Consider the following 72,089-nt stretch of genomic DNA (forward strand, 5'->3'; position numbering starts at 1 on the left):
AATATAAATATTTTTGAGAGGTTAGGACTTGATACCAATTTAAATAATTGGTCCCATAAATACTCGAAACCCATAAAGCCCGCCACTCACGAAGCGTTTTTTCGAGACTGAACGCCAAGCGTCCAAGTACCAGTCGGGTAGTCAAGTTCATTCTCTGATTTACAGTTTACAGTCGTGCGGTCGGGTCTCGTGAGTAGCCGCCTTAAGGGTCGCCCCCTCAAAATTTAAGGCTAGGACCGTCCTCGGGCAGAAAGCTATTTGAGACACATTGAGAATTATTTCTTAAATACTTGATATCTATCTAGTCGGTACCTACTCACTCCTATTTTGCTTCAATAGAATCGCATATTACAATACTTTATCTACTCCTATTGAATTATATATTTATTATTCAACTGCTTTTGAGCAATTAATAGTATCTATTAACAAACATCGTGAGTTATAATAACTCACTACTATAACTCACTATAATAAATCGGAAAATATGGATCTGTGCTTCTATACTTCTCTGCTTCTATTCGATTGGCCGAAAGGAAACATTCCATTATTGTTATTGAGGGGAGGAATGTCCGAGGGAATGTCACTTTAATAATTTTGACGTTTTCAAATTAATTTTATATCTAATTATTGTGAATGTTTTGCTGAAAATGATTAATTCAGATAGTGAAGATGAAATATTATAAAGGTATACATTTCCAAAAGACAAACAGCTAATATTACCATACAGAATTACTTGCCCGAAAAAAATATAAAGGAGTTTGTAGCAGTAAGGTCATTAAGTCGTCGTTTACAGGGAATGTTTTTTGGTATATTTTAATGCATTTTTATAGGCAACTATTAAGGGTTTTCAATATAGTTCTATGTCTATACTCTGTACTGGATTCGAGCTAGCCGAGGCTAGTTCGATTGTGATTGGTGACACTAAGTTTCCATCTCTCTTGTAGTCGGGATCGAGCATATATGTTTATTTCCCGTTCCTTCTGTCTATATTCTAAGTCTGTATTTTTTTCTCAGTATTTATTGATATAGTCGTAGATAAAGTATAGTATTCAACTTGCGGTAATGGTCATAACTCACTTGATGAATTACAGCAATCGCCTGCGGCTCGTGCTGCAAACTTCATCTGCGTGAGTTATGACCTACATTACCGCTCATTGAATGATATACTATTATTTCACAAAAAAACCGTAATAAATGTATGTTAGGTTGGGAAAACGAACTCGCATGTTTTTTTTTTCAAGACGAAACCTCTTTTATAATAAAATTACAGACTATTGGAGCGTCAAAGCATAATTATAATACTCGACAACTCCTTATATTGATCTGTCCTTCCGTTAACCTCCGAAATACGGAATTCACTTGCTTTAACTGTTCGACTTTTATAAAATCAACTACCAACTCCCAATAAAACAAATATCGAGTCTAACAGAAACAATCAATTATTGTTACAGTTGTTATTTGAGAGTTTTGAGACACATTGAGAATTATTTCTTTAATATTTGATATCTATCTAGTCGGTACCTACTCACTCCTATTTTGCTTCAATAGAATCGCATATTACAATACTTTATTTCACAAAAAAACCGTAATAAATGTATGTTAGGTTGGGAAAACGAACTCGCATGGTTTTTTTAAGACGAAACCTCTTTTGTAATAAAATTAGAGACTATTGGAGCGTCAAAGCATAATTATAATACTAGACAACTCCTTATATTGATCTGTCCTTCCGTTAACCTCCGAAATACGGAATTCAATTGCCTTAACTGTTCGACTTTTATAAAATCAACTACCAACTCCCAATAAAACAAATATCGAGTCTAACAGAAACAATCAATTATTGTTATTGTTGTTATATAATTAAAGAACAACAACTTCAAGATGTGAAGAAATTTCTTTTAATGAAAGCATATTATGATTATGATTTAGATGAATTTTAACTGCGGCTACCAGTATGTGATTATGATTTGTCTTTGATAGTTCGGCCTTTCTAATTTTTTTGGCAATTCTCGAAAATCTAGGTAAAATCCATTACATTTTAATGTGGATATTAGAACCTGTTTTTTCATATATATAATGCGTCGAACGAGAGTTCAGAAATCTATAAGAATTTGTTGATTTGAGATTTTCGCGTTTTCACATTGATTCGTCAGGTGTCGTTGAGTGTATGAAATTATTATTTAATTTCTCCACGACTGTAACAGAATGTGGCTCTTGTTATTTCGAATTCGATCACAAAATGTTAGCATTCTATCACTTGATATGTAGGTAATAAAATAATAATGCTACAACACTTGATTTCGTAATTATTTTGCATTTAATTTCATCACATCACTTGTTTTGAAATATTCCGTAACTATGTATTTCCATAACATAAAGATTAATATCTCTCTATGATCGGAATTGATTTTCAGTAATAATATCCCTAGGATATTAATAAATAATAGATCATATTCTTGTTCGCAGCAAAAATCCATGAATATTTCTGAAATATATTTGTGATTCTATGTTGTATTTCTGGGAATTTTTCTTTGGTTAGCGGATTTATAGGTACGTTTCATTTACGCATTCCCAAAACGTGACATTTTGAAATTTATTTGGAAAGAAGTTCCCGAACTCAATCGTGTTGTAATAATGGTTGATAATTGATCTGTGAAATTTCACTCACACGATGAACATCACCCTGTATATCCCAACGAAGTTACGAAGGCACTCAGGCGATTGAAACCTCTTGATACGAGTCCCCTATGATGACCTTATCTCATGGTATCCGTTTGTCGCATTCTTCCCGGGACACCCTGTACAAAAGTATATAATTGTTTTTATCATCTAAAGGGTGAGATATAGGTGATATTACCCGAAAATTAATTTTGGACGCAGGACATAGATACGAGATGGCAAAATTGAAAATCGGACAGAGGTCATCGAAATCCATGAAATAACGAATTTTCAGAACTTCAGGAAAACTTTCCAAGTAACCCCATTTGAACCAAATGTCTGGACTATAAAGCATCCGTCTGAATTTTTAGTTCATGGAAAGCGTCTGACACTTTGATGAGTTACCTTACTCACCTGATATCTGCTCAGGTATGACTAAGCGAATACCACAAACTCACAAGTATTACAAGTACATAAGATACTACTCAGAGCCCAAGTATTCATCCTTTTGAAAATAAGATATGTCTTACGGCTCTGGGATCTCTCATGTCGCCTTCTTTGCAAGTTCACCAGTTATTTCAGTTACTATACGCCACCTACCCAAGACATTAACGTTAAAAAGCACCAATTCAAGACTGTATATGATCCTGGTTTCCTGCCATCAATAAATCCAGTGCTTCTATGTTTTGGTTTGAAAACTAGTCCCTCCTCGTGTACCGTTTTAGGCTTGGTACCATCGAATTTGGTTCAGTTGATGTTTACTTACATTCCCGTATTTCTCCTGCTATTATCAAATCTCATGTCATAGTCCTGTATAACATCCCGCATCTTTTTCCACAATTAAAGGTTGAGTTGAGTTGGTTTGATATTTTTATTCATTTTAGATTGCATAGAACCATTGAACTGGGAAGAAAACTAATGCAGTTTCTTAACCTCGTTCAAGGTAACATTTGTCTAAGTTAGTGATTTTCAATTTTTTTGAAATATAGTCCACTCGAAACGTTCTCGTTCACGAAAGTCTCAATATGTATTGAGAAGATGTTTCGAAGATATGCCGGGATATCTTCGAAACATTATAATGTTTTGAAGATAACAATGTAGGTATACATTATACAATTTTTCTATCAATTGGAATTTTAATGATTTTCCTTACACTTTTTTCAAGATTCCTTTGAAAAGGGGGAGCTGAACGTAACTCACCCTGTATATTTCAAATTGCTGAATACTAACGCACAGTGTATTTTAAACTAGGTGTTCTTTGCCAATTTGTGAGGGGATTGCGGAATTTCATGCCGGGACCAGTAGGTAAAGGCATTTTATTCAATGCCAACAGCCTTGTACAGGGTGGGCAAATTTCGATGTTTTAGCACTACAACTTTTAAACCAGAGGAGATAGACTAAATCTGATACCCCATTCTTGCTCTCTTTTTCTGAGAAACTAACAAGGGTAGTATTCATTCTTGGCCACCTTCTTTTGTCTTCGAGTTATAAGCGAAAATTGTAAAAATGACGATATCGAAAAACATTTATATCTCCGCCAATATTGATGATAGAGCTTTGAAATTAAAACATTATACAGGCACTCTTTCACGTAGAATCCAGTGGCGTTCTCGTATTTTCAAAAGGGTTTTTAATTACGACGCTATAACCCAAAGTTATGTTTTTTCAAATGGGAACACTAGATTTCTGTGCCATTTTCTGAAAGCTTTAACTTTCTTGATTTCAAAAATATATATAACATGGTGTGGTTTGTATGAAAATAAATAACAGAAAATGGTCAAAAACCTTTTTTCACCTAAGAGTCTCAATATTTCTATGGTTTCAACTATTGATGAGCACAGAAAAATTGAGCTTTCTATAACAAGAACCGTGTCCTTCCATCAATTTGATTATTTCTATGCTTTTACTAATTTCTACATAATTCGAATCTAGATTTATTCTATAAAAATAGTTTTGAAAAATATGAATGATCTCGGAAAAAATTACCTAGGTAGCTTATACACAGTTTCAAATATTCATCTATTGAATTCGGTGCGAAATATGGAGAAGAAGTGTCGACTGTGCATTGTGCAATTGTTGTCATTAATAGGTTGAATATTATTTCTTGTTTATTCCCTTCGTAATTGAATTGTTGAATTCAATCATATATGCGTTGTTTCATATGCTATTCAGAATGGATTGGTACTTGTGCGTATTCATTCTGGAGTCCTATCTAAATAATCTTCTGATACATCGATCCCAATACAACTCTTTCGATCGGAACATTCGACCTTGTGGATCTTTTCGTTATTTCCAAATCAATTTTTAGATGAAAAATTTATAAAACATATCTAGATTCGAATTTTGTAGAAATTAGTGAAAAGCATAGAAATAATCAGATTGACGGAAGGACACTGCTCTTGTTGTAGAAAGCTCAGTTTTTCTGTGCTCATCAACAGTTGAAACCATAGAAATATTGGGACTCTTAGGTAAAAAAAGGTTTATGACCATTTTCTTTTTATTTATTTTGATACAAACCATATCATTTTATATATTTTTGAAATCAGAAAAAATTAAGTTTTTAGAAAATGGCACAGAAATCTAGTGTTCCCATTGAAAAAAAACATAACTTTGGGTTATAGCGTCGTAATTAAAAACCCTTTTGAAAATACGAGTACGCCACTAGATTCTACGTGAAAGAGTGCCTGTATAGTGTTTTAATTTCAAAGCTCTATCATCAATATTGGCGGAGATATAAATGTTTTTCGATATCGTAATTTTTACAATTTTCGCTTATAACTCGAAGACAAAAGAAGGTGGTCAAAAATGAATACTACCCTTGTTAGTTTCTCTGAAAAAGAGACCGAGAATGGGGTATCAGATTTAGTCTATCTCCTCTGGTTTAAAAGTTGTAGTGCTAAAACATCGAAATTTGCCCGCCATGTACACTTCACGCCTACGAGGTAAGATAAAGGTGACTGCTAAATCAAAGACAGAGTATTTACCGAGCAGTATAGATACACTGTGTCCGCAAAGTATGGAACAAATTCATTTTTAGTTGAACAGGCCATATTAAGAAATAATCCTGAAACACGTCGATTTTTAATTTTAATTACTGTATTTCAAAATAATAATCTACCTTATTTTTTTCTTAATGGAAAACCCCCCTTTTTTCTCAATTTTCCGATTACTCTAGCTGAGCTGATTCCAAAAATGTATCACATGTTGATTCCAATTGGTACAGGGTGGACAATAATACAATAGTTTTGTGTGTACTCATAAAGGAACGCGTAACATTCTTTATTAGTTAAATAAACAATATTATCAAAAATACTTATTGTCTAGCGGCAATTGGTTTGAATGTAACACCGTGTAGTTTGTTAAATAAGAAAAAATTTCTTTCATATTCTGTCCGCAAATACCAAACATGTTTGGAAAAAGCTCATTTTTATTAATCTATAAATGTAACAAACTGAAGGGGTTACATTCAAACCAATTGCCGCTAGACAATAAGTATTTTTTATTGTTAATTTAACTAATAAAGAATGTTACGCATTACTTGATGAGCACATACAAAACTATTGTATTTTTGTCCACCCTGTACCAATTGGAATCAACATGTGATACATTTTTGGAATCAGCTCAGCTAGAGTAATCGGAAAATTGAGACAAAATGTGTTTCATTCGAAAAAAATGACGGTGACGCCATTACTCGAGAGTAATCCACCCTGTATATTAGATTATTATTTTAAAATGCGGCAAATTAAAATGAAAATCGACGTGTTTCAGGATTATTTCTTAAAATTTTCTGTTTAGCTTTTTAACTAAACAGAAAATTTGTATATTATTTGTATATAATACAAATTATATATACTGTGTCCGTAAAGTATGGAACAAATTCATTTTTATGAATTTGTTCCATACGGACACAGTGTATATAATTTGTATTGTCCAATTCATCTAAGGTGTTCCATAAGTCTCATTATTATTGTGTAATTATAATATTTTAAAAATGATCAGGTATTATCGAGAATTTAAAAATAACAACTCAGAAATGATATGTTATCCGGTTCCAGTTTCAATATTCGTATCAATCTAAATAGTGATTACTTGGTAGCTACAATTCAATTGAATGCTGTCTACAGGTCATCGAAACTCGAACGTGACGCTTCTTGCATTTAATTTAATGCTACTTTGCTACTCACGACAGAAAACAAATGCAATTTCTTTCTTTTTCCTATGCGTTCAATAGTAACGCCTTAGGATATTTAAGCTCAATTTCTCGATATCAAGGACAAATTGAGCGCATGAAATGTACTGCATTGCAATCTAGTTGACCTGATGGGTATAATATGATAGCAAAATTCATACTTAGATGGAAGAGAAAGCATGAAATTGACATATTGATTTAATGGTGAGAATCCTTCTGCTTGTGACATGTATATTGATAAAAATTTGATTTGAATAAGAATTCGTGTTTCTATGAAAAAAGCAAATGATATCAATATTTCCTGCCCTCAATAAATCTAAGATTCCATTTTCACCTACAATGAACTTCAGGCCAAGTAGTTTTGGAAGAAAAAATACCTCATGGTATCGAATATTGACTAGAAATACTCACTGATGCCATTCAGCATTCCCGCAAGTTGAAAAAACTTTGTGCTTCACTTTCTAAGCTGACACAATTTACAGCAATTCCTAGTAAATCAGTAATATTTAAAACATATCAAAATATCTTTAAAGTATATCATTATTGAGACTTACTTGTAGGTCTACCTGGTAGAACAACTTGAACGGGAGAAATATTATTATTATTATTATTTGAACTGGGGTCGTTTTGCTTCGGTAAGCCTTCCGGGAACTGCGATCATGCAGATCTTTTGTTCACTACCCTACTCATTCATAGAAACCCAGGGAGGTCGTCAACGACGTTAATAAAATTGACAACCTCCCTAGGGGCCTTGGCCATTACCTCTCTGGTATCCAGGACCGGCTTGCCCATGTGAATGGTTCTTAGGCCAGCCAGCTCTGGACACTTGCATATCAAGTGTTCAGCCGTTTCTACTTCCGATCCACAGAGCCTGCAAATCTCGTCTGCTGACTTACCCATACGGTACAAATGATGTTTGTACCGACAGTGCCCCGTCAGCAGTCCCACCATCACCCGAAGCTCCGCTCGTGACAGCTTCAGGAGTTTTCTGGTGTAAGTAGGTGAAATCTTCACGAATTTCTTTGCCTGAGCAAGTCTAGGAGTGTTAGTCCAGTGGATTGTCCTACTGTTCAACTCCCATAGCTGGACCGCAGCTTTGTATTGGTCTTTTCCTATCCCACAACGGGAGAAATAACTAGGCATGAGATTCGGGTTAAATTTTCGGGTTAACATCTCCTACTGTGAGAGCTTTTATTTTGTTAGTTACATAAAAAGTTCGAACCTTTATGTTTTTGTAATAGCGTAACGAGTACTTCCTCAATATTTGAAGTTGATTCATTATTATCTTCTTAGATTTGCGTCAGGTATGATGTTACCTAAGTATTATATCTCCGAATTTTATATACTTATAAATTTGTATACGAAAACTCTTTTGTTGACGGCAGGTCGGCAGATACGTCGGTCGAACCTTGTCGTTTGACACCATTTTGGCTCGGAAATTTGAAATTCTGCAGGGAGCTTGGAAATCGGCAGTTTCAAGTGCGAGATTTTGTGGACACGGGTAATTTTTTTTCCGGATTCTTCTTGAATTTTCTATGGTTCCCCACACATCCATGAGTCAACTGTTCAAACTCTCACGTGAGAGATTCTTTACCACCACCAGGCAGTACTTCATCTCCAACAGAGTATTCGAGGTTTGGAACAGATTGCCGACCGAGATAGTTTGTGCGCCTAGTGTGAACAGTTTCAAGAACAAACTTGACTTGTGGGCCTCACAGAATGCACTGTGTTTGTGAAATTGAATTGTTTTTTTTTTTTTGTGATCTTTTTTCATTCAATAGCACGAATTTTGTTTTCATCCCTTTCTTCTTATAATTTTTTTTCAATATTTTTGTAAGCTTGTAATTTGTGACAACATTACTTATTTTAACATATTTTAGAGTTTATAGGCTAATCCTCAACTCTGTATCACGTTATAATAATAATAATAATAATAATAACTCTAGTTACTCCAATATACGGAACTCCTCTATTGAAAGATTTTTCTCTTTAGATAATGAAATTGATCACGATATTCGAGTACTGAACCAATCTCTAAAATTTCAGGTTTCTGGGTTATTTTTTTTAAAGTTATCTTATACCTATACATATAATTCATAATATGATGAATTCGTCATAACTCGGAGATAAATTATTTCATCGAGAGTAAGTCATCGTCAATTTTAAAATAATGGTCATAACAAAATATACTATTCGAACTTAGTAGTATCTGAATTATATGGGAAATGAGTATAATAGAAAAGAAACAGCTTGAATTCTCAGATCAATTATAAATGTAAGGAAAATCATATTAATGGCTTTTTAAAATATACAAGACTCACATGATTGAAATTAAAAGAAGGGAAGCATTACCTTGACATTGAGTAGAGAAAGTAAATTTTATCACATGCATAAAATTTAAACGTTCCATTGTATTTGATGAAAGCTTCTATCAAGAATCACATGATATCAATTAAAAAAATTGATATGAAATATGTTTTGCATTCCACAATAGTTTTTTTATAAGTATCTGTTACAAATGAACTCACAGATAATTTTTTTCTTGGTATATAAATTACAGAATCAGTTCAGATGAATTCACAGTCGAAGTTTTCGAATCTTGAATTACCAATTTTTAATTGTCACAAATATATGAGGGGCACTTCTAGGACCTGACGATCTTTATTGAAAGGTTTATTGAGAAGAGATATAAATAAATTTCAAAATATTTAATACTTATTTGTTATTTTTCATCTAGTGTTTAGTGAGAATTTCAACCCACGATAAATGGTTCCAATATTTTCATTTTAATATCAGCGTGTACCTAATATTTTCTTGAATGATATGGTTGGGCTACGATTGAATTCTCACACCATAAAAAAAAGATATTTTCAAGAAAGTTCATAACTAATCTCACATGAATTAGTGATTTCTTTGATGATCCAATAGCTGCGTAAGAACATTTCAGTACATCGTTAAACATCGATTTTTTACTTTTATGGATATCAGCTCGTATGTCCCTATTCAAAATCCTAGAACTTCATTGATTATTGATTAAGTCTCCAAAAAAGATGGTTGAAAGTAAACTTCACCTCCTCATCATTTCTCATACAATCATGTTCCATAGGATTTGAATCCGATAGAAAGAATGGCCACGGAAATAAATTAATGATGATTGTTTCTTGAATAACTTTATTATTTTATTGGAGAATATCTAGATCAAAACTTATATTCCGGAGTAGGGCTGGAACTTTTTCGCCCTTTTTGTATTCGAATATTCATCCATAAATTTATTTGATTATTCAAATAATTCATTCAAACAAATATTTATGCTTGATTATTCATGAGTAGTCATGAATATTCAACTATTCGTTGATTATTCAATGATTATTCATTGCTTATTCATTGATTATTCATTGATTATTCAGTGATTTTTCAATGATTATTCAGTGATTTTTCAATGAATATTCAGTCAATATTCAGTGATTAAACTCATGTTTTAATGAACCAATAAAATCCGAGCGTTTTGATGAGTGGATATACCTTTTGCGACGTGGTATAATCGTTTTGGTGTTTTGCCTCTCGCCATATACGATCTATTAGTGTGACGTCACACACCGCCATTTTTGGTTCTCCTGTCAGTGTCAAACAAATAAATTGTCATTCAAATTAGTACGGTCTCGTTGAAGGAATTGGCTTATTTTCATAAATAAGAGTATTTGAGGAACGATTTCAGTATTAATTGATAGACAGAAGGAACGAGCTTAATACCAGTAACTTTGAATCCTGTATCATTCCCCAGATTTTGTAAAAAGCCGTGTTTATTAGTTGAACCTCAAGTTCGAATTTACGGCATTAATCTCGTTCCTTCTGTCTATCAATTAATAGTAAAATCATTTCTTAAATAATCTTATTTATCAAAATAAGCCAATTTCTTCAACGACAAAGTACTAATTTGAATGACAATTTGTTTGTTTGGATTCCGAACACTGACAGGAGAACTAAAATGGCAGTGTATGACGTCATCACTAATATAGCGTATTGCGACCATTTCCACAGTAACGTAATTGGACGTTCGCCAAAAAAATAGAAGTCAAGCTCAGTGAAATGGCATTGAATTTTGCAAAAGGCAGCGCTACGATTATAGTTCAATTAATACCTAGAACAATGAAAACCATAGGACAACGATCGCACACATTTTTATCCCTTCGAGTGTACAATTACATACCAGCGTGTATTAAAGCAAGTAATAGCTTAAATATATTTGAATTAAAATTGAAAACGTGGATAGGAAACTTAAGTTCTCAGGAAGTTACGAATTTGTTGGATATTAAGAACTCGTATGTCCATACCTGAAATGTTGGGGGGAACCTTGGTCACAACAGCGGATTAATTGCATATTGGGCTCTTGATGCCTTGTAATGTGGTGTTGATAAAATGTTGTGTATATAATCTATTAGGTATTTGAATGTATATATATTGTGTACATTAAGAGTAGAACAAATAATTTCAATGTAGATGCCTCAAACAAGGTGCCTACGCACCTTCGAGGTAAAGAATAGTTTATTGATTTACCTTTGTATCCATATTTAGAATGAATTTTACTCAAATATGTTTGGTATAAGAAAGTGTACTCTGAAAAATGTTTTAATTTTGCTCAATAAACTTATAATAATAATAATAATAAAGAAAAAATTAAAAATTTAATTTATATTTTGATTATACGAACCTCTTCACTCGACGTATTTCGCGAAACACCAGTCGAGTTGCGCTCTCGTGACTCGGTGTATAATCGAATATTTTCTGTGCTCTTATGATATAAATGTTTATTCAATGAATATTGAAAAATATTCGAATATTCTACTCAAGAAACCTAGTCACCCATGATTGGACTAGATCTTCTTTGATATCTAGCAAAAAATATGCATAAATATTTAACAGATCTATTTAACGAACAGGTAATATTGAACAAAGTTTACTATAATCTGATGCATAAATGTAAAAACGTTCGTTATTCCTGGAAAAGTCAAGTATTCTGGTATTACCGGAAAAATTGTCCTATTTTTATAATCAAATTGTCAGATTTTTTTATCACATGTCAACGTACAAAATACAATAGATCCTTAAATAGACGCAGTAAAACCTTCGCTGGGACAATTCAATCTACATAGACCCTTTACAGGTCTAGAGGTACAAAAAGAATCATCAAGCGGATTCTGAGAACATTAAATTCTTCAAGAATACACTTCGTGATCAATTTATATTGAATTATACGGAATTTTCAAAAAACTTTGTTTTCTGATTCAGTTTTGTTAGGGAAGAATGTTACTTCAGTTGATGTGTGTACATGTTAAGACCATATATTTAAAAGAATATAAAAATTCGTCGGTTCGCAATTCAGAATACATAAAACAATATTTGACCACTGAAATAGAGCAATGTCTACAAATAGCAATGCATACGGAATAGGAAGGCAAGGTTACATTTTCGAATGTTGAATCTTATATTATCATTATTAGAACTCTTTATTGCTAAATTCATATGTTAGAATCTTATATTCCATTTTTATATTTTTTCATCGATGAAATCCAAATTTTATTGATTTTTCTTTGGCTGAATACCTTTTTCTACTACTATTGAATGAATAAATCTAATTCAATTGTATCTATCAATTTTAATATAATGTAATTTCCAGTAATTTTAATATTAATAAAACGATTTGTCCGTAGTGAATCACAAAACCTTGTTTTAATCATTCCTGAATAGTGAGTCAAGTGATCATTCAAACTTTCATTCGTAACTTTATAAATATCCAACTACTCACTGAATAGAAAACTATTCCCTGATTAATCAGTGAATACTCAACTATTCACTGATTATTCATGAATAGAAAAGTAGTCATTGATTATTCAACTATTCAGTGAATACTCGACTATTCACTGATTATTCATGAATAGAAAAATAGTAATTGATTATTCAACTATTCAGTGAATATTCATGGTTATTCGAATAATGCAAAATGCAATTATTCGAATAATTATTCAATGATTATTCGAATATTCAAATCATTCATTCATGATTCCCAGCCCTATTCCGGAGCATTCGAATGCAAAGTTACAAGCTTCAACCTAGTAACCTCCGAAAATGCTCACTGCTGTTTTGAGGAAAACGTTCAATGAAAAATCAAGTGGATGGTTTTGAAGCTCATAATAGAAACGAAGTCTTTTTTTCTCTTTATACCTCATGATTAAGATGCATAATCATGCTGCATAATATTTCTTGTTAGAAGTACTCTGTGCAACATCAATCAACAACTTGTCAGAGCTTACCACATATTCGTGACTCCTAACTATTCAACTTTAATCTTCAGGAAGACTAATCAAGCCCTCGATTGTAATTATGAGATTCACACTTAAAACTGGTCTCTTTGCAGAAAAAAAGACGCCTTCGGCAACAAAACTAACTGTATCAAGAGTTTGAACTTTGGTTGAGGATTCTCATTCGGCATACCTATATGTTTTGAATCAGTGGGTGTTACGTGAAGCTCATTTAAAAACTGTGTTGCTGTTATTCTGTATTTTTTATCTGTGATGCGATGCAATTATGGGGTGAGTGTATAATCTAAATGTATTACTCCCAATTTTCTACATCAAAACGCTTGAGTTGTTATAAGAATTCTTGTTTAATTAATTGCAACAATCAACTGTAGTAATATTATAAGCAAAATAATATAAATCTCGCAACCAGTTGCAGGAATATTCATTAAAATTTAATGTTGCGGCGTTAAAATTTTAATCCTCCATTAAACGGCGTCGGTAGACAATAGGATCCTTGCTTTGGAGGATTAAAATTTTAACGACCGCATTAAATTTGAATGAATGTTCCTCCAACTGGGTGTAAGTTGATCACTGTAAAATCAAGTGAAATAAATCCACTAACTTTCATATACATACACCGGAAGAACTTTTTTCGGCAACCGTCCGGGAAGTGCTCACTTCCCGGACGCTTTTTCTCTGAGAAAGTAGCATTTCCCGGCCTAGTCCGGAAAGTACGTTCTTCCCGGACTAGGCCGGAAAAGAATCATAGAATCCATAGCAACCGAGATAACGGCTGACAGTTCATATGAAATTAGTTATCAAAAATTTGCATGTTTTTTGATCGCAATCGCAATAAAATTTGGAAAGCAGCAGCGATAGTGTTATTTTACATGGTTGCCGAAAAAATATTGTACGCAACACGCCCGAAAATGGTTTTTTTGGACTCACAGACTTCCAGGACTCGCTTACGCTCGTCCTGGAATTTTGTCTATTCGTCCAAAAAAACCCTATTTTCCGGACTTGTTACGTAAATTACTATTTCGATGTTGAATCATTCAAAAATCTCAAAAAATAAAATTTTATGGAAAAATGTTTCGAATGAAGAATTGATGGTTTTAAGGGGGAAGTCTACTTATGTTACGACCTCTTTCTTTGCCTCCACCCTTAGGGGAGGAAGGTGTCAACTTTGCAGTTTCAAAAGGGAACCCTTGTATTATATTGCAGATCGTATTCAACATCAAAAAAATACAGTTTTGTACTAACAATTTTTCACGTCTGAACGACCTTCTATTTCATTCAGAATCTGGTAGAAATCTCCAGCAAGCCGCCTATGTTTATGCTCAGAAGGTTTTCCATCATTTCAACGAATAATTGAGCAATTCAAGACTGAAATTCCATATGAATGATTAATGGAACCATTGAGGTCGTTTCAGACGGAAAATCAAAATTCAATTCTTCTTTTTACGGTTCCTTCTTTTGTCGGAGGTTGGTAATCTTCAAGGCAAGTCGGATTTTGCATATTGATGTAACCGCGGATCTTGAGATCCGAACCTATTGGGCAAATTTCAAGTTTCTAGGTCTTTTTGTTCGGGGATTATCGTGTTCGGAGCTGGACGGACGAATGAAATCGAATTTGAGAACAGATTCGTCATCGGTATATCAAAAGAGGTCAATCAATAATTTGTGAAAAAATAATCGACTGTCGTACAGTTTGGTCATCGCGGGAGCGTCAGAGGGGAAATGAATGGGCACCAAAGTTTGACTGATACTCGGAAAGCCACGTGTTGGCGATCCTTCTCAACCAAATTTTGTCAAAGAAACACTTTGATATACTTATGGGTATCGAGGAAGCATCACTAAACTTCTCCTGAACTTCCGTTAATTTCAAAACATCGATTTCAATCTGAAAAAAACACATTTCTATGGGATATAACAGTTTCAAGCATCGTGCAAAATTTCATGTTGATCGCTTAATCAGAATCATTACGTTCATTAAGAATAATGCAAAATATACTTAATATTTCAGAACCTACGGAGTTCTAGGATTAAGGATGTTGATATGACATAATGATCATTATGTCATATCAACATCCTAAATCCTAAACTCAAAATCTTGAGCTTCGGACAAAATATGTCTGTACCATTCGAATTTTCAGCTGAATATATTACTAACGACAAGTTTAAACTGATTCGTAGTAATAAGGTGAATCCGTTTAGTCAGCGGTTAACAGGATAATTTTTGAACTAAAACTTTGCAATTTTAAATTTTCAGGGTATGTATCCGATTTCAAAAACCTTGATTATGTACTTCAATCGGTATAATTCTACTAGGGGAAGTAAACAATATTTCCGCGACCTTAGAACGGACAGAGCCCAGAATTTGAGTACTCATTATTATTATTTATTTATCACTTAGCTAGTAAGAAAATGGAAATTAAAATTGAGATTTTGCGTGTATGTAATATTGAATAATGATAGCAGGCATCGTTAAAAATATTGTGTTTATAGCGTCATCAGAACATATTATATAGGTACGAGTAAAATATTGAGAAAAGGATAAAACACTGCTTTTTTCAGATATTTTATGGTTCTGATTATGTTATCAACAGCAAAATTTTTAACAAAACTTGATTAATTATTCTATACTATTTAACGCAAGATTAGTGTTTTCTTATTTGGGTAATTATGTAATCGACTGCTGTCCCAATAAATCTCAATAAGTGTCTTCCTCATTTTTTGTCCGGATTTCCACTAAGAACTGATCTGAAATATACAATGTTATGAATTTAGTTTATTTGAATATTTTGATGGGGATAAGTACCTAGTGAAGTTTTGAAATACCTAATAGTAAATATACTATATATACAAATCATTTCGAAAATTACCTTGTAATATTCTCAGCCAATATTCTAATAATATTTTTTATAGGTACTTCGGAAATGGATTGATGTTCCCATTGACAATTATGTCATTCTTATTTTCAACATTATCAAGCAATACAATTAATGATCACATAATGAATAATATTTCCGACTACGAATTTCCAAACGACACCATACCAATAAAGACTTTAACCTCCGATAACCAAATAAGTACAAATGTAGAAAGTAACAGTACAAAGTATATCAGAAACATATCAAAAAAGGAATCGAAAAATGTTACTTCACTGGATGATATCGTACGCCATTCCGCGGTAGAAAAAGTTTCTAGAAAAAATAAACAGTTCTTCATTGGATTCACTCAGGGTAAACAACATTTTCCGGAAGAATTTCCTCGAGAAGAAAGCTGGCCAAGCGAAGATCATTTGTTGGACGATCCAAAACAAAGAGAAATCGATGATGCTGCCGATTTGGGATTGAGCAATATGAAAGAGTTGCTTGAGGTCAAAGAACCCTTGTGGTATCGACTAGGTGAGTAGAATTGATTAAACGATACGGATGAAGCGTTCGTTGAACATTTGCATTAACACGTTCAATATGGATTGTTATGCATTGTCGAATGTTCCCATTTCAAGGTCAAAAAAAAATTAGATAATTTTCACTAGACAAAATTCGTTTTATAATGAATGAATGAATCTTTACTCTACAATGGTTTGTGAATCAATAAATGAAAATTATTTATGGGTCAAAATGCTTCATTTCTCCCAAAATTTCAACATCAATCAAACATATCCCATAAATGAAATCACCAAGAATTTACATTAATTTTATCGAAAGTGGCCTTCTGCTAGATTATACAGATGAAAGAAAATATAACGATTCATAGGCCCTAAAATACTATTTTTGCAGAGGACAAGTAGGTATTATCGATTTAATGAAAAAAATAAAGAATTAAACTGAATTCCAATAATTCAGTAGAAAATGAAATGATTAATAAACACTAAAACCAACGCACGTTTGCAAATTTTTGTGATTTGTGTGTAAGAAGCTGATCAGAAAACTCTGGTCAGCGCTGGTTCACAACATAAAGGGTGTTCAAAGTATTAATAATAATAATAATGATCGTCTTTATTGGACGAATGTTTAGCTTACGCTACTCTTATACTTTAACCCAATGACGATAAAAGCTACAAATGTAATATTATCATTACTTTTGAACCTATTTGGAAAGTTTTTTCCCTACTTTGCAACTAAAAGTCCCATCTCTATAGTGAAAGACCTTCATGTGAAAATGCGAGAGAAATAGGTTAAAGGGTGTTTTTCTCTCCCCACGCTAAGAAATTATCAATGGTATCGAAAGAAAGCTTCGTAAAAAGCAGTCATTCTACAAAAGTCTCATCTTGATAGTGAAAGTACTTCATTTGAAAATTCTAGGAAAACAGGTTCGAAGGTGTTTTCCACCCTCTCATCTCCTCGCTAAAAGATTCAGATTGGGGCCAGAAAAAACCTCATCAAAAAGCAGGAATTCTACATTAAGTTTCATCTTGATAGTGCAAGTCCTTCATTTGAAAATGCGAGAGAAACAGGTGCAAGAGTGTTTTTCACCCCCTCATACCCTCGCTAAGAAATTTTCAGAATTGAAAGAAAGCTCTGTAAACAGCAGACATTTCACAAAAAGTTCCGTCTTGATTGTGAAAGTCCTCCATGTGAAAATTCGAGAAAAACAGGTTCGAGGGTGTTTTTCACACTCTCATCTCCTCGCTTAGAGATTGGTTTCAGGAGAAACCTCATCAAAAAGTGGAAATTCTGCAAAAAGTCTCATCTTGATACTATTACTACTGAGATAGTTCATTAGGGAACATATATGAACACAGGATCCTCTCTTTTGATGAATTTGAGTAGTTAATCGCAATTCAGAAATAATTGAAGTGAAGTAAAAGAGAAAAAAGACAATTTTTATGAACAATAACTAGAAAAGACTCTATTAGTTTATGAACAACAGTGAGAAAAATGACTCAAAAGTGTAAATAAGTGATTGGAACAGATGGGCGGGTTTTTCAAATCCTGATAACGTCTGTTTGTTTACTCTTATCCATTGGCGTACTGTCGAATTGCTTAGTATGGATCAATCAACAAACCAACCACAGAGTTCTAATATGTCAAAAATGGATTCTGACCGAATCCAATAACACAATTCTTACTTAGTTAAGGCAGCAAAATGGATCTCTGCCTAGGACGGCAGACTAGCGATGGGCCTGCATACACCACACGACCGATGTAGCTGAAATCAAGCAAGACCTAGCAAATTCTGGTCATAATGTCAGAAATATAATGAATGGACAACTAAAGAGCCACCGGACACCTCTTTTTGTACTCTCTTTTGACTTGGAACCATTTCAAAACAACAAAGATGTGTATAGAATACGCTATCTGAGAAACAAAGTTATAAAAATAAAATCCACTAGGAAATTGAAAGGAATCACTCAGTGCACAAAGTGCCAACAATACAGATACACTGTTGGAGAAACTCAGAAAAATGTTTTATTTTGGTACCTTTTGATGCTCTGTATCTTAGAGACATAATTTTTTGACGTTGTCAATATTTTGTAGAAATTAGATTTTTGAAGTTGTCAGTTTTCCTGAATATATTTCACGAGAATATAGTTATTTGAAGCCTCCTTTAGAATCATATTTGTTTACCATTCTCCATATTAGACGTCTTTTTTCACCGGGTAGGTGTTCTTTGGAGACGAAACACACACTGAGTGGAGGAACACATAACACTACAGTTTGCAAAAAAGCCGAGACTCCCCAGCAACATGCACTCTATGTGGTGGTGCCCACCCCGCAAATTATAAAGGCACTGAATTCTACAACAATCTGATGAAAACAAAACGCAAATAACAGACTAAATCTCCAACAGAATGGGGAATTAATAAAGAATAACAAAATAACCTCTACACAACAATCAGAAACCCAAAAAGTCTACCAACGTCCAAAAACTCAACAGAATCGACACGAATCAACAAGAACTTCTTCAAATCATCTGGAATTCATAAAAAGTAATGCCGATGCTGTCAAAAATACCAACATGGAGCAATTGGGAAACATCAACGACACTATGAATCACTTTCTTGTGGAATTCTAAGTCATGTTCCAGCAAATAATACTACAAAACAGTATGATTATGAATATGCTCATGAACAAAATTTGATAACATTATAAAAATTGAAGAATCAAATGCCAATGACCTCCTACCATATAAGAATGAAGTATAAATTTTCCTTCTTATTAATTCAATAGATGTCCTATTAGTAAGCTTCACTTCACTGAGAAATCTTACTTCAACATACCACAATACACAACTCACACCATCAATCATCCAGACAAAACTTCCCACGTAGGAACTGAAATCGTAAAAAACACCATAAAGCAAGAAAGTACGAGAATGAACTTCTACAAGCTACAACAATTAAAAAGTCTGGTACTCGCTGCTGAATAACGTCATAGGACAACATTATACTTCAAACGACCAGCAAACATTCGAGGAGTAGCGAGTTCTTGAGGCGAAAAGAGAGCCATTCAATTTTTTGCTGAGATTAATATGGTAGATCCATCTCAAACTCCTATCAACATGCACACCCAAAAATTTAACACTATGAGCTCTCTTGAGTTGGCTGTCTCTGAATTTGATCACAAAAGGCACTTGAGGAATAGATTCTCTTTATTGGAAATCAATTAATTCGGTTTTGTCTAGATTTAGTATAAGTAAGTTTCGATAGCTCTGTAGTGACTGTGTCCGCTCACAGATGGCCCTATGGCTGTATGCGCCACAATACATCGGCCCCGGCGTATTTCAAGAGGTCGTCGGATTGCAACACAGTCACTTCTCCACGATGCTGTGAGAAGATGTGTCTTGGGCAGAGATCGCTGGATAACCCAACTGAAGAGTCCACCACCGATCTCGGGACGAAACACAAAACCGCTGGGAGAGCCCACCTATAATTTGGCTCGAGAACGACTCGCCAAAGCACCAATCTGAAAAATGCATAAGTCTATTGTAGTTCGTCCCGAGGTTCGTCCTTTGTTCTAGCTGAGACCCCATCGACGTGTCATACCTCCCAAAAGGTTCAGGATTACTGGATGTGATTGACATAGTATTAATGAAAAATGTCAGACAAGATTTCACACTGAAAACCATAGAGGATGGAACTTCTGATCATAACCCTATTGAATTTATTCTAGGAACAGGACCTTATAATGAAAAAATGCAAACAAGAGATTATACGGACTGGAAGAAATTCAATAACAATTTGAAATTGAAAATTACAAAAATACCACAGATTGACACGCCAGAAGAACTCGAAGATAGAGTAAAAGATTTAGAAGAACACATACTGAAAGCATATGAGGAGAGCACGAAAAGAGTAATCAAACCAACAACAAGACACAATGAAGGAGAGACCCCTAGAGAAATAAAAGAATTAATCAAAATCAACAGAAGACTAAGGAAAAACTATAGAATATATAAAACAAACGAAGACAGGCTAATACTGAACAAACATAGCCAAATCTTGAAAAATGCACTCAATGAACTGAGAAGAAATAGATGGAATAAGAAAATAAGCGAACTAAACACAATGGATCATTCCGCATGGAAAATGCGAAAACATCTTAGGCAAGAAAACACAGTAATATCACCACTCCATGGTATGAATGGAATGGTGTATACAAATTACGACAAAGCGAATGCCTTAGCCGATACAATTGAAAGGGAATCTAGGATTAATTATAGAGAAGACGACGATAATGAAAACTCGAAGAAATAATAGACGAACATGAAGAAGAAATGAAGACACTACAAGAAGAGACAATGACGAGTTCAACCTCTCCTACAGAAATCAAAGAATTAATCAGGAAACTGAAAAATAGAAAAGCACCAGGAAAAGATAAAATCACAAACACATGAAAAACAGCCGATTTACCAGCCCTAGGAAAGATAATAGAAAGAGTAGTTGCCAAGAGACTCAAAAAAGAAACCGAAAATCTGAATATTTTACCAACAGAACAATTCAGATTCAGAGATAAGCATTCAACTGAACAACAACTTCTCCGACTAACTGAGTATATCACCCAGGGCTTTCAAAACAAACAAGCTACTGGACTGCTACTACTAGATGTAACAAGAGCATTTGACAGAGTATAGCAGGAAGGACTAGCCTATAAGATGAGAACAGTAGGATACTCAATTAAGATGTGCCGAATCATCAGAAATTACTTGAGGGATAGAAACTTCTAGGTTAAATTAGAAGATGAAAAATCAACGCTAAGAAACTTAGAAGCAGGAGTCCCACAAGGCTCAGTATTAGGACCTCTCCTGTATAATATATACATCCATGATATACCAAGGAATCCGAGAAATTTGCTTGCCCTTTATGCGGATGACACAGGGATTGCAGTCAAACACAGAAGAACAAATATCATACACCAGAGATTACAAGAAGCAGCAGATGAAATAACCAAATGGTGCATTAAATGGAAGATTGAAATAAATGGACAGAAAAGCCAAGCTATCCTACTACAAAAGAGAAGACTACAAATGGAGGGAAAATTATCAATTGATGGCAAAAAGAAGCAAAATACCTAGGTGTGATCATGGATACGGGACTAACGTGGAAACAACATGTTAAGTATGCGGTGGATAAAACCAACAAAGCGATAAACAGTCTATACCCAATCATCGGAAGAAGAAGCCGAATGAACATAAACACCAAACTCAGGATAATTAAAGCCGTTGCCAGACCCCAAATCACGTACGGCTCAGTGGCTTGGGGATACGCGGCAAAGAACCACATCAAGAGAATTCAATCAACGGAAGATAAATATCTAAGATGGGCAATAGATGCCCCTTGGTTTGTTAGAAACATCCAAATCTACAGAGACTTAAAATGGGACAGAATAACTGACTACATGGAGAAAAAAGCCGAAAGAATATTCGAAAAATTGATAGAACATCCCAACGAAGAATTGAGAAGATTAATTGACTACGACCGTGCCGAAGATGCAAGAAGAATGAGAATATACCGCAAAAGACCCAGGGATCAATTGCGAAACGATGACCTTAAAATATAGGAAACACAAGAAAACACATAAAATTGAAGAAACAATCCGAATAAAAAGGACTCCCGAATAACCCAGCACAATAATGTGCAAGTAGAAATTTATCCGACCAAGAGATAAATGGTTTATAGGCTTTATGCCCGAAACCTAAGAAACAGCAGGTTAGGTTTAGTGAGTATTCTCGCTCTTGATGAGCCTGGACCCTCACACTAGTTCCTTGGGATAAGGTCCGTCTGTAAATGGATTCACCCTGCTTCAACAATAAAAAAAAAAGACGTGTCATTAGCGAAAAGAGTGATAGAGCCGGCCTTAATATTATCAGGAACATCGTTAATGAATAACAAAAAAATTAAAGGACCCAATATAGATCCCAGAGGTACTCCCATAGACAGGGGATAACTTCCCAACCTGCAATTCTTATTATGAACGGAGAAACTCCGGTCAGACAAACAACTAGAGATCCACCTCAGAAAAACTCGAAATCCTAAACTGTATATGAAACAGAACTGTAAACAGTAAAATGCTCGCCGCTCGTGAAAGATCAAAAAATACGAAATAAAATATGAACTCCAAGAATTGACAGATGGCAGTTTGAGTAGATTTACCCCTGCGGAAGCCATGCTGGGAGCCTGACATTATGGAGAACTTTTCTAGATAATACGCCATTCTGCTAAATTTTATTTTTCAACTTTTTAATCTTTTCAGTGCCTATCATGATTTCTTTCTTGAGTTTCTAATTCACTACTCCTCCTCTTTGGCTATGTGATGTCCTTTTCAAAAAAGAGAATGAGAAACTTTTCATCATTGATAATATATTTGGGGAATACTCCACTTTTATGCATCTCTGCATAAAATTTGCATTCTGCTGTTGATCACTGTCACCTATTTGTTGTAATCTGAGAAATATATTTGTATTGAAATTAAACAAAATTCAGTTGTCAAACCAATGATGATCTCAGGTTGCAAAACTGAATAGTGGCTTCTTTTGAAATAATTTCATCGTCAAAATAATGATGTAGTTTGCAAATGAATTTCCTTCTGGCACAACACAAGTTAAATGGTATACCTAATTATTGTTAACCGGTTAACTCAAGGACATGAATATATGTCTCATCCTAAATGTAATAAAAGAGCTTTACAAATGACCTTACATGATTGAGCTTGATCCGTGATTTGTTCATCAGTATGCAAACCTGAACAATTTGATTGAATATTTTTCATGTAATTGCCTGAATAAATATTCAATTCCCAATATTCTTGTAGGCCTCACTTTGGATAGGAATGAGCCATCCGTTCACGTTGCAAACTTTGGAAAGCCATCTCATAAGGCTTTGGGATTATCCCATTTCGGTTATGCTGCACAAGAAGCTACTCGGAAGATATCTACAAGGTGAGCAACTCTATTCACAATAATAGCTGAAACTTTATAAGTAGTGTTTTACCTTCCATGATTGTTCAATATATACAATTGAATTACATTATTCTATAGTGAAAGTTATAAAATTTCGAATATTCTTCAATAATTGGTCCTAAAAACAAAACAAAGCCTTCCAAATAAGTAGGTTACAATTTAAAATTTTTCAAAAGCAGTCTTTATCAAACTCGTTGATTTGATGAAAATTTCCTTTCACTTTGCAAATTAAATATTGGTCATTTTTCAATTTGGAATGAGAAAATCAATCGTAAATACATCTTCAAAAACAAAAAAAAGTTCTCATAAATATAAATTTTCTTATGAATTAAGTTAGAAAAACAACACGATTTCTGATCTAATGAATAGGAGATTATAAACTGAAGAAAATCCCAGAAACATTCTACAACCTATAAATGTTTCAACCAACATCTTCTATATTTCAATCTATTATGATATGCTTGTGCAGGTAACTCTTATTCGATGAATTGTTTAGGTAGTATATTCGTGTACCCTATTATGAGGATACCGATATATATTTTCTAGGTATATTAATTTGAATATTTCTAGAATAAAACTCAGCTATCAATCCTTTAACCTTTATTCTCGACTGACTGCACGAATCGTCTCCGCAGAGATTTGTCACGCATGTTATGATAATGAAAAACTCTGCTTGCGCAGAAAATAAAAATAACAATAGTCATCATACATTACAGTTAACTATTTCGGAAAGGTTTGAAATTGAATTTTTTGATAACAAATTATAATATTTCAATTATTTCTGGTTACCATATTCTTAGAAAATTATCTGAAACATAATTGATTTTTTCATCCTACCACTTTATATAATTATAATGAAGTGGCCATCCTTATAATTAGAAAGATAAATCAATAGTTTGACAATTGATGAATGAACATTCTCTAGTATTACTGGTAGTTAATCGCAACACATGTGTATAAAAATAAGCAGCGTAACTATTTTAATGACAGTTGCATAATTACGGATGAAAAGCTATGATCTAAGAGGAAATGCAGTTGATTGAAATGTGTTGAGCAATGGAAAGTAATGAAATAAGTGGTATCATCCTCTATAACACAAAATTATATAAGTTTTTATCTGGAATTAAACATAGGCAAACTCCACCCAATAGAAACTGCAACTATCTTAGAATGGATAATATTTGCAAACAACTTCATTGAATAATTCTCAAGATAGTGCTGGTCCATTGAAACTTTAGGTCTCTCCAACGACATATTATTACCCTTAAATAAATTAGACTTTCAAGAGAAAATGTAAAGTTGATTTCAAATGATTTTCCTCTTGATAAGAATCAATAAAGAAAATTTCAGGATGATATTTCTCCAGAAAAATGTTTGACTAGTCACTTTTTCATTAAGTATGTGTTCTCTTTCCGCTATAGAAAAGTAATCTTTCTGTCCTCAGCACAACAAAAATGCTCTCCCTAGTAAACATATTATTGGAATCTGTCCGGTGGCTATAAAATGAATCAGTACTACTAATATGTATATGCATTGATTAGAGTCATCCTATTTATTTCAAATATCGAAAAAAATTTTGGAGGTATTTTGTTTTATGTTCATTTTTTTTTTAGTTCTAATCTAATTATGCTTCTGTGAGATCTTTCAAAAGCTCAGATTGTGAGAGAGACGGGAGAACCGGTTGTTTTCTGCTCAGGCTCTGTTACTGTGCTCCATTGCACTTCTGGTACAGCACCACTATTTTGTTAAGCAATAGTTTTTCAAAATCATAGTTGACATATTATTCCCATGAGGTTGTGGTAACCAAACTATTGAGCGAAGTACATGGTTTCGTTTCCTCATATGACAAACTGGTCCCAACAGTTTTCCAAATTTTTTCACTTTTACCGGCCGAGAAGGTCCTTTACAAGAACCAAAAAGTGCTTCATTTTTGCGAACTGTGACAGCATGATTTTCACCATTTTGTAATGAATTTTAACAATTTCTTTGAATCGGGTATCGTTCCATTTTCAGTAATGAGGTGGTTTTTTTTTATTAACGATAACATAAGAAACAAAACTAATTATTGATTCGGTCCTTACTTGGCAGAAATTTATCATTAATAAAATAAAATGAAATAATTTTCACTGAAATATTTGATTGTTAGCAACAATCTTCATTGTAGCTTCATTTCTGACAGTCAGAAATGTTGCCTGATGAAGCCACAGTGTGGCAAAACAATTGTTGCTAACAATTTAAAAATTCAGTGGAAATTATTTTGTTTTAGTTATTTAATTATTTATTTATTCATCACAGCTTACTAAATGAATTTTTATGATTATTTGGATTTTCCTAAGGATTTTGAGAGATTTCTTGCAATTTTTCGAAATTGTTAGCAGATAAGGCAAAACCACAGAAAACCGTTAAGTAATAGATACAATTTTATATGTAAATTCTTTCAACTAAGAGTGTTCTACCAAGAAAAATGTTCTGAACAATAAAAGCAGACACTGTTCCAAGAAAGGGATCATCCTATGGATTTGCAATATAAATTGGTATATCACGTAACATATAAACACTGAATTGAAACAAATAATATTGATCATAAATATTGGCTTTTTTCTCCATTTCATGAAAATTTCATTTTTATCCGGTTTATGATCCCGGAAATATTGGATAATTTTATTCGAATATATCCCTCCTGTCAAAAATTCTATGAAAATGGAATGCAATTATCGAAAATTACAGCGATAATTACACTGTAGGAAGCGAAATAGCACCGCGATAATTGTTCTGTTCATAGATGCAAAGTTTCTATGAATCTTACACAGTTCGAATCTATGGCATCTATGGAATCTATGTCACTTTGACAATTTAACAGTTTATTCGGGAAATATTCTCCCGAATAACACTCGTGCATCAAAATGACCGTATAATTTCGCATTCCAGCGTGTTTTCTTTGAAAAACTGCATTCGGTCATTTTCATTTTTGGAGAAAGAGCCGTCCACTTTCGGTGTCGGGCTCTTTCTCCAAAAATGAACTCATGCAGTTTTTACGACAACACGCTGTCATGCAAAATTATCGGTAATTTTTATGCACTTGTGCAATTACTTACGATAATGTTCTTAATTGTTGCTTGGTGGTAGGTAGTGATGACGTGATCAACAATAAAATTTGATATGAAGCTTGAAATTGGAACCCCTACTCGGATTTTATCCATGTATGAAGTCAATAAACGAAATATTAGAGTTGAGGAACAAACGCTCAAAAAACATCCGTAATATTTTTCATAGTTCATTGAAGAATGATCGAACCGTAGGTCGTTCAGCATTTCTACCTTTTAGAGGAAGAATGAATTTCTCCGAGCAAATAGACATTTTCTCTACCGACTGGACAAAAAACGGCGGACTGACCTCCAAACAAACAGCTCTTACCATAAAACCAGGGAGAAACTCGGATCGAATGAACTTTCTAACCGACAAGCGGACCGGCTCCCATTACTGAACACAGGCCGATTAATGTCCACTTGAGAAATTCGAATAATCGAGCTATCCTCCGGAAAAATTATTGCTCTTCCGATTTAACGTGTAAAGAAAACGGATTAAATGAATCAAATGGTATCAGCGCCCCATGAGGAACCAGCTAATTTTTGAAGAATATTATTCCTCCACTTCAATTTCATACGCAAATTTTTCAAGTTGAAATTCAAAGAAGAATCATCATTCCAAAATATTTAGGAGTATAATTATGATTATAGACGGAATTATTGAAAGTCCCTTTCAACATTCTCTATTTTTCTTGATTATTCACATAAAATCAGGAAATATTTGTTTTATTTGAATCAAGGCATAAACATCAAAATAATAATTTTCTATAACTTTTAGATCTTCATTATATAACAATAATTCAGATATACTCCTTCTTTTATTGACAAAATTTTATTTCTGATTTGAGAATATGGTTTCTGGAACTAGAATATTCAAGAAAATTACTAACAAAGTGAATAAATAAAGAAACACAAAATTTTTTTCATCCAATCTTATCGATTTGATTAATGAGAACACTACACGAATCGGTTGAGGGTTTTGATTCAATTTTTTTTCACATAAAACTACATAACAATTTAATCGTGATGTAGCTATCACGCAATTTATATTTCCGCGAGAATATCTTTAGGAATATTTCCCTCCTGTCAAAAATTCTATGTAAATGTCAAAATATGACATTTTGGTGATTTCAACTAATGGCAATGCATTATTCCAGCCAATCATTCCAGATTATACTGTCAACGTCAAAATTTAACTTTGAATTCGTCATTATTGACAGCTCTTATTATTATTATTATCATTATTAAAGTGCATTATTGACAAATGAATTAAACCGATTCAGTGCCATTAGCCAATAAAATATTGAACACTCTAATTATTGAAAAGAAATAATCCTCTCAAATACAACTCGTTCTTAAAATTTTATCACATAATTCGGCTTTTTTCATGTTTTTGCCGAATAAACAAGTTTTCGTGGAAAAGAAAAAATATCGATAATATTTGAAGCAATCGTGGTATTACCTTTGATAATAGCATTGTAGGAAGCGAAAAAGCCCCGCGATAATGGCACTGTTCATAGATGCATAGTTTCTATGCATCTTACACAGTTCGAATCTATGGCAATCCCATTCTACATCAGTTTGACAAGTGATGTAACAGTTTAATCGGGTAATATTTCCCCCGAATTACACTCGTGCATCAAAATGACCGCATAATTTCGCATTCCAGCGTGTTTTCTTTGAAAAACTGCCCTCCACCTTCGGTGTCGGGCTCTTTCTCCAAAAATGAAAATAAACTCATGCAGTTTTCATGACAACACGCTGTCATGTAAAATTATCGGTAATTTTGATGCACTTGTGCAATAAGTTACGAATATTTCGCTCCTGTCAAAAATTCTATGTAAATGGAGAGCAATTTTCGAAAATCACAGCAATTATTTTTTTCACATGTCAAAATATGATTATGGTGATTTCAACTAATAGCAATGCATTATTCCAGCCAATCATTCGGGATTATACTGATAATACTACCTCATCATCGATAATACCTTGTTTACATTGAAACGTCCAAATTTTACTTTGAATTCGTCATTATTGACAGCTGGAAGTGCATTATTGAGAAATGAATAAAACCGATTCAGTGCCATCAACGAATAAAATATTGAACATTCTAATTATTGAAAAAAAATATCCTCTCAAATACAACTCTTTCTTCAAATTTTATCACATAATTTTTCATTTTCTTCACTCAAACTTGTTTATTTGAGGCCAAAACATTCAAACAAACCGAATATAGATAAAATCACTCGTCCTAACAGACTCGTGATTTTATCAATCGGTTTGTTTTCATGTTTTTGCCAAATAAACAAGTTTTCGTGGAAAAGAAAAAAATATCGATAATATTTGAAGCACTCGTAACTTTGATAAGAGCATTGTAGGAAGCGAAATAGCCCCTGTTCACAGATGCATAGTTGCTATGCATCTAACACAGTTCGAATCTATGGCAATTCCACTCTACATCAGTTTGACAAGTGATGTAACAGTTTATTCGGGTAATATTTCCCCGAATTACACCCGTGCATCAAAATGACCTGATAATTTCGCATTCCAGCGTGTTTTCTTTTAAAAACTGCATTCGGTCATTTTCATGACAATATTATCGGTAATTTTGATGCACTTGTGCTATTACTCACGAATATTTCCCTCCTGTCGAAAATTGTAATGTAACAGTTTATTCGGGAAATATTCCCCCGAATTTCACTCGTGCATTAAAATGAGCGTGTTTTCTTTGAAGAACTGCATTCGGTTATTTTCATTTTTGGAGAAAGAGCCGTCCATTTTCGGAGTCGGGCTCTTTCTCCAAAAATGAACTCATGCAGTTTTCATGACAACACGCTGTCATGCAAAATTATCGGTAATAATAATAATATTAATAATTTATTATCGATTGGTACGTTGCTAATCGATACCCCTCACCTTTGTAACTATGGTGAATAGAAGGGGGAGTCCGATTATCAACATAACAAAAATTGATAATTCATAATCGATAATAAATTAGTAGGATCCAGGATCTGAGCCTTGATCCTACTAATTTGCGGACGATTGATACGTTAATAGTCGGTACCCTCCATTCCCCTCACCATAGTTATTGTATCGATTGATATAGATAATGAATCAGTAGGATTCAGACTCAGATACGAAAAGTTATACGAGAAACTCGAGAAGTGGTGTTTCTTGAAAAATAGAAAATTATCAGAAACAATTCTACAAACATATTTTTTTGGCGAAGCTAACATCGAGAAAACAATCATCATTTAATGGACACATTATAGCACGCTTGTGAAAAATTTTTTCAAGTAACACCACTCCTCAAATTTCTAGTATTTCATTTCATATCAGTATCGTATTGCAAGCTGAGCAGATGGCTGAGGTGATGACAACCAGCTCGTCACCCGGCTGAACTGAATCTCGCCTAGAGAGGAATTTCTTTTTTACTATAATAATCTTGCAATATTTTGTGAATAAATGATATTTAAACTAAACTGAACTATGGTCTCTCTGAAAAGGCGATATCTAACTCGTACAAGCTGTAACCTTTTGAGAGGTCCTACAGAGGCCTTGAAGAGTCGGAGTCGGGATAAAAAATATAAGCGAATATAAAATAAGCAATAGATTAGCCAATAGTTCTATTTGTTCGAGATAGGGTTTTTCAGTGATCCAAAAAGCAAGAATTCTAATTCTGCTTGCTAACTTTTTATCTTCCTTTTTGCTCAGTAAGACAAGAAGTATTTACTTCTTGCTCTTGCTTATTTTTTGCTGGTTTAGTTCTTGTCTTGCTAGCAGCACTTGCTATTTCCTGTTCTTTCTGGCTCGGGGAATCAGTTCAAAAGATTTGAACTCGGTCGGTTGCCGGACGATTTTGATCATGTGTGATTTGTGAAATTGCGAAAGCACATCAAATCGCGTCATATCAAAGCAGTAGCGAGTATGAAACCTTCCTAATAGTATAAGGAATATCCCTTTTTCTGTTTTATGTAGCACAAACTAAGATCTGGTACTATACTAAAGCGATGAGGAAACATGCAACTTAATAGAAAAAATACTGAAATATTTAAAACCATTCAAATCGTTATCGGGCAAACTTGTAGAAGACAAATATTGCACTTTATCAACGGTTGTAGTATGTGTAAACTTATTAATTGAAAATTTAGAAACGTGGGATTTTGAACTGAATGACAATTAAAATAGAAATGAATCTGATCAAACCATAATTAAGGCGTATTCTGCGACTAAAAACAGAATTTTGAAGCATTATAAAGAGCCCAACTGAGTATATTGTATTGCACTCATCTGGATCCACGCCATAAAAAAAAGAATTCTCCTTGACAAATTGCGGAAAAGACATGCAATTAAAACATTCGAACAAATTTATAAAGATAGTTATTTTGTTGCAAGTAATACTGTCACAAATTCCTCCAGTGCCTCTTTGGTGAAGTCTTCGGTGAAGATGACTTAGATTTTGATGAACTATTCAATGTGTCAAAATTCGAATTCGATTAATAGTTTGCTTCACTTAGCTTTTTAATTTTGATATTTGAATTATTATTTTCACAGAGTATTGAGTTAAATTTTGTACAGTTCGAATTAAATGTTGAATAATTATTACATGTCTTTCAGTTGATGATCTACAGCAAAATATTTTAACTCTCGGGTTTTTTCAGAAACATTGCAGATTTGTATCTAAAAAAACAAGAATTTCTGCTTCTGGCAAGTTTATTGTCAAGAAATTTAGTTCTTGGTAAAGTAGTTCTTGTTGTTGCCATTTCTTGCTCGCCAACTTCTTGTTCTTGTTTTTGCAACAAGAAAAGGCAATACAAGAACAATAAGTTTGGGAAATACTAGTATTTTCTTCTATCGGTAAGAAAATACTTGCCCTACTGAATACTCAAAATATTAGTTGAAACAAAAAATCCGCAATTTACAAACTGTTTCAAAGTTGAAGGTAACTCGAAATCGTCATTATAAAAGCTGAATGTCAAGACAAAATGCCCCAAGTGAATTCTCAATTGAACGATAACTACTCATTCCATAATAAATGGGAGAGAAATCTCACTGCTTTTCTCTTTCGGGAAACCACAAATGAAGAGCCTGCATCTCAAACGCAATATCAAACTGAACATTATCGAAGATCTAGTAGCACATAAAGAAATTCCCCATATTTTTATCAAATCGACCGTGAAAGTATTCGTGTTTATGCTCTCTCTGTTCACCCACAACTTGGGAAAATAGAAAGTGACATTGACACTAAGCGTAAATACTCTTCCGTTGAGGAACTCTTCCTCGGATTTTTAACATCCGCTGGTCTCCTCTAGTGGGGAAGGAGAGCAGTATCTTAAATTAATGGTCGATCAGGAGGCACAATTCAGTATGGTCTTCGCGTTACCTCGGTTACTGTTCGTTATAGTGAAGCGGATCTTTTGTGCAAACCATTGAGGTTAGTAGGTAGGATTTTCATCAAATTCACTTTCGTCAAGTGTCCAAACAATTGTTTTTTTCAGTCCTTAGGTGCGGTTTTACTACTAGAAATTTATATATTTTCTGATTCCTCTTGAAACATTTCGAAAATACTGTTTTATGACTGAAAATTTATCATTCCATATTTTTTCATTCTGCCTGAAGATTGTGCGATTATTCTTCAATTCTTATCTCCTTGATATTCACAAATCGGATTTCGAAACTAGAAGTATCAATTCAAAAAGAATGAACTAGGTATACAAGGCGAGGGTGAGTTTTTGACTTATATTTCAATCGAAGATTCCTGAGGTCGAAGGAAACACTTTTTCTCCCTAACATTTTTTCTGATTCGGCCCAGTTGAAAAGATAAAGGCTGTTGAAAATCCATGAAAAATGTAACTTTTTGTTAGGTATAACTCGCAAATATTATGGAATCGAAGTTGATGATTTTTGGAATATAGTTTTTTATTGATGTGATGAATCTTTTCCGAACTTAAAATTCCAAGTCCAAGTCCGGTCAACTCCAAAATGCCCGCTATACTAAGTGAGAGAAAAAACTGTTCGGAAGAAATAGTTTAGGGAAAAAGGGGGTCTCTACACCTCAGGAATCTTCGGTTGAAATATATGTACAAGTCAAAGAATCACCCTGTATATACGCTTAGGTCAAGATTTCGAGAAAAGGTTTGAATTGAATAGTACCTTCCTAGGAAATTGCTGTAACCTTTTTTAAAATGATTTCAATCATAAATAATTATGAAAACAAAATTGATAGTACGTATTAAATTAGTATGCATATACCAAAAGACTAGTGGTCGTTTGAAATTTTTTTTATTTGATGGAAAATTAATTGACTACAATTTTTTTCTTTGATGTCTGATTATTGTATTGAAACTAGTCGTTTGCTATATTTTCTTAGAAAGCCTAATCCAAATATCACCACAATTGAAAGAAATGTATTGGAAGTTTGACTATAGACAGTTGTGTGGACTCCAGGGGCTCTTCTTCTTCTTCTGAATTCAATAATTTGAAAAACTTCTTTGATTCATGGGTAAATATAGATAAGTACCTTGTTTAAATCAGAGAATATCTTTGTCAAGAAACATTTCTTTCCTAATTAATATAGATTCCTCCTTACTGATAATTTAATTTGTCATCTAGTCCCTAATAAAAATTTGTATTTGATTCTTGTGTCTTGTTTCACACGAGAGGAAATGAAAAACTTTTAAACGGTAAATGAAAAACTGAATAATTTTTTGTATGAAAAAGTATAGATATTCGTTCAATTTTTGGCTCATTTGTTATTGAACATGTCAAAGTGATAATCTTTTGTTAAAGTTTAAGTTCTGATCCTTTGGTGAACAATATCGATCGACGCAGGGGCAATATGTAATTCTGTAAAAAAGTATTCTCACTTTTCCCCGATTTTGAAAAAGGCCATTCAAAAATTATTATTCTTAGATCTTCTAATTGATGATTTCAGATAATTCAAAATTCTCTCCTAGATTCTGTGATATCTAATAAAGAAATAGGTAATTCAAAAACAACTTCCATTCAATTACAATGCTTTCTCAGCTTGCCATATTCACTATTTGTTTGTCCGAACAAGTTTCGCCTTATGCCTATTTATATGATAATTATAATGTTGACCAGCCCGAAAACTCTCACTGAAATGCATTCCTAATCGAACAGAGAAAAGATACGATATTAATTCCTCAAATTTTCTAATTGAGGTCAAAACCACTACCTACCTATAGCTTTTACTTTCTTTCTCATTCATTATTGATAGTAAGAGATTCAATAATTTCTAAACGTTATAAACAGTGAACGATAGAGTTAAATGACCCGAGGTATCTGAATTTGGAATTTAAGTTTTCGAATTCGATCTATTAGGTGTGAAATTGCACATTGAATCGCATATTATAGTAAAGGGTTTTCCAATAAGATGTTCAATTTCGATATCGTGAAAAAAATCAATGGTTGTTTATTTCTTTGGAAAAAAGAAGGTATGCGCACATTTTCGTATGTCGTCTACTAATTCACGAATTCCATCTTCAAGATCTCATATTCGAATGTGAATGTGTAAATCGATTCTGGAGCATTGACATAGACCTTATCCTTCTCGTGGCCCCAAAAAATATCTTAGATCTTGGTGGTCAATTGTGATTTTCTTTTCGAAAAATGATACGGCTAGGAAACTTTTGCAAAATTTCGATTTTTGAGTGGCTTGTGTGGTAAAATCTTCCAATTACCGTAAGAAAAAAGAAATTCGATTAAAGCTCGGTAGCGCAATCCTTTCCTCGTAATAGATGCACCAGCCACATTTTCGAATAAGTAAGGTCCAATTACACCTCCAGCCGAAAAGCCTAACACGTTGAGCACGAATATCCAGATAATTTTGATGGTTTTCGAGAATCAGTGAAGGTGAACGACCAGCTTGAGTTCTTGTGTTGATTGATCTTCAAACATCTTAAGACCCAAATCCTTTGGTAAAATACGGCGTAATGTCGTTTGTGGAATGGCCATTTTTTTTGCGTCAATACTAACGGGTGTTGTTTTTCGAGGTATATAACTTTAAGTTGGCATTACTGTTCAAGATGGCGACCGATTCAACAGCTGTCAAGTGATTTATTCTCAGTTTGGTTTGACAATTCATCATGAATAGACTCACGCTTGAACAACGCTTGCAAAACGTGCAATTTCATTTCGAAAATAATGGTTCTGTGCGGAATACGTATCGCGCTCTCCGTCCATTTTATTTTGTTTAGCGATGAAGCGCACTTCTGGTTGCATGGCTACGTCAACAAACAAAACTGCCGCATTTGGAGTGAAGCTAATCCTCAAGTGTATGTCGAAACACCGTTACATCCAGAAAAACTGACTGTTTGGTGCGCTTTATGGGCTGGTGGAATCATTGGTCCGTACTTATTCAAAAACGATGATGGCCAGAACGTTACAGTCAATAGTGATCGGTATAGAGCCATAATTACTAACTTTTTCATTCCTGAATTGAACACCATGATGTCCAGGAGCTGTGGTTCCAACAAGACGGCGCAACATGTCACACACCTCGTGCCACAATCGATTTATTGAAAGATACGTTTGGTGACCGCCTAATTTCACGTTTTAGACCTGTAAATTGGCCTCCAAGATCTTGTGATTTAACACCGCTAGACTACTTTCTGTGAGCCTATGTGAAGTCATTGTTCTATGCGGATAAGCCAAAAACCCTTGACCATTTGGAAGACAACATTCGCCGTGTTATTGCCGATTTCCGGCCACAAATGTTGGAAAAAGTCATCGAAAATTGGACGTCCAGACTGGACTACATCCGAGCCAGCCGTGGAGGTCATATGCCAGAAATCATATTCAAAATGTAAAGCCACAAGATTATCTTGCGGATAAATAAAATTCATGTCAATCGAATAATCCATCGTTGTTTTATTGCAATTTGAAGTTCTATAGCTCTAAAAAACACCCTTTACTAGCTAAATCATCAACATTCTCATTTTTTCTCACATGGTTTCGATTCTTCACATCACTATTTTGTCAAAAAAGCTAAAATTTTTCCACAAGTTTCATTATTACCCTCCGAGAAGGTGCTTCCCGATACGACGACCCAAAAGTGCTTTACTTTTACGAATGTGAATATAAATGCTTTGTGGAAGCACCAATCGTTCAATTTTTAGTAATGACGTAGTTTTATTCGTAAAATATCAAAAGATGACATCTGTTCAGTTAGCGGGCTACAACAAACAATCCTCTTATTGGAAAACCCTTTATCTTCCCGCTCAGTGAAAACTAGTTGGTCGCAATAGGAACCGAACTGTTTTATTCATGCTTCTTTCATTACAGTTATCTGGAGAATGTAAAAAATGCTGCATTCAAACGAGCCCTCCAATCAAGACTTCTCCAAGAAGAATGTCCGCTCAGAGGAAAGCCAAGATGTACCCCTTCGTCCAAATTCTTTCGCACCCCTGATGGCACATGCAACAATGCTGCCCACCTATGGTGGGGAGCTTCATTATTGCCAATGGAGAGATTTCTCCAACCCAAATACGAGGACGGTAAGTTGAGGAATACTTTTTATAATTTTCATTATACGACTAATTGTCGAAGAAAGAATTGTCTACCTGTAGTACCTGAATAATTGTTTTTCGCACCAAACATTACTTAAAAATGGAATAATGCATCAGTTTGCCACTCTAATTCACTTCTTCCAACATTTCGGAAACCAGAACACAGTTTCTTATCATACGATCGTTGTTTTGCACTTATTAAAGAGGATAACCTTGCCGCTTGATTGGAGACAAATAAACCGCAAAAATATTTGGGTTAATCTGGTTGAAACGTAAAATAGCTTGACTCCACTGGCATATTCAACCCGCTCTTCAGAAAGATAATAAATAATCAACTTTCATTTAATTTTCATTTGACTACGAAATCAGGTGCAGATAGTTAGCCGTTGTACGTAATTAGAGATCGTAAAAACTCCTGCTTTATTACTCTACCAAATGCTGAACTCTACGATTATTTCTCTTCGAACATCAAGCAACAGAAATTAAAAATATGATAATTTAAACGATGAATATTTATCTTCTATATATATTTGGTATTATTTATGAACTAGTGAAAAATGTTGGTACAGATCTGAAAAATCGAGAACGCACTGACAAAATCAATCGTTAATTTGAAAGATGAATATTTCAGTTACTACGACTATTAACAACTGAATTTGTATGTTGTTTAGTATTTTGATTTTTTTTCAATTTCACGCAGGATTAAATGAATAGATAATAGTGATTTTCTTCAATCATTTGGAGTAGAAAATGTTTTGAGAATAATCACTGTCCACTATAATAGCTTCCTAAGCAATTATCAGATGCCTGTTGTATTCCAATTCAAAAAAATATTGATTTAAAATAGATTGGAAAGCCACTAAAAGAGTTACACGATACCTTGTTAGTATCATGTAACTCTTTCAGTCATGATGAGAATATTTGTATAAAACCTCCAAGACACTCATGAATTTCATATATATTCATATTTTTCGGTTGAGATGATTGATTTTTCATTATTTCTCTTGTAGGAATTCAAGAAGTACGAAGATCGAAATCTGGAAACCAACTGCCTTCAGCAAGAGACATCAGTGTGAGAATACATAGAGATAGAAATGTGGAGCTTCCTACCGTAACCCTCATGTTCATGCAATGGGGACAATTCATTGACCATGATATAGTGTCAACTGTCAAAACACGAAGCTTCAACGGATCTATTCCTAGGTGTTGTGATAGATCAGGACGAAGACCATTGCCACCCGAAATTTTGGTGAGTATAATATATCATTCACAAATGGTGAATTGTCATCGGATTTATATATGGGGTGTTTTAAATTCGTTGTCTAGCGAGGTGAGGTGAGGTAATCTCAGAATCCCTTTGCACTAAAAAAAAAATGAATCGCACTTTTTCGGGCTCGATTTGTGAAATGTTGCAATTGTTCGGAAATACGCAAGGTGCACTAAAAAATTGTGAGTGTAAACATATGGTTTTTTTATGAAACATATTGTTTTTATCGAATTTCCAGAATGCATCTAATAAATGAACACAAATTTGTTCGAAGTGTCTTATTCTTAAAACATATCGTGTTTTCGATATTTTCAATTCTTTTTCCATTTTTCATGAATTGGAGGGTCTTTGGAAAACCCTCATAACTTAGAAATTAATTTGTTTAAATGAAATTTTGATGAAAAAGGAAAAGAAGTAAGTATTGACTTTTTGATAATAGATAATTGAATAATTATTCTATATTGTTAATATCGACTTTATTTAAAATAGATCACCCTCTATTTCATTTTCTCATTTGCTGAAGATAAAATTTTTATTTAATAAGTGAATAAAATATACAGGTGTGCCATTTGAGAAAAGTCCTCTAAGTATTATCATTCGATGTTATCGTCAACCAATTGTCTCATTTTGAGCACCCAGTGAAGTTCTAGTTGATTATCAAACACTCAGTTCTTACTTATGTTCTTCAAATGAATTTATTTCGTAGTTATTAGGTTTTTTCAAACAAACGTGTTAAGTTTTAAGGATGTGAAACTTTGAACAAACTTGGGTTCATTCATTTCATACAATCCGTTGTATGCATGTAGGCTTGGTTAATCGATCGTCTAGAGGTATGATTCGATTACCTGGCCTTTCGTCTTTTTCTCCGTGACTTTGTTGGATTTGTAATAATGAAACTCTTTTGAATTATTTACATCTATTTACAAAGCCACAATTATACAGAGAAAACTCAGTATTAAGAAGATGCTAATAACTTCCTAATAACAAGTTTCTCACTACGGTACTGAATTTCGTCTTCAACTCTAGTTTTAATACTCGAAACGTCTTCGATTATCACGTCTTCGTCGTTCTTCGAGTTTTCGGTCGTCTCGTCTTTGATTTGTTCGCGACTCGTCTTAATCTAGTCCGCGAACCGTCTTTACGTCGTAAGTCTTAAGTTGACCGATCGAACTTGATCTTTACTCGTCGTTGATTTGAGTTAAAACTGTACCGTCTGTACCCGTCTTCGGTTTAATCTTAACTGTCCTCTCTGCCGATTGGAACTACCCTCCCTCGAATATAGACCTCTCACGGTTTGACCACACCCTTAGGGGAAGGTACCATCCCCCTAGTCCAATAAGGGCTTTTGCCGTACCGCCCCCAAAGATCTTCGCGGATTCCTGGGAATCGAATTTGCTAGAAGGACTAGAGCCTGAGAAAACAGATGTAACCCATCTGGCATAATCGTCTTGTTCTGAAACTTTTCCCAACCCCATAAATTTCTTAAGTTTTACAATCAACATATGACATTCTTCGACACCCCGAAGAATAACACATCCTTTTCTCATTATGTACACTAACAATTCGTTCCCTGTAAATTCATTGAATTTGTCATGCCCTTGGCACTTGAAGAGACTAATAGGTCTCCAAGCATCCGGTTGACCATCTCAATTATTTACAGGGAACAATAAACTGGATCCTACATTCATGCTTGGTCATTTACAGTTGGTTGATAGACCTTGAGTATTTACAAACAACTTGAGAGTGTACGTACCTCTAATGGAGCCTAATGATAAAAAAAAACGTATTGAAACCCACATACCACTAAAATATAAGAAATGTAATATTTTTTCCTTGTCTTATGTCAACTGAACAATATTTTTCCATTAGCACCCCTCCTGCCTGCCCATTGAAGTATCTAGCGATGATTGGTTACTAGGCAGATTTGGTATACAGTGCCTTGAATTCACTAGAAGTGCACCTGCTACAAGAGTAGACTGCGACTTGGGATGGAGAGAACAAATGAATCAGGCAACCTCTTATTTAGATGCTTCAACCATATATGGATCTGACTTGGATACTGCAGATGCTATCAGAACCTTCCGAAATGGTGAGTTAACTATTCTATTTTCAAGAATATATTATATTGAAGTGAAGTAAAATGCTGAAAAGTTTTTTGATACAAATTAGCACTGAAACTAATCGAAACAAAAAAAATATTTTTCTCATACCTGATGAAGTTTCTGGAACAATTTTTCAGCAAATGTTGAATTCCTCTAGAGAATTTAAAACCAACATGATCGATCTAGTAATATATCATCTGACAGTAGACATCACGTTGGAAATGTTTCAAAAGGTTGTTGGTCATGTCTTTAACAATCGATGTTAAGTTGCAGGATGTACCTTGGTGTAAATTTGAGGAACCTGATTTCCCGGAATCGCCTTCGCAATAGCAACATGAAAATATCCCTATTTCTAAGAAAATTGGTTATATATTTTTGTTTCTAATGCCAAAGAGTCGATCTTCAAAACGACTAAATTCCGAATTATTCCAGGTAAACTGCAATATGGGCGTCCCCTAGGAAATGGCCCTCTGAATCCACCCGATCCTCCAGGAGGCGAGCTTTGCAGATCGGGAGCACTTTCGACAGATTGTTTTGAAGGTGGTGATGGGAGATTTGGTGAACAGTCTGGTCTGGTGGCACTACACACAGTTTGGATCAGATACCATAACAAAGTAGCAACCACCTTAGGAAAAATGAACAAGCATTGGAGTGATGAAAGAATTTTCCAGGAAACCAGGAAGATAGTGGGAGCATTGATACAACATATAACGTTCCGAGAATTTCTGCCAATTGTTGTAGGAAAGTCTCTTTTCACTAAAAATCTCTGCACATTTCACATCCTTCGGAAACGAAATATTCCAAATAATTAAAATAAAGCGACTCACAAAATCAAAAGTAAAGTGTTTTTCTAGGATTGCTCTAACTTTTATATACAGATGAACCTTTTGTATTAGAGAGGCAGTTTTAACACTATATCTCCTATAGGTTCTGGCTTAATTGTGTTCAGGAGAAAATTTATTTTGAAATTTTTCATTTTCGCTTTCATCCGACATCCAATACCAATTAAAAAAATTAATTACCTATTACTATACGTATTCACTTAATCTAGAATGAGAAAAGGTAAATGCCATTTAAGGCAAAGAATTTGGATAAGAAGTGAACGAGTTGATAATGCCTCAGTTAATACCGAAGTTTTCGAAGATTGCTGATGAAGTAGATTAAGTAAATTATAAACATCGCTTCCAAATAGTCCAGAAGAAGGCGAAAATGTCAAAAATAAGACCTTGAACCTTTGAATGCAAAACGTATGAATTATTGGTCTATACATTTATCTAAGCTGTCACAGCTTGTGTAAGTTGAAGGAAACATTTTCATTCTGTTCAAACTTCGAAACTACTTTTTCGTAAATATAATATTTTTACAGGACCAGAAGTTATGGATTCTTTCGAGCTAAACCTGAAACGAAAAGGATTTTATAGTGGATATGATGAAAGAGTGAATCCATCGATCGCCAATTCTTTTGGAACTGCAGCTTTTCGGTTTGGTCACAGCCTGGTTCAAAATTCATATATGAGATTCGACACCCAGCATAAACCACTGTTCAATAGTAAGTATCTGAACATTATTTTCAATTGAAGAATGCATGTTTAAATAGAATACCCAATATCAAATGGTCGACATACCATACCATACACTCAATGTCGCAGCCAGGAATTTGTTTTTTTTGGGTTGAAGGGGGGCATTGTAGGCTAATTGTTGTATAAAAAAAATTGAATAAGACCAATTCATTTTATGATTCGGAGAATAATTTTAAATGTTCAGTTTTCTTTTAGGTTTTTCAAGGATATCTAATACATCCGCAATATCGAATTCAAAATCATAATAAATTCAACAGAGCGAGCCCATCAGTCAATATTTTACTTCCCATTGTACTTCTTATATACGTTTGCAGTCTCTAGAGTGTAGGATCAGTTCTTTCCGGTGTGGCCGTAGATACTGGTTACGTACAAAATATTTGGCGTAATATAGATTTGTTTGGAAATAACTGCACATCATATTTAGAAAATACCGATAATGCACAGTTTTGAATTGGAAATTATCGATAATGTTTTTTCAACATCTTGAATTCAGATCCAAAGCTTAATTCGTTGGCTAATTCTACATATCCGATCAATAAAACACGTGAATGATGCTAACAGAGATTGATGTTTGAGAACGTCTATTGTTTCGGAAGCTTTTTCGAGTAACATAATTGCATATTCCTTATGATCCAACAATCCCAGTATCTGTCGGCAACTTTGTCGCTTTCAGAAAGTATTTTTGAAGGACGTGTTCAACAATGTGATAGTGATAGTTTTATAAATAAATAATAACATTTCTGTGTATCATGGTGTTCAACTACAGAACTACCACCTGGTGGAAATAAAATTCAAAAAATTCCTTCTATATTGAAATTTCCGATAAAAGCTTGGTTGAAAATAATTAACGTAAATCCATTATATTGTTTTCGTTGACACATTTCCTCTGAATTTATGGTATTTTTAAGCAAGCTGGAACACCCCCCCCCCCTAGCTGCACTAGTGCTGACACTACTGCTAAAGCTGTTAGTTGGTTAATGTTCAATTCTTGTGGAAACTCCGATATGACTTTTAGCGCGGGAAAAATAAAATTCTCTTTACTAAACTTGATTAATTAATCATCTCATGTTTCTTTGAGTGAATGAAATATCATCATTTCATACGAACAAAAAATATTAGTACATGTTGATAAATTTGAAATGCTATCGCTTCTCGTTCCAAGTCAGAGTGAATGGATTTGAATTCAATTTGATGGATTGATTTTAATACCTAAATCCTTGAAATTTCAGATGTCAGCTTACACCAGGAGCAAGAAAACATCGAAAATATTTGGAGTTTAGGATCAGTCGATCGTTTACTGCTCGGTTTCGTGAACCAACCATCTCAAAGGAGAGATGAATTTATATGCGAAGAACTAACGACAAACCTTTTCCGTTCACCCAACTCCCCTTTCGGTGTCGATCTTGCTGCGATCAACATCCAAAGAGGAAGAGATCACGGTCTTCCTTCCTACACGTCTTGGCGGAAACCATGTGGACTGTCCGAAATCAAGGATTGGAACGATTTACAGAATGTTCTCAGTATCGAAACAGCCCACAGACTCAGGCGTTTGTACGAGCATATTGACGATATCGATTTGTTTACAGCTGGCCTAGCTGAAAAACCAGTGAGGGGAGGTATCGTAGGTCCAACATTCGCCTGTATAATAGCACAACAGTTTTCGAATCTACGCCGAGGAGACAGGTTTTGGTACGAAAATCCTGGTTTCCATTCCTCGTTCACAATCGATCAATTGAATCAAATAAGAAGAATAACTCTTTCTGAAATTCTCTGTCAAACAATGAGCGAGTTTGAAACGGTTCAACCATTCGTGTTTCTTTCTTCCGATAACTTCAGAAATGTTAGAATATCTTGTGATAGCCAACTTATGAATAGGTTCGACCTAGAACCATGGACTGAAGACCTAATACCTGACTCAAAACTAAACGAAAACCATAACACTGACCAATTCGACAACGACTTACTACAGAATAGAGACATAAAAGACTTGTTTGATTTCGGTGATGACATAAGAAAACAACGGGATGTTTGGGAGGCAAGGAAACGTAAAAGAGTAACGACTACGAAAAAGCCAACCACTAAGAAAAGGCAGACAACGACGAGGACAACTTCCCGACCTGATTTACAAATACCAATCACTAACGTAACAGTTCATTCTCGACCTATTGAGAAATATAATAATGGCTACTATGACGAGATTCCAAGCCAACAATTTTTGCAATATAAACCACAACAATACACGACGAGAAAATACTACTCCATAAGAGACAAAAATGACTATACTTACCTATTTGGACGAGTTTCTTCAACCACACCCTTACCTAGAACCTCAACTCCGAGAAGGAGTCAGACTCCCCTGGAGGTCAATATCAAAATACAATACTACCCACCAAACCCTACATCACCTCCAAAACGTAAACCACAGACAGTATACGCAAGACCACAAAATAGCAATGGTTACGGTAACGGTTATAGTAATGCCAATATTAAAAAGCCACCAAGGCAAAGACCTTTTCAGACAAATCATAATCAATACTCTCAAGAACATTACGACGATAATATAGTCCTTGTAAATAGACCAAATATAAGGCCAATTCAAAACGTTGGGTATAGTTTTAAAGGGGAGACTTATGTACTACAACCTGTAAAATTACAAAATAAACCAATTGACCACTCTAATGACGAAAATGACGAACATACTGAAACTCTGGTAGGATACTATTACAAAAAACCTTCTATTGAGAAATTCCAAGCTACTTCTTATAAACCATCTATAGACGTTGACTTTTATGGTACTGACAATGACGATATGTATCAGACTGACGATCAAGTAAAATACGATGACACAGGAAGTTACAACGATGATGATGATGAACCAACATATTATGAAGACACAGAACTAGAATATAAAAATAAATATGACATCGACCGACTTGATAATACCAAACCAACTCACAAAGACAATGAGCATATAGAAAGTAGTCCATATGCTATAGCTTATATTGAAAGGTTGAATACAAGAGATAACCATGAAAGATTAGATTTCCGATCTAGACTTGTATACAAAAAACGTTTCCGTAAACCATTGAACGAAAATAAGGACGATGAAGAAGATGAGGTATCATCCTTTGTTGATGAGGATGAAGATATTGAATTAGAGGAACGTGAGGAAAAAAGTTTCAAAGAAGAAGAAATAATAACGAGAAATAAAAATATCGATGCTATTGAAAACGAGAAAATAAGATTAGTCAATGTCAACTTGATTGAGCGGAAGAAACCGGAAATGTCAAGAACAGAATCATTGTTATCTTTAGAACAAAGGTGAGTGTTTAAATTGACCATGCTAATTCACATCACTTGATTTTATTATTTGTCTCAACCGAATAACAGAGAAATTTCGAAAAAATTCATACTTTGTTTATTTTTGGGATTCTTTTTTTTTACTTCATTTCGACTTATGAGTCACAACAATAGTCGTGTTGGTTTTTCTGTAAATTTCATCTTATTTTCGCGATACAAAAAATTTATAAGTATATGAATTTTCTTTCATTTTCAGTGCAACACGCTGGAAACCTTACAACAAAAGTGGATCTTATGATGAAGATGAATTCGTTATGCCAGATTTGGGTCACAGTGGCCATATTTCCGATGAAATACCAAAAAAAATTATTGTAGAAAAAATCAGAGGGAATGGTTCTCTATGAAATAATATTTTTATATGAGTTTCAGGAAGAATCAGAAGAATGTTTTACTCTTTTTATTGGCTACAAAATCAATGTTCATTACTTCCAAGCTCTTCATTTCTAGTGTTTCATCCCTGTAACTAAGAGTTCGATAATCTTTTAATATTAATTACTTATACTATCACTTTTGCCTTTCTATTCTGCGTTAACTTCTATGATAGACCTCTTTCTTTTTCATTGCTCATACTTAATAATCATAATATTATTATTTAATAATATTTAATATTTAATTTTATATTTAATGATATTATTATTTATTTGGCACTTGGCTAGTACCTTGACAACAGACAACAGTACCTTGGCAACAGAAAATGACTGAAACAGACTGTAACTGCGGACAGAGAAAAAAATTGAACTTTTTATTGTAGAATTTCCATGAAACAAATTCAAACTTACTCTCACAAAATTTTTCTTCCTATCACTGTAAAAGTGAAGAAACAAATTTCATCCTTATTGAGGGTATTACTCAGCTTTCTTATTTTCCAAAGACGATTTGCTTAACTTATCATCAAGGATTTAATTACAATAGACAAATGACATAGAAAATATGACCTACATATGATCCCTATTGGATGACTTGACAAACCATGAAACAAGTTTTATGGTTTTACTTTCGATTTTTTCAATCGGTTAACAGAACTGCACGACTATTAATTGAATTAATTGATTAAACCGAAATTCTAATAAGCATATTCCTAGCTGACTTTAACTGAAACCTACCTTACTCCACTACATTCATATAACATTAGACTATAAGGAAGAGACCACTTGACACATACGACGTAAATATTTTAATCTGACAAACTGACAAATGGAAGCTATTTTAATAGTTCAACGCCATGACTTTTTGTAACTGAAACAACTGAACAGTGGAAATTTACTTATAATTGACCAACAAACACAGACCAGTAGACTATAGGTTCTAGATTTTAGGTTCACGACCATGCAATAAAGCACATCTACTACTCTTAATATATTTATAGCAATTTTTAATCAATTCTTTGAAATGGTTATGGAGTTTACGATTCCTCAATTTAACCAAACCCCTTAACCAAACGATGAACGAATGTAAAATCTACTTTAATTTATATAATAATTGAACCTCAACTGACTGACGAACTAGATAATTCAAATAATTATACTGATCAAAACACAATACTTCTTCCATTATTCAATCTATCTCATGTCATGCTTTATGGTTGCAATATTACTACTAAATTCTAATTATGATGTAGAAAAATAATCATTTTGATATTATTTAGTAAAATTACGTTTTCATTATTGAAATTATTCTTTTTTTGTATATTCAACAAAAAGAAATCCAGAGGATTACATATTTTATGATGAACTAAACTACTACACTACAAATACTAAGCGTGGAATGGAAACCTTTTTTATACCTAATGCAAAGAAAGACAAGACTTACCAACAATTCAACTAAGTTAATTATTTTACTACGCTTTCGATAATTTGTAATTACCTATTACGATTGAACTTTTCAATTTGGACTCAAAAAATACATATAAAGTAAACATGATTCGAAATGTTATTATCTCATGACGGATTGGCATAACAAGGACTACGCTGCTTTGAAGCATTAAAAAACAAACAGTTTTGATTTTTTAATTCATCAGAATTTAGTGTTAGTTCACATTCAAGACCGTAGTTTGGACAACTTCGACATTACTTTACTGACGTTTTCAACAGAATAAATATCTGAACAAAACATAAGAACTGTTCTTATTTGAATTTCGGACTCATATACCAATTTGGACTACACGGAAAATAACTTCATTTGCACGAGACTTATGAAACTTTGGCTTCTTCAGTTGAGTATGATAACCAAAGATGACTTACATACTGACGACCTGACGAGTAGAATTTTTCAGTTTATCTGAGAATCTGAAATTAACTACAAACGATACGATTAAATTCAATACCGAAATTGAAGATCTGAAATCAATAGATCGAAGACCTAAAGAACATCGTGAATTACTATCTTTCAGTTCAGGCAAAAATCCACCTACGAAAGTTTTATATAGACCGATACAGACTTGACCAGTACTGCAGGAAAAACTGACTATGTACCTACAATCGATTTTTGAAATTTCATCTAATAATAATTACTAAAAGAAATCCTCTCTTGTCTGACAGGACGTTGAGCAAAAAAATGTACTTTCTGTCAAGTAAATAATAAAGTTATTGAATGCATCAATTCGGTAATTTGATAAGATCATACACAGCACAGTTTTTCAGACAATAGCTATTATTTAGGCCCAAACATTTCAATACAATGACTTCGACTTTTTTTATTCCATTATATCAAACATGGTTACATATTTTATAATACAGGCGTTTCCTCCGATAACTTTAGCAATTATCAATTCTTGAATGAGCTGTACATCTTCCTACTTCCTACTACGACATCATACCACTATCGCAAACAAAAATACATAAACAGACATCCAAACATTATTGTGGTAATATAAGACTTATAAGAGAATTCGAGCATTAACTTACTGTGACATTTAACTGAGAGGCACTTTCCTATAATTCAATTCCAAAGATATAAATTTTTATCTCATCCACATTTTCGTTTTCTCCTTTTATTTGAGTTACCTACATTATTTTACATTTCAGAATCAAATAAAACATTTCGAATGATTTTTCCTGAATCAGTTTTATTCTTCATCATAGTTATTTATTATAATACATTATTTATATGAAATAAATTTTATAATTTATCTATGCTTTCAATTGACATCCAGAATGAATTTAACTATAGTTATCACTGTGAAATCTCGTCGCTAGGGGGGTAGGCAGGGTAGGCGGTCGCCTAGGGCGGCATTTCAAGCTTAATAATCAACAAAAATCACATGTGTAGAAATTCAAAGTACCAAATGAGGTTTAATTCAGTCAGCAACAACAGGAATGAATACCGACAAATTTAATTAACATCAAAAACCATAAAAGGTTGTGTTTACAAGTTATTGAAAAACACATGCACTCATCAGGCTTGTCGGCATTCCCTTTACGTTGCCGAATTTATTGCCACTTGGGGTTCTGGATTATTTTCTTTTCAATACCCTAATTATAGTGTTGATTCCTCAGAATGGAATGGAAAATATAAGAAAACGATTCCATTTCATCACTTCCAACTGATCCTTCTCAAGAAATATACGAAGTTTTATTATTTCATACCACATTCCATTTTTTTATAATATTCTTCATTTTTTATATTTATTTATTTTATTTTTATTTATTCACTTATCTACATAAAAAATGTGGTAAATAAGTTTTTTTGACCCATCAAACTTACATGGGGAGTCAAAATACAAAGTACAAAAATATGTATAACACAAATTGTTAAATTTTTCACAAACACACGTTGAAAAACAACTACACATTGAACGGAATTCAGACTAGGTCATCATCGAGGAATTCTTGGGCACTATAATAGGCTCTCTCCATCAACATCCCTCTGAGTCTTCTCCTCATATGTTCCCTCTTAAGCGTTTTTATGTTGGAAGGTAGCTTATTATATAATTTAATAGCTAAGTGATTTACGTTCACTTGAGCAGCTTTCACTCTGTGATATGGTATTTTGAAATTATCACGATTTCGTGTTTCATATTCATGATGACAGCTGTTCCTCTCTATTATTTCTTGATGGTCGAAAATAAATAGTATGCAGGCAAGTATAAAAATACTCGGCAAGGTAAGAATGCCCTCCCTCGGGAACAATTCCCTACAGCTTTGTCGCCAATGCACCCCGCACAGCACCCTCAAAGCGATCTTCTGCTTTCTGAATATCCTGGCACTCTCAGAAGAATCGCCCCAAAAGAGCACGCCAAAATTGAGAGCACTATGGAAGTGTGCAAAATAAGTCAATCTTGCAGCTTCGGGTCCCGCGAGCTGCCTGATTCTCCTTATAGCATAAGTTGCTCTCGATAGTCTCGGAATCAGCATATCAATATGAAGTGAGAAGCTCAGGTTGGGCATCAATGTGACACCAAGAAGTTTCAAGGAACAACCGGAAGACGATGGCTTGGTCTCGAAGAGGAGTCTCTGGGTTTTATCAACATTCATCATCAAACCATTCGCATCAAACCATGACTTTGCATCCGTCATTGTTTTCTCATCTTTTGACCGCAATTCCCGATCTTCCACTCCTGAATTCAAGAATGAGGTATCATCGGCAAAGAGAATTGACTGATCAGCTGTTACATTTTCTGGCAAGTCATTGATGTATACTACAAACAAGATGGGACCCAGTATTGACCCTTGAGGGTCACCGTTGTCTATTTTTAACCAGGATGAACTTTTCTCGTCTAAACAAGTTTTTTGTGTTCTATCCGTAAGATAACTTTTAAGCAGGTCCAATGCCACCCCTCGGATACCGTAGAATTCAAGTTTCCCAAGCAACACCGAATGTTTGATACTATCAAACGCCTTTGAGAGATCACATGCTTGTAGGCTACATTTTTTTTACCATTAAAACATTCACTTATATTTTGCATAACTTCTGTGATTGCGGACTCCACCGATCTATTTGCTAAGAAACCATGTTGTTGAGAGCTGAAAATCTTCTGTTTTTCGAAGAAGTTAACCAGTCTATCCCTCATAATCACCTCGAACAACTTCGACAGAGCAGGAAGGATTGAGATCGGTCGATAGTTTTCCGGGGAACTTGGGTCGCCTTTTTTATAAAGAGGTACTATTCTTGCTTTCTTAAGTTGCTCCGGAAAGTATCCTTCCTCCAGGCACTTTGTAATTATGACACTAAGGGGTATCTCTATAAGGGGAAATATTTCTTTCAAGATGGTGGTGGTCATTCCATAGATATCCTTGGAAGATTTAGATTTTATTTTCTTCATTGCTTTTCTCAATTCATTAACTGTACATCCCTGTAGAAAAATAGACTTTATCGATTTGCTTTTGGCTTTTTTCAATAACTGTATTGGTGTAATTTTCACTTTGTTACACTCATTTGAGGTTTTCGAACCAACTTCAGCAAAATATCTGTTGAGGTCATCTGGGCTAATATCTATCTCATGTTGTTGTTTTGTTTTACGATTACTTTCATGGCTTATAATCTTTCAAATTTCATCATTTTTATTTTCTGCTAATTCAATTCTTTTCATATTGGATTTCTTCTTCGACTCTGTCAATTGCCGGGCGTACTTTTTTTTGTAGATTTGGTATGCCTTTTTACTTCCTTCGTCCCCTCGTACTTTCATTACTGTCTCCAGTGCCTCCAACCGATTTCTCATTTCCATCACAGTTTTGTTTTTTTTGTTCTTGCCCATTTTAATTCTGTCTGATTTCAAAATTGTTTTTTCAGGACAGCTTCGATCGAAATGATGAATTAGTTTCTCCCAAAAATTATCAAAATCAGTTTTGCATGATAGACTTTCAGAAATTGTCCACATCTCTTCCTCCAGAAATTTCTTCAGTTTATTGATATTTGACCTTCTTGTGTCCCTAGAGATGATCTTTTTGGCCTTTCCCGGGGCAGAGTGAGTAGCATAGCTTAATATTTGACCCATATGGTCTGAAAGGTGTGGTTGAAAAGTAAGTGACTCACAATCATTCACGTTCGAAAATATATTATCGATTGTAGATTTACTTGACGAAGATATCCTTGATGGTTCCATAAACTTAGCCTGGAGACCGAAATCCATAAACACCTCTCGTAATCTGCTCGAGTCCACCTTGTCCTTCGATAAATCCACATTAAAGTCACCACCAACACAAATTGTTTTAATTTCAGGTTTCATCTCGTGTAAGCTATGCAAGCAGCATCTCAGCTTTTCCAAAAAAGTGTCAAATTAACTAGTGTTGGGCGTGGGTGAATTCGAATTAGATAATGGTTCATCCGCATCATCCGATTGTTTTCCTTGATAACCTTAAACAAACAAATTTTCAACGTTTTTTTGAAGTCGCAGGGCCCACTGTAGAGGGGCGGCAAATAATATAGGGCGGCATTATCTATATTTACTGTAAGAATGAATTAATTTTTTTTTTTTTTGATTTGAACGTATTTCACTAATGTTTTTTTTATCAAATCCACTAATCTTAAACATCTTTGCATCGTGAATATCTGTAATCTATTCGAATTTAAAATAATAGTTCATTCGCATCATTCGGTTGATAAATTTCATCATATCGAAGAAAAAGAAAACGAAGGAACTGTAACCTGAACTCAATTAATATATTTTATCATTTATTCATTAGAATTCAGTTGAGCACGTTTATTGTTTATCACATTCCACTTATCCTAAATCATCTATCGGATTAAAATTTTAATCAATAAAAAAAAGAACACTAAGCAATATTTCTTTCACTAAATTTATTGTCTTGTTATCCAACTTGATAACAAGAGCTTGTTACAGGTTTATACACTGTTAAGTATATAAAAAGTAAATTTGACCTTTTTCGTTAGAAGGGATAGGCATCTGAGATTAAGAATGCAGCGACAAGGTGAGCAAACGTAGAACTATAAATGTTGCCATTGGAGTGTTTGGTTGTATTAGTTGTGTGTATTTGCGTTATTAAAATTCGATTTTACAATAAATATAACAACTTTTCAGACTTCTATAGTTAACAAGTGTGTTACTGTGTATATTTTATTTTAATTTTAGGTGAAGGCGGTAAATATCATCATTTGTTTCAGTTCAGTCTAGTGATATTGAAAGTTATGCAAGGATGGAAGACTTCGAAAAATGACGAATAACAATCGTGTGCATATAATATGTGAACGGTTCAATCAACATTATTATACTACAGGATTCTAATAGTACCTTTTTTAGGTCCAAATGGCAAGACTGAGTAGAATACTTGGGGTATCTTAAAGGTACGAACACTTCTAGAAGTCTTTATGAAGGTGAAGAAGTTTTAAATGCTGGTCACATAATAAAAATGTTACATGTTATTTGCATGACTAATAAACTTTAGTTGAAAGGTTTTTTTCCTTATCAGAATTGATCATTTCACATTACCCTTCAATTATACAGTCCCAACAAAATATTACAAATGCTAATGTATTGAATATTTTTAGGAATACTACAGAAAGTCGCATATCCATTTTTTTTAATTATTAAGAGATAACTCAATTTACATGAAATGTTTCCAAAAATAAATTTAAATAACTAGGTTACTTAAAACTACTCATATCGATACCTATTTATCGAATTAAATTATTGCTTGACTGATGAATCATCAAAAAATAATGAGAATTCAATTGAAAATATTTCACTTATGAAATGTATTTATTTTGAAAATATATTTGGCATATTATACAACTATTTTAAAATAATTAAAATGTGATAGAGAAGTATCATCAGTGTGCCCTGAAAAAAAATATATAGAATTTCAGAATACATGTCCAAATATTTTTGAGGAATTTTTCCAATATAGTGTAAAGGTACCTTAGATTTGAAGACAATGTATCTTTGGCACAATTCTTGTGAAATGCCAAATAAAACAGATAATGTCACATATGAAAGATCACATTTCAATTTTGTTAAAACTAAAACAATACACTGCTTGATCGTTAAACGATCTAATCTTTGATCACTGTAAATAGATTGTACTGCTTCTACTATTGTATCTTATAGTTTCATATTATTGAGACCAGTAAAAAAAACTGTTCAGAGCACTATCTGTTGTTATCAGATCACACAAAGAAGATACTTCAGGAGTATTCACTTGCACTTCGAAATCCTTGAAAGTTTTAGGCCCATTATAATCAGGCTGACCCTGAAGAAGCTGTAATAGACCTTGTGCAGCTTCGATTTCATCTTGGGAAGTAGATTGTAGAGCAGGTTCGATTTCTTCACTAGAGCATTCTTCAGCAATAAGTTTTTCTTTGATTCAATCTTTCAGATCTACTACTAGAACATTCAGGTTCTTCCTTTGTGGTAGTGGATCCAACAGAAAGATTTCTGGAAGGCACAGCAGTCTTTTTCAAACATTCTTTCTGTGTAGAACTGGAATCTGTAAACGATTATTATTATTATTATCCCCATAAATATAATCTAAAATTCCACGTGCTGTCAGTGCTTACCTCGATAAAATAATCATCATCGATAAAATGCAGGGAACATACTTTCATATTTCTTGTCACTGGTTTATCGATTTTTAGTTTCAGTTGCCAAGCTTTTTGTCGATCCATCAGCACTTTACTCCCCAATTTCCCTTCCATCCAAACACGATATATATTACCAGTTTGAGGGAAAGCATGGAACTTGATATTTGACCTTTTTTTCCCAGGAAGAACACTGAGGAACTGAACAATAGCGATTTGAACGACTCAGAACTATTGAAATGATTTAAAAAATATATAAATATTTGTAGAATATCACACAAAAACAAAGCAAAATACTAGAACCTCAGAGGAATGAAAAGGACTGACTACCTCTCAGGTAAGAGTCATAGCAAACCATGGCAACATTTATAGTTACTCTGATTGTCACCAGGTGGCGTAGCGCTTATCTTGATTCGCCTATTACCCTCTTGGACTAGAAGTACTCACACTAACTGGTGAATAGATAATGAATGTAAAAGTGGTTGCAACATATTTAAATACTTCCAAATGAACATTAAATCATCCCTTAATTTGGGAAGTAGGAAATATAGGTTTTCTATTGGCTACTCATCTTTACATGGAAAAAGTGGAAGATTTAGGGATGGGCCTATGTGGGTGGAAAGAGAAAACGGAGACAAAATTATTACATAGAGCACCCTTCGAAGTATACATATATACCTAGTAAATAGCTAATTTCGACATGTGAAACAAATTCCACTTAAACCAATATTTTTAGGCATCTGTGACGAAAGGGGATCCGATAGATCGGCTAAAGTGACCTTGACCATTCATAGATCTAGGGTTTTTCGTTTCAGTGGACCCCCGATGATTCAAATAAATCTCTTTCTTTCCTTCACGTACATAAACTTAAACATATTGGTATTTTTGGGTTGAGATTTATGACTTGGAGAGAGTTTGAGGATTTCATGTGAATTCTTCGCCTTAGTTTCCAAAGATGGGAAACATGAATCGTTCCTGATGGTATAGACCAAAAAATGGGAATATAGATCAATTGTCTATTCATTACTTTCACATGAGACCCAACATACTCCCTCCCTTTGAACCAACAAGGTTCAGAACAAACTTAATTCTTTTTGAATCTCAATGTTAAATTCGCTAACTGAACATGAATCGAACAAAATTGAGTTGGGTAATATTTACATAATTTGAACAATTACACAGACCAACAAAATGAAAAAAAATTTGGTGCCAGAAATCTAACATCTGATTTTAGATGTTTTTAATGTGCTGATTCCAAAAATGCCACCAGATTTTTTCTATCAGCTCTAGTTTTTGAGATACACGTTACAGGTTAAATGATATATTTTTGTCTGAATACACTCCAGATGATTGGCGCCTTTTTATTGACAGTTCAAAACGTAGTTTAAAATGTGTTCTTTTAAATAACGGTAACAAATATGGCTCAATTCCTATTGGTCATTCTACTACCCTGAAGGAAGAATATGAAACAATAGCATTAGTTTTGAGAAAAATTAAATACGAAGAACATTAGTGGTCATTTTGTGTAGATTTGAAAATGGTTAACTTCCTCCTTGGACAGCAGAGTGGTTATACAAAATATCCTTGTTTTTTGTGCCTTTGGGACAGCAGAGCTAAAAATGAGCACTGGGTCAACAAAAATTGGCCTTCAAGAGATGTCATGATTCAAGGAATACAAAACGTGATCAACGAACCTTTGGTTTCGAGAGAAAAAATCTTACTTCCGCCCTTGCATATCAAGCTAGGCCTAATGAAGCAATTTGTGAAGGCCTTAAATCGAGATGGAAATTGTTTTGGGTATTTGTCACGTAAATTTCCTGGCATTAGCACGGAAAAATTAAAAGCTGGTATATTTGATGGTTCTCAAATAAGGCAACTTGTTAAAGATCCACAATTCACCACATCAATGAACGAGACTGAATCTAACGCTTGGAGTTCATTTGTTCAAGTAGTAAAAAATTTTCTTGGCAATCATAAAGCAGAGAATTACGTAGAATTAGTGGAAACTATGCTTTCAAATTTTATTATTCTCGGCTGTAACATGAGTATAAAAGTTCACTACCTCCACAGCCACCTAGATCGTTTTCCAGAAAACTTCCACCAGGATATTAAAACTATGGAAGATCGTTATCAAGGACGATGGGATAGCCACATGATGGCGGACTACTGCTGGAGCCTTCAGCGAGACTGCCCTAGTAAACTCCATTCTAGAAAATCGTATAAAAATTTTTTTTTATGTGATTAGTGACTAATGTAATTATGTAAATTAAGTTTTTGCAATAAATACTTAAATCCATGTGTCTTTGTTTTTTTTAACTGTCAATAGTATTATTATATATTATAACAGTTATAACGTAAATTATATACACAATTTTTTTAAAAATCTCAAAAACTAGATCTGATAGACAAAATCTGAGAACTTTTTTACATTCTGCATCCAAAAATTACTCAGGAACAGTTAAAAAATCGCAGGCACCAAAATGTGTGTTGGCCTGTGTTATTGATTGCATTATTCTACAAAAATGAGAAGTCTCGAGCAAAATCGAAGACAAACACTAATATAAGTTAAGCGATTTCTAATCGTCTATAGGAAGGAGACAAAGTTTTTTTACCTTTCGTTTTCAAGGTGACCACCAAGGTGGCAATGCCATCCTTTCCGGGATGAACAGTGATGATGCGTCCAAGAGACCACTGCAGCGGAGGAGAATTGTTCTCTTTTATTAAAACCAACGTTCCAACCTGGAGGCGGTTGGAATTTGCAACGCGATTGAAACTCATCATCTGATTCAGTTATTCCTTGTGCCATCGGTGCCAAAAGTGTTGCCAAAGCTGCTGAGCATGTTGCCAGGCAGATAATCGATTTGACGGCACAGCGGTAAAGTTTTGTGGAGAGCTTGTCAAGGTACCACCAATAAGGAAATGGCCGGGTGTCAAAGGAGTTATATCATTTGGATCTGATGACATGGGTGATAAGGGACGGGAATTTAATATCGCTTCTATTTCGACCACAAAGGGTTCTAATTCTTTAAATGTCAATAAAGTGTCACCAACTGTACGAAGGAGGTGATTTTTGAACGATTTAACCGCTGCTTGCCAAATACCGCCGAAATGGGGGACTTCGGAGGTATAAAATGCCATAAAATTTTTTCATCATGGCAATTAACTTAGTGTAATTTTCGTAAGTAATATCATAAGGGCATCTAATTTTTCCGAAAAGAATCGAAAAAACACGTTGCTAAGTAATATTTTGACAAGAAGCATGAGTGCTGGTGGCAACAAAAATCCGAGTCGAAGACGAGGATTTTTACACCTGCACGAATGCTTTTTGTCAAAAAATATTACTTTGCAATGTGTTTTTTCGATTTTTTCTGTTTTCTGCTTTTTAGCTGGAGGTTCTGAGGCGTCACTTCTAAGGGTGTTTATGATGTTGAAGTAGTGCTCATTATCCATTTGCAGATAAGGTTTAATTGAGTTGGCTGAACTGTGGCCAGTAATTTTAATTAATTGTTGTTCACCTACCCCTGCTTTAGCTAAGTTAGTGACTGCTGTCGACCGCATAGAGTGGTTTGTTATTTTTATTCCTTTTGTATTCAATCCTGCCTTCTCTGCCGCTTCTTTAGTCCATTTCGAAAGTTCATTTTTTCCCACTGGAGTGTTTTTGTACCATCCACTTGAAAGTTCTTTGTTCCATGATGGGTTAATCGTTTAGAATAATCTATCAGTTGTTATTCTAGATGATCGTTTAAACATCAGAATTTTAAATAGGCGGACTGGACAAAAGGTTGGGTTCTTCGTGTTAGGAACCAGCCATTTACTTTCGGCCATTTTTTTTCTCCACCCTGTGCCGTTTTATTGAAGAGAGGATTCATTCACGTTCAGTATGTCGGCGAGCAGGGAAGTCGAAGCGAATATCCATCTACAAGTTAATATCCCTCAATGCGGATGTTGTAAGAAGACTATTATAAAAAATAGTATAAAGTGCAATATTTGTCACAAGTCTTTTCACCCCGGTTGTGGTCTAAAAGTGAAAAAGTGCTGTGATATCGAATTATCAAATCAAATTTCAGGTGATAAAATGAGTGGCAACTCATCACCTATATGTGAAATAGCACCTAGAGGCATAAATATGGAATCTACTCATCACGATCTTCTACTCAGAATTATCTATGAGCTGGAATCTAAAAACAATCTTTTGATGGATAAAAATTCCCTGCTTGCCTACAAAGTCGAATCCCTTGAAATTCAGATTAAAAACAAGCAGCATGAAATCGACGAACTCAACAAAAAATTTGTCAACATCAGGCCTGATAAGAAACATATTTCGGGTGTTGTGAGTAAGGGGAATTCCGGAGATTCCCATTCACCTGTAACATCCATATCAGCTGCAACAGATGCTCTTCAGCCACATTCTACGAAAGAAGAAAAATGCGTTGCGGAATATTCAACTGCCGCTCCTTTAAGGGTAAAATCTAAGCCCCTGAAGAAATTCACTCTAACTGAAGTTGGTCAGGCTATTGAAAAAGTACAGATGTCAAATAATAGTATAAAGGAAATAAGTAAATCTGCTCCCCGTGATGACCAAAATTCAAATTCGGAATGGAAAGTGGTGAGAAATAAGAGCCGTAAACCAAGAAAAACACTAGTTGTAGGAACCGGTTCTAGTGATGGGGGCGTGGAGGGTCTAGAAAAGTTCAAAGCGCTTCATGTCTCAAATCTGAAACCGGACACAACTATAGAAGAATTACAGAATTTTCTAAAAAACAAGTTCTCCAATGTCAAATGTGAAAAATTGTCTTCCCGATACCCTGATTCGTATTCTTCTTTCAAAGTGCTCATTCCCAGTACTGAATATGACAAAGCTCTCAATGGTTCCAATTGGCCAAATAAAGTCACAGTACATCATTTTTTCCACCGAAGAGGGATGAATCGGGATCGAGAGGATTGATTTCTGGTGTTAGTAATGAATCTTTAAGAATTATGCAGCTGAATACCCAGTGTATTACTAACAAACTGGATGAATTAGAGTTATTATTAGTGGAAACAAATACTGATGTATTAAGTATAGCCGAGCATTGGTGTTGTGAGGATGGTATTGTTTCCATGGTTATTGAGGGCTATGTTCGAGCAGATTGCTTTTGTCGCACCTCCAGGGAACATGGTGGATGTGTTTTATATATTAAAGAAAATTTGAAATTCAATAAATTGAAAGTTTCAAGGTTCTCCGTGAAAATGCACGTCGAGATTTGTGGTGTTGTGATTTCGGATCGAGGCATTCGTCTAGGTATCATTAGTGTTTATCGACCGTGTAATGGTAACTTGGAACTGTTTCTTGATAGACTATTTTCTGCACTACAGTCATGTTTTGTAAACGTTGATCATATTTTTCTATGTGGAGATTTGAACATAGATTATTTAAAAGGTAATTGTAAAAATTTTAAATTATTGAAAGATGTACTAGATTGTTTCGGTTTGAAGGTGACGTCTCAGCATGCTACTAGAGAGTTCACTAACATAAATGGTCATACTAGTATTTCAAAAGTGGATTACATATTTACTGATGTCTATCCAAATAACTATAGAGTTGTGGTATTCGAACCCCATCTTAGTGATCATAAAGCAATATTACTTGAGGTAGATTTCAAACCGGAAAACAAAAAAAAGTTAGAAACGTACTCATTCAGAAATGTTAGTCAGGATAACTTAGATAAATTTGCGGCCTCTCTGTCTAAATGCAATTTTGCTGATCTCTATTATTATAGTGATATTAATAGGTGCTTTGAAGCATTTGTAGATAATATTCAATACTATTTCGAACAATCCTGTCCTATATGTAAACTATCGTCGGCCAGTCCAGTGAAAAGATGGATATCACCTGAGATAGTCCAAAGTAATTGCAACTTGTCAAATCTTCATTGGCTGCATAGGCATATTGGTTCCTCTCTGACATATAATAATTACAAAAAGGCCAAACATCAACATAAGGCACTAATAAAGACCTCGAAATATAAGTTTTATAGTTCAACTATTGATTCTTCCCTAAATAAAAATAAGACGGTTTGGAATATTGTAAATAATCTTACTGGGAGATCAAGTGGTGGCCAGAATGATGTCACCGTACATCTAAATGGGATTATGTGTAGCGATTCAAGTCAGTTAGCTAGTATTTTTGCTAAACATTTTTCCACAATTGCTGCTTCGAAATTGATGGTTCGTTATGGAGATCAGTTATCACAATCTTGCACATTGACTCCTTTGGTGAACAGTAGTTTTTTCTTCAATCCTGTTTCTAAAATCGAAGTTGAGGATGCCATTAAAGTTTTAAAAAATAAAAAAAGCGTTGGTATCGATTTCATATCTGCTAAAGTTTTGAAGGTCGCAAGCCAAATTATTAGTGAATACTTCGCATATCTCATCAATGCTTCAATCACAACGGGAAGGTTCCCAAATGTTCTTAAGAAATCCATAGTAATCCCAGTATTAAAAAAGAGCAATCTGAATGACATAATGAATTATAGACCAATATCCATTTTGAGCGTGTTTTCCAAAGTATTCGAAAAAATAGTTTTCACCAGGATGATGTGTTTTCTGAATAGATTTAACATAATCCATCCTGCTCAGCACGGTTTCAGGAGCGGTCATTCAACCCAATCAGCTGCTGTAAATTTTTTCGAATCCGTTTACGAGTGTTTGGATAGGAACCTGTCCGTGGCAGGTCTATTTTTTGACTTATCTTCGGCTTTTGATACACTTTCTTTCGAGTTCATACTCGAAAAGTGCTATAATTTGGGCTTTAGGGGCGTATTCCTGGACTGGTTGCATAGTTACCTAAATGAAAGAACTATGTCTGTTAAAGTAGGATCTACTTATTCTGAAAATCACGATATTGGTCTTGGAGTTCCTCAGGGATCCGTGCTAGGACCCCTTTTATTTATATTATTCATAAATGATTTGCCTATAAAATTAGCTTCTTTCTTAATAACGCTATTTGCTGATGATGCGTCTGTGGTGGTTTCTGGCGGGAATCCTGAGGAACTTCGGAGCACCTGTGAATTTATTATGTGGGAATTTGTAAACTGGTGCCGCTCAAACAATTTGATGGTGAACGTTGATAAAACTGTATGCGTTTACTTCTCTATAAAAAATAATGAAGTTAGTACCTTTAGTTTGAAATGTGGGGATAACACTATCACAACATCAGAAACAACTAAATTTCTTGGAATCCATGTGGACAGAAATTTAAGATGGACTACTCATATTGACGTGTTATGTAAAAAATTAAACAATTCAGTGTTTGCAATCGCTAGAATTAGGAATGTTTTACCTAGGTCCTCTGTAATGAGTGTATACTACAGCCTGGTATATAGCCATCTGTCTTATAACATTTTGCTCTGGGGAAGTAGCCCTGACTTCTCCAGAGTTTTTGTAGCTCAGAAACGAGTATTACGTACAATATTCAACCTCAATATGTTAGCGTCTTGTAAGCCAGTCTTTATTGGGAATGGAATCTTAACCCTACCCTCGATATACATTTTCAAATGCTTACTATACGCAAAGGAAAATGAAGACAAATGGATGAAATTATCAAGTCATCATAATTATGTAACTAGAAATACGCAAATTTTTCTATTACCTAAACATAGGACCCATAAATTTGAATGCTCTCCATTGTACCGTAGTATTAAGTTATACAATCATTTGCCACCATCTGTGAAGTCTTTGAATTTAAAATTGTTCAAAAAAGAAATCAAGAACCTTCTCTTAAAAAAAGGTTTCTATTCTGTAAATGAGTATTTATGTGACTCTTTAGTTGTTTAGTTTTCTTATTGTGACCTGTCCTATACACCATGTAGTGTCTTAAAGGATTAAATAAAATTATTATTATTATTATTATTATTATTCTACTCTTCCTAAAAAGTTGGATTTTTGAAAATCAGTTATTTAAAAAAATGTGTTTTCTACCTGTTTTTATCCCAGAATTATCCACTTCCTCTTTAAAATAATGAACTTTGCAGTTTACTGCTTCTCCACCTCTCCAGGCAAGTTCCACTGAAGCGATATGGTAAAATTTCCGTTGAAGTCCTGCTGGAGTGTTTTCATCCCATAATGAAACCATTGCATAATACTCATCCAATTTCAATGAAGCAGAGCTGCACTTCCTTTTATTTGCACACGTCTGCAAATTCCTCCTTTTCGCATTACGAGCTTCCCTACTACACTTGAAGATAATGTCTTTAAATGGGTCAAAAATTATTTTTCACTTCACAAAATACATTTCTTGCATTTTTTTTGCAACGGTGTTCTACATTGTCTTCACAACTAGTTCTTTGTAATTTTCACCGTTTTTCTTCTTCATATTCCAAGCCCAATCTTTCAGAATTAGGTTTAGTTGTTCTAAAATTGTGTTTTCCATAAGCTCATAGTTCTTTGCTTTGCAGAATGTCATGAACTGTTTCCATATTGAAGTATGAGATCTGAGGGTATTATACGGTATAGTTTTCTCAATCGCCAGATCCATATTAGACAAAGAATCGCTTCCAAAGCGACTCATTTTCACGATATAAGCTGACTAACTAGCACTTGACAATAAAATCAGAAAAAATTGTTGAGCGTCGTTTTCTGGTGTTCTTGGAGATTATAATTACGTTTGTTTTCAAAGGTATTGTAATTTTTGGTGACAACAACTGTCAAGTTTTGCCGCGGGTAAGATGCATAGAATACCTGGTGTGTTTACTGATTCGATTTTGTTTCAGACTTTTTGAGAGACCCACCTGTTGCTTTGGTGGTCTGCTTCACCAGAGTGCTGTAAGGTGGCGCTCTTTAAAATTTTTCGAATTCCCGCATCTGCCTGGTGCCGTTTATAAAGGAAATACTGATTTTAGACACTGCAAACATTCACAATAAATTACAATTCAGTTCATATCGAATTTTCACTCAAATGAATGGAATATGACAGACCATAGAATATAAAATATTATTGTTCTATACTCAAAGTTCACGACAAGAGCGTAGAAATAGGGGATACTGGGGGTAATTACACGGTGCTCCTAAATTGGAGATACAAATGAAAATGACAGATTTTCGGATCATTGTAAGAAAAAAAGTCCTACAACATGAGTCCCCAAACATTTTGTTTTGAGATACATATGTTGAAGTTCAATTTATTTTCTCGTATAACCTTCCCTTCACAAGATATTTAATATGAATTGGCCATAGATATTCCAGTTTAAAGTTTTCACTATGTGATATGCTAATTTTGAATACAAATCTACAGGGTGATATATTTTCTGGAAGGATGTCTGCTTCCTTCCTTCAAAGCTACATTTTGGTGAATGGCTGTTAGTTTAGAAAAATGTAGAAAAAAAATCTGGTCCAGTACTACACTTTTTGGTTTGTTATAGTTTTGTCGTATCTGCTATCGATTTCGAGAAAAATCTCTAGTAATCCTTAGGAAAATCCAAATTATTATAAAGATCCAGCTAGTAAGCTCTGATGAATGCATTAATTATAAGTTTTGGTATTTATTTACCTAATCTGTAGCGAAGATTAATGAATATTTGATAAACTGTACGACACACTAGAAACAACCTGTATATTGAAAGCAAAGCCTTTGTGGGCTCATATTCATGAAACTTTTTTTTCTCAAAATTATCCAAGTAATTTCTCATTTTCCTTCGTAACTCTTATTTGAGAACAAGGTAAGAACAACCGAATTAGTAACAACAAAAATTATTTCGAGTAATTTGGTTCAAACTTCGTTATCAAACTTCTTTTTCTAACATTACAGATATGAATAAAAGTTGTCATCAAAAATTTTTTTTTCGATTATCCCTCCCCAAGAAAAAAAAGATCTACGCCCTTGGTTCACAAGAGTCGAGAACTGAGAGAAATGTCAAATGTAAACGATGTATGCGCCATCTGAAAAGCCCGCGATCCCTCGAAATCAAGTAGGTATAAATCCGAAAAATCTCCCGTTTTGTCTGAAAGTTTTACAGGTATAAGTAGACACACCAGGTATTCTATGCATCTTAGCCGCGGGTAAACGCGAATAAACTGCTGACAGGTCCTGCCAAACAGTTTTTCCACCAAGAAACCATTTGTAATTCTAAATTGCGCGTTTCTGATTGGTGCAAATTACGACGAGGGAAATAGTCAGAGATAACCAATTTATGCAGTTCGTGAAGTTTATTATTGGCACCTACAAAATTTGATGAATTATCGGAATAAATCGAGATTGGTTTCCCTCTTCTGGAAAAAAGGCGTTTCAGGCTTGCTAGGAAAGCTTCTGTGGTGAGGTCACTGACTAATTCCAAATGAACTGCCTTTGTTGACAGGCAGACAAACACTGCCACATATACCTTAAGTTTGCTACGATTTCGATGTCGTTTTTCCTTTATGTATAGCGGACCACGGTAATTCACTCCAACCTTCAAGAAAGGCTGTGAAGAAGGGTCACGATAGTTTGGGAGAACGCCCAATGGGTAATCAACAGCGCGCGGTTTCAAGCGAAAGCAGGTAATGCATTTGTGAATTATTTGGCGAGTAACATTTCTTCCGTTCAATGGCCAATACAGCTGACGAACCGAGTAAAGGGTTGCCTGAGAGCCAGCATATTTCAATCGCAGGTGTTCTTCGCGAATAATAAGTCGCGTTATGTAATGCTCAAGGGTAGTAGGGGAAATGTGTCTGAGACGGCATAGCTGATGAGATGGCATACAACGTGTTTCTCGGTTGACATTCAGAATTAGGCGCCAGTTCAATGCGCATACTATCACAGCCGTCTTCAACTCAAGCCGTGCACAGAGAAAGGCAACGTCGCTTTCGTTGATTCAGGGAGTCCTATGCTCTGTCGTCGATCCAATGTTAGTTCGACGCGGACTCCTATATCCGCATCCTTAGTCTATAATTGTTGCATAATACACGGAATAATTCGAAAAGTACTATTGTTGGGGAGAAAATTCAGTTTATTTTTTGTTTTAAATTATTAGAAGAGGTAGTTTCCACAACACCCAGGAGGTACTACCGTGAAGCGTTACTTTTTAATGGGTAGTTCGCCAGTAGCCCTATTTTCCCAAAAACAATTGGTATTCAACCAGAAATAAAAATTACAAAACATAAACTCTGTAGTTGATAAATAGATAAAATAATATAGATATTCTGTGCAAACAAAAATAACGAAACATAAACTCTTATCTAGTTGATAAATGAATAAAATTATATATCTCTGTTCATACTATCTGGAGAGTTTGTAATTTTCTTTTTTTAGGGAGGTGTTTAGATGAATCTGAGGGTGAATCGGTCTTTTTGGATTCAATGTTAGAGTTGGTCTTCTCTTTTCTATAATCATTTAATATTATATTCGCGAACACTGACAGCAAATGAAATAAAATTTTCTTATAGTCCTTTCCACATAAACAAGTATTTTGAAATTCTTCAAAAGCGTATTCTGTCTGAATACTCAGAAATGTTAATTTTGAAAGAATATATTTTTGATCAACCGCTCGTAGAAAGTTCGATTCTAAGGAACTATCATTTAAAATTACCTCGAAAATAGCACACATATGGAGAAAAATTATTCTGACATGAATAGTTGGAATTGATAGACCCCCTCTCTGCAAACTATCAAAATATTCACTTTCAACGGAACTTCCTTTCTCTTCTACAACCAGGGACAAGCAAATATTACAATCTAATTTTCTGGAAGCACTATGGGATCCATATCCTGCAATATAAATTGAGGCCGATTCATCTACAGAACACTCGATTAAATAATTAGAATTAAATATTTCATTGAATTTATCGATATTTAATGTGTCCTCATCAAAAGTAAAACTACACGACTCATTCATTTCTAAAGAAAAGTTTTTTTTTATATCGTCAAGGGAAAAAGTTGATCTATTGCATTTGAATATTCGCTTTACTCTAATTTTCTTTTCCGCATTCAAAACTGCATCCAATGATACATTATAATTACAACCATTTAAAAGTCTGTAATTGCCAAAACGCTTTTCAAGTTTTTCGGTGGTGAATTTACCCGGTAAAAAATATTCAATGTCATAATTTGTGAAACTATACCTAATTACATCCAAAAGTGTAGCAGTACTCTGAACGAAAGCCTTGTAAGTATCATTTGTGAGATGACCGTTGGAATCTAAATCATGCCATTTATTTATCCACACAACAAATTTCTCCAAAAACTTAACTCTATAATCATCATCTTCATTCGAAATCGGTTTAGAAAATTCATTTCTCCTAACGATCCCCTTTATGACACTGGTATTATTAACAATATCCCACCAATTTCTTATCAACTGCAGGAAGTCTGCAGTGTCGTTAAACCCAAAATCTTTCAAAGCAGCTATTGTGGTATCGTGAAATAAATTGTCAACTTGTGAAACTTTTTGCCTTTCGAAGCTATTTGGGAATAAAGTTTTGAAATTCAATTTGTATGCTTTCTTAATTATTGAATTTTTTTCAGCTTCGTAAACTTTTCTGACATCACTTAATTTGGCATATTTGATAAGACCTGTTTCAAAGTCAGGATAAACAAATGTTTTATCTAAATTTTTTAAATTGAACCAGTTGTTTCGAATATTTTTCATAACATGAACAAAATCATAAGACAAGAATATAGTTTTGCCAGTTTTTGAAGGATTGGGAATAAAATTTGAATTGGACAATTTCTTAAACATTGTTTGGTTTATTCTACAATTATCTGTTATTATGCATAAAATTTCAAACCCACATTTCTGAACTTGGTCAATTACACAAGTTGCGAATGGAATAATTTCACTTCCGCTTATACTGTCAACTGGAACTAATTTTACAATTTCATGAAAATTCCAAAAAGCTGAAGATATCATAAATGCCAAAACAGTTTTTGCCAAACTATCTCTGTTGGCAGCGTAGCCAATCAAATTTTTGGAGCGATAGTCCAATGTTGGAGTTATATAAATTTCGTCTATCAAAAGAACAACAACTTTTTCCCTAGGCGTTAAATTTGAGAATATATTTGATATATAATTATTGTTATGGATATCATTATTTGGGGAAACATTAAGGCCAGAAGATATTCTCTGTAAATATCTTTCATTAGGTAAAATGAAAAAACCTCTCAGAAGTTCATACGTGGAGTGGGAAGTTGTATGAATCAGAAAAGCCATAATAATGGTCGATGAAGAATATCTATTTTTCTTTAGAGTGATTTGTTTTAACTGATCGATTAAAATTTCGAGATTTTTCTCATTAATCGAAATTTGAGTTTCAAGCAGAAGCGAATCCTGATTTTCCTGAACTTTCAACTGATAGAAATAAATTTTATTTTCCGCTTTGTGAACTATCCAATTAACAAGTTCTAATTTATTAGAATATTCATTTAACAATTGATCGAAATTTTGAATAATGTCTGCAGTCTCAAATTGGTGAATAATTTCATTATGTGAATTAATATAATTTTGACGCCTTTCATCGGGAGTTTTTCTTGCAGAAACAGAAGGTTTAGAAAGATATCCAGGCAAATTTGGAAAAATTGATGGAACTGCATTTTTATTTAATTTTGGATATCTGAGGAGGTTCTTTCCAATCGTGCCATCTTTACGTTTGAATACATCGTATCTAATTATTTCATTCTCTTGGAAATGAACTGAACAAACAGCTGAATTTTGGGAAGGTGACCAATTTTTACGAGGTATAGCGGAGATCCATTTCATTCTTGAATCAGGTTCCTTAGGAAATTTAAAAATAGAGACATACGTATTTTGTGAGTCGTAATTGGACTTACAACCTGTAACACAACAGCGACGAGGCATTTTCAATGTTTTTCTGGGGAGACAGGAAGAGTCAGAAACTTTGTACCAGATCACTATGTAAATTCAAGCACTAATTCACAGAATTGATACTGAATCACACTTAAAACTGATCAATATCACAATATTTCAAACACTCAGATGAACTTTATAAACAATACACACTCGGTACACAAAACCGGTAACAAGTGCAACTTGTTTGAAGAAATTATCAGAAAACCCCACACAAATCGGTGATCTGTAAGAACTAAGAATAGTTATTCCCCTTTAAGTTTTGAACTGAAAAGTCAAGTGGTACCATTCCCTCTTAAACCCCGACCTTCCCGATGCATTTTGGGTCTATAGGCCACTCAGACATTGTTGCCGCTCTTACTGTGCATGGCTTGAGTTGAAGACGGCTGTGATACTATAGAATAAGACGTAGTTAAACGTCTGCGTGAGTTCTAGTAAATTCTGCAGTAGTGAGCGCATGCGAGGGAAGTTTATCGAGTCGGCTGAAAATTTACAACAGCTAGAGTTTTCGGTGAATATTTGAAAGAAACAGTTATATCGATGAGTGCAAATATTTTCTATTATTTCTGCATACACTTTAGTTTCAGAATAATATTTTTGTTTTCATCTTAGTATCCACCATTGTTATTAAGAAGGAAAAAAGTGCTGGTGTTTGCTTCTGGGTGAGTTGGCATACGTGATATGCTGATGAGATGGCGTAGGTATGCCATCTCACCCAGGCACTTTGTTAAGTTTCCTTTTCGAGTAGAAAATTTAATTATGATTTTTCAAGGAATAGGGCGTTATCAACGAAAATCAACAAGACATTCCTGGAGCGAAGAGAATATGAAGGAAGATATAAAGGCAGTTCAGGAAAAAAAATGGGCTGGTTGATAGCCTCAAAGACGTTCAAAGTGCCTAGCACATTAAGGCGACGTGCAATTAAAATTGAAGGGTAGAGGAAAAATTACATGGGGGGTCATAAAGTTACTTTCGATGAAACCTTAGAAAGGAAAATTGTTGAGCATTTAAAAAATTTGGAAATACGATTTTTTGGTTTTACAACAAGCAACGTCAGAAAGCTTGCTTATGAAGTTGCGGAAGCAAAGAAAATTCTCCCAGATTTTCCCATGTCAAAAAAATGGCAGGATGGGATTGGCTAAAAGGATTCCGGGATAGAAATCCTAGTATAAGCCTTCGAACTCCAGAATCAACTTCATTCGCTAGAGCTAGTGCTTTCAACAAGCAGAAGATTCAAAAATATTTTGCCCATCTTTCTGTTGTACTGGAAAAGCATCATTTGAAGGCTAACGACATATGGTATGTCGACGGATCAGGATTTTCAACAGTACCTTCGAAAAATACTAAAATTTTTGCCATACGCGGCCGAAAACAGGTGGAAGTCCTGACTAATGCTGAAAGAGGACATCATTTCACTGTGGTCTGCGGTATGAATGCCGTTGGGACTTACATTCCACCAGCTATCATTTTCCCAAGGAAAAATATGAAAAATGAATTAATGGACAATGGACACAGAAGATCCTTTTAATGGGAATGGTGATGGAAATGACGACATTGCATGTATATACTGCAATGACATGTTTTCTCGATCTCGTTTCGAAGAAATATGGCTCAAATGCAATGGATGTGACCAGTGGTGTCATGCAGAATATGCAGGAAAAAATGTATTTGCGAAATATGTACCTAGGTTATAATTTATCATGTACCTATGCCATCTCATCCACAGTGTTGAAGGTGAGATGGCATATGAAGACCTTGTTTGATTGTTATTTTACAATTTCATTTTGTTAATATAATCAATTTTGAATGAACCATAGAATAGATTATACATTGCACTATAATTTCGTCTGGTCCTATCATTTTTAAGATATTTATATTAATAGGTATAAACCCAGTTCAAAAAGTATGCCATCTCAGTCACATTTCCCCTATATTCGGAAGACGTTGTTCCGCTGGTATTGGGGCCTGAGTTAATCGGCCAGTATTCCGTCTTCGTCTATAAAAGGACTAAGTGGAATAAGCCTGCTTTTTTCATCTAATTTTTCCGCAATTTTCAATGCTCCTATTTTCTTGCCAAATGTCGTTGCTTGAGTCAACTTCAGAATTGTTTTTAAAGCCTTGTCTAATTCAAGCTTGCTCAGGGTACCACTGTAACTACTAGATTTATTCCTAGTATTATTGAGAAAGCGATACATTTAAGCGATAACTCTTTGAAGTTTTGAAATGATATAATATGATCTATTTTCGGTTTGAATAATCGCTACTAAATTCTTCCCATTTTTCCCGTAGAAAATGATTGAACGATATAACAAAGCCGAAACTGTGAAATCCTTGGAGATGCAAGGCATATTCAATAATGCTTTCGTTATACCTTGACGAATTAATTTACGATTGTCGTAACGGTAACGTTCTTTCAGCAAACCCCAAACAATTTTATAATTTTCTGCTGAAAGTTCAATGGCAGCGATAACCTCCGAAGCCTCCCCGACGAGACAGCCTCTTTAATAAAATAATTTTTTAATTGGAGGAATGCGCGAATCCTCATGGACTAGTGAATTAAATAAATCATGAAAACCTAGCCATGAGTCAAAAGAATCAGAAAACGTCAGAAGGGAAATTTTGGGCAAACTTGGAATAGTATTCATGTTGGTGGACGAGCTACCGGCAGGGATTCAGAATTTCGAGGCGATAGTTCAGCACGATTTCGTAAGAGCCTTTGGGCTGAGTTATATAATTTATCAAACCGTTTTTCGAATTCAGTCTCGTAATTTTCTAAATCCGCCAAATATTCCCCGTGAATTTGTAGTTCCAAATTGATTTGTTCAAAACTTTTCCGAGCCTCTTTCAATTCGTTTACATATCTTTCCAGTACAAAATAATGATTTTCTTCGTTGTAGGAATTAAGAAATTTCTCAACCGATGTGAGTTTTTCTTGGCATTTCCGCATTTAATTTGTAGACTTTTAATATCGTTAGTTGCCATTTATTTTCAACAAAATAAAATCGATAAAGGATAAGGGATTATTAAAATATAAGATATTGGTTTTATGGTACTTACTCCCTTTTATTCCTGTGGTTGCCTTATTATGGCGAGACACTCACCGCTTCACAATATTCGCGATGCACTTTTCGACACTGAAATTTAGAGTTAACAACACCTTTTGGGAGATCTATGACTGCACCAAATTCTGCTTGCTGTTGAACTCGAACTAGATTTCTCGATGCTGCTGAGGAGGCTTGTAAAACCAATGGATTCTTCTTCTTAGTCGTGGATTAACAATTTTAATCCGGCTTCTCAATTTCCAATGTTGGGGATAAGCGGTTTTATCCGACGTCTGAAGCACCAATGTTGCGGATTAGCTATATTTTGATACAGCTCCTGATTGAACAATATTGCGAATTAACGATTTTAATCCGGCTCCTGCTACTGATTGCAGATTAAAGATTTCAATCCACTCGAAGGAAGGAAAGATGGAAAACATGAATCGTTGTTTGAACGTTCCTTTTCGTAACGACCAAAATATGGGAATATAGATCAAATGTCGATTCATTACTTTCACATGAGAAACAACAATTCCCCAGAATACAGTTCTGGGTAACAACTCAATTCAATTAATTTTCACTTTCGCTTCTTTCTAAATGCACACGGCTGACTCATTTTGAATCGACTTATTTCAAATAACGATTTTGGTTGGTTTGACGTAATGAAGAATTTTTTGGGAATGAGTTCTCTGAAATTACTAACGGACCTTAATATCTGAATCAATTATATAAAAAAAATTGGAGATTATTAACTGACGAATACCTACTTGTCCAATTTCAATAATATGCAGATACGTGACTATTTATGAAAAGGTATTGGAGATGATTGTGAGAGATCAATTGTTGAATTTTCTCAATGAAAATAAAGTACTCATTGATTGTCAATTGGGATTTCGTGCTAAACATTCTTGTGAGAGCTCAGTTTTGTATATGTGCAATGATTGGTTGAGAGAGATTGATAGAAATAAAATAATTTTAGCTGTATTCATTGATTTCAAGAGAGCCTTCGAGACAGTAGACCGTAAATTACTGTTGAAAAAGTTGGAAAGGATGGGAATTAGAGATTTAGTTCTTGATTGGTTCAAATCGTATTTGAGTAAAAGGAAACAAAAAGTTAAATTTAACGGTGTAATATCTTCCGGTATTGAAAATGAATACGGTGTTCCCCAGGGAACAACTTTTGGAAATTTGTTATTTCTAATATATATAAATGACATTATAAAAAATAAGAAACATTGTAAAATATTAGCATTTGCGGATGATACCATGTTATATATTACGGGAGAGAATAGTGATCATATGGTTAATATTATGAATGAAGATCCAGAAATAATAAATGACTGGATGGGAGATAATAGATCGATAGTGAATTCAAATAAATCGCAATATATGTTTTTTGGTAGCGAAATTAGATTAAAGGAAATTAATAAAGAAAATATAAAAGTGTCAATAAACAAAAATATATTGAAAGAAGCAACATCAATTAAATACTTGGGAGTAAAAATAGATCAAAATTTGAATTTTAAATTACATGTTGAGTATATTGCGGGGAAGATGGCACAAAAAATTCAGTTCATAAATAGAATTAGTGACAAAATAGATATAAAGACTAGATCGTTGTTATTTAGGGCAATAGTTTTACCTCATTTGGACTTTTGCGCGTCATTATTTTTCAACTTGAAATCGAATAGCATAGATAAGCTGCAGAAAATATTGAATCGTGGTATGAGAATGGTCTTGAGGTGTAATAGAAGAACTCCAATTAGGTTGATGTTAGAAGCGTTGAATTTGATGAATGTAAGACAAAGGATTAAATTCAGAACATTAGAAATGATATATAAGATTGAACATAAAATGCTGCCAAACTATTTATCTGAAAATATTAAGTATATATCTGAAGTGCATGAGTATAATACAAGAAATAGAAATAACTTTTATGTAGATTCTTTTCGTACCTGTTCGGCATCAGAGTCAACACTTGTAAAAGGATTAACTTTATATAATGAATTGCCAAATGAAATAAAAATTGTGATAATTATAGGAATTTTAGAAAATTATTGATTTCTTACATTAAGGAGCATTATGATTGAATTATTGTATTTCTGTAATTTCATTGTTTGTAAATAGTATATTTTGCTAATAAAGGGTATTATTATTATTATTCTCATCGGGTACAAGTTTATTTCTCAATATGACCCGGTATTGGTCGGCTACTCTTTGCTCAGAAACTTGGAGTTCGGGATAGTTTCTGTGGAATTCTGCAAATAATTTTTGCCGGTAGCCTATT

The 72,089-nt window shown here is 34.1% G+C and overlaps 1 protein-coding gene across 2 annotated transcripts; it reads left to right on the top strand.

Annotated features, from left to right (window-relative positions):
* The first annotated feature begins 13,306 nt into the window (after positions 1 to 13,306).
* LOC123682028 (chorion peroxidase-like) lies at positions 13,307 to 47,602 on the top strand. Of its 2 annotated transcripts, XM_045620406.1 has the most exons (10): positions 13,307 to 13,431; positions 16,069 to 16,550; positions 23,403 to 23,529; positions 35,943 to 36,154; positions 37,177 to 37,415; positions 39,303 to 39,522; positions 39,968 to 40,276; positions 40,902 to 41,084; positions 42,345 to 44,436; positions 44,672 to 47,602. In XM_045620406.1, the coding sequence occupies exons 1-10, from the start codon at positions 13,427 to 13,429 to the stop codon at positions 44,817 to 44,819; spliced, it is 4,017 nt and encodes a 1,338-aa protein (XP_045476362.1). In that variant the 5' UTR covers positions 13,307 to 13,426; the 3' UTR covers positions 44,820 to 47,602. The 2 variants fall into 2 exon arrangements, with proteins under 2 accessions (XP_045476362.1, XP_045476364.1); XM_045620408.1 differs by lacking the exons at positions 13,307 to 13,431; positions 16,069 to 16,550; positions 23,403 to 23,529 and adding an exon at positions 31,950 to 32,078.
* The last annotated feature ends 24,487 nt before the right edge of the window (positions 47,603 to 72,089 follow it).

The sequence above is a fragment of the Harmonia axyridis genome, chromosome 6, assembly GCF_914767665.1.
Source record: "Harmonia axyridis chromosome 6, icHarAxyr1.1, whole genome shotgun sequence".
Lineage (NCBI taxonomy): Eukaryota > Metazoa > Arthropoda > Insecta > Coleoptera > Coccinellidae > Harmonia > Harmonia axyridis.

Excerpts from the sequence above, each read along its gene's own strand:
- LOC123682028 (XM_045620406.1), top strand. Across the intron at positions 36,155-37,176 it reads CCAACCCAAATACGAGGACG|GAATTCAAGAAGTACGAAGA; the intron begins GTAAGTTGAGGA and ends TTTCTCTTGTAG. Across the intron at positions 44,437-44,671 it reads TTGTTATCTTTAGAACAAAG|TGCAACACGCTGGAAACCTT; the intron begins GTGAGTGTTTAA and ends TTTCATTTTCAG.